Raw genomic sequence first — 72,089 nt, forward strand, 5'->3', positions numbered from 1 at the left:
TTCGTCCAGATCGGTTTCCTTCAAACCATCTACCTCACCTCCCATCTCTTCCCTAGCCTCCGCCTCCTTCGCTTGATTCAGCCTGCTGCACTCCCCCTTCTCCAGATCACCCATGTTCTCCATACCTGCTACTACCTCCTTCTCCTTCCTAATCTCTTCCCTCACGCTCGTCGCCTTCGGTAAACTGGCCATGCAGATCAAGCTCCGCATGCCTGACAGTGTTGCGCTCCCGACTAGCCGAACAGATCCGGCCGCCGTGGAGGATTTACGTGGACTCCGGTGGTAGCCGCCGGAGGATAGGTGGAACCCTAGAATCGCCTAGGGGAAAGTCATCATCGTTTGTTCAGAACATTAAATATTTGTTCCCATTCCAAAATGGTCGCAAATTTGCACAAGGCGTCCGGGCTGGGCTGAACCGTCTTGTTTTTTTATTCTATGTTATGTTTCTGTTTTTCTTTTTCCATTTATGTCTATTTTTCTTTCCTATTCTTTTTTTCAAGTTTATTTTTCTTTCTCCCTTTTTTCGTAAATTAAAATTTTTCATAAAAGTTCATAATATCAATAAAATCTATTTTAAAAAATGTTCAGGATTTTAAAATATATACCTTTTTGAAAAATGTTCAGAACATTAAATCTTTGTTCTCATTCAAAAATTAGTTTAGATTTTTAAAACAATGTTCCATTTTTTCCTTTGTGGTTTCCAAAGTTGTTCGAGATTCTTTGAAAAAAGAATTTAAAAAATGTTCCAAATATGAAAAATATTCTTGTTTTAATGAAATGTTTGCAAATTCAGAATAATGTCAAGAAACACATTTTCAAAAAATTGTTCTGAATGTTCAAAATATGTTTCATTTTTCAAAAAAAATCACATATTCAAAACATGTTCATGTTATTATAAAAGGTTTATGTTTTCAAATAAAATTGTGGATTTTGAGTGTTTTATATTTTGTTGTGTATTTGTGAAAATGTAAAGAATTTCAAAAAATGTTGGGGATTTTCAAAATTATTCATGTTTTCAGGAATGTTCAACAATTTATATTTTTTAAACAGTTCAAAAAAAATGTTTCCAATCTGACCTTAGAGTATGATCTTAAAGGTTTGAGCTGGCCAATGCTTGGTAGGACTCATTTCTTTGAGTGGCTAGCAGCATGTAGTCAGGTCTTTGAGGGCATGATTTTGATCCCTCAACTCATCATTTTTTGAATTTTTTTTCGTGCCTACTAACACAGGTCGTCTTGGTGCCTACCAGTGTGCGCCCCATGCGCTATTTTACGCAACTAGCGTCATATAGTAGCCCCCATGCAGTTGGCCCAAGAAACAAATTGCTCCGTCGCATAGGTTGTATTATGCCTCAACCGCGCTCCCCTACTGGGTCGTTCGAGGGAGCAATTTTTTTCCTTGGGCCAATAAAAAAGAATATATTGGTTTGGCTCGAATAAAAAAACTGGGCACGCGAGTGCTAAAATAATCAAAGAGAATAAACCCTAATAGAGAAGGGACATTGGTGTCTGGTTATGCGCTAAATATGCTAATGAAATGGGATTTATGCGCTACAATTAGTAATCCATCCGGTTATGCCATCGTAAGAAAGAATGGTCGAAGCAACTGTGCCCCGAAAGTGACCGCATAGCTACCAAATGAGGAGGCAGACACAACCCCTAGACAGAGGCGGACCCCAAAGAGAAAAGACACGAGTTGGATGGTTGCCGCCACGCCGACTAACGCCACTACTATCAAGATCTCGCGGAACAAACATGACCCACGAGAAGACCACAACTCCTCTCTCTATTGCACCGCTATGGAGATAATTTTTGATGGACACATCAATTATCTCTCCCATTGCTTCTCCAAAGAAACATCTCTCCCTTTGCAAGACACGGGCATATGTGCTAGTAACATTAAAGAGCATACAAGGTCATTTATTCATAGTTACATAGCAAGCAGGAACATCCATCATGGCATCATCCATGACTGCATGAACCATGCAGGAAGAGACTGCTTCTCTTTTTAGGTTCCTCGGTATGACTACTTTCTGCATCACCATTTGCCGATGAGTATATTCCTTCTTTTTTGCGAAAATGATTGAGATTCCAAGATCTCCAAACAACCACTACTGCCACCAAAACGGGCCGCCGACGCGCCTATGTCGCCACTCCCCTACTGGAGCCGGCATGACCTTGTCAATGACAGCCAGGAAGTCTTCATGCATGTGACCCTAAGGACCAATGCCCTGGAGCCGTAGTCTTCACCATTGAACCCTTGCATATATCTATAGCACCGGACACCAAATCTCTCCAAAAGAGGAGAAACCATAACCTCACCACCCCAAAGAGATGCCAGGAATCTATGTGAGAGCTCCATCGACTACGTCTAGATAGACGCACTCGAGGAGGATCGGAACCCGGAAGACAAACTAAGAAGTAGCGCCGCCATCTGCCCAAGCACCGCACCTGCAAGGACTAAACAACCATAACCTAAACTACTAACCATAGCGGAGGCACCGACATTCCCCTCCCTGCCACCGGCCGCCGGAGTGGCACACAGAGGGGAGGCGAATCCATGGGCTCGCAGGAGAAGTTTGGAGAGAACGGTTTACCCTAGCCCCATATGGTTAGGAAGGAAACAAAATAAATGATTTACCTGAGAACAAACAGATTATTGAGCATATTGTGGCTTGGCAGATATAAAAATTGTCAAGAACATCATATTAGCAATATTTAGTTGGTTCAATATAATGGTACAATGGTAGATTTTGTTTCATTTATCTATGTAATGGAAGACCATAAAAATTGAAATGACTCGCGAGAAACTTACCAGAGTTGTTCCATGGTCTTTGTAGACATGCACCTTGTATACAACTCCAGAAAAAACATGCTTAGTGGATAAGCTTCCATATGAGTTGACAAATGATCACCAACAGTAGTGTGAACAAACAGTACTCACCATTTTAATTCAATTTCTTTATGGGAACACATCAAGCTTGGAAAAACTTGGGTAAGTCCAATTTCGTCCATCATCTTGGGTAAAAGAATCTTGTGTGCCATGAAAAAAAATACATAACCAAATTGAAGATATTTAGGCCCGTGAACAAATAACCAGCTAAATCCAAAGAAGGCCGGAAGCAAATCTTCAATATTTAAGCAGGCCTAAAGTCGAAAAGAAATAATGTACATAAGGGGAAGATAAAATGACAACATTTGGCAAAGTTTATGGAGATTACTAATATAGGCATCATTTGTAGAGAAATAAATGGATAGATCACAAGAGTAATCGTAGCATCAGGCACTCGATCCAGACCTCGTTGCTGTAACCGCAATTAGAAGAGTCATTCATTTATTAAAATTTCTGCCGAGTGTAGGGGACTAGTCCTTGTTGGTTACCTTTTGAGCAATTTGATAAAATGGTACACTTTTCATGAGAGTTTTGATCCCATTGTTTCACTTGAGATACTTATTGATTGTGCCTCTCCTGAACATTTTTGGCGCATTAGTGGTGGAAATATGCCCTAGAGGCAATAATAAAGTTGTTATTTTATATTTCCTTTATCATGATAAAGGTTTATTATTCATTCTAGAATTGTATTGATCGAAAACTTAAACACATGTGTGAATACATAAACAAATACTCTGTCCCTAGTAAGACTCTACTAGACTAGCTCGTTGATCAAAGATGGTTACGGTTTCCTAACCATGGACATGAGTTGTCATTTGATAACGGGATCACATCATTAGGAGAATGATGTGATGGACAAGACCCATCCGTTAGCTTAGCATAATGATCGTTCAGTTTTATTTGTATTGCTTTCTTCATGTCAAATGCATATTCCTTTGACTATGAGATTATGCAACTCCCGGATACCGGAGGAATACCTTGTGTGCTATCAAACGTCACAACGTAACTGGGTGGTCATAAAGATGTTGTACAGGTATCTCCAGAGGTATTTGTTGAGTTGGCATAGATCGAGATTAGGATTTGTCACTCGAGTATCAGAGATGTATCTCTGGGCCCTCTTGGTAATACACATCATAAGCTTGCAAGAAAATGACTAAGGAGTTGGTCACGAGGTGATGTATTATGGAATGAGTAAAGAGACGTGCCGGTAACGAGATTGAACTAGGTATTAAGATACCGACGATCGAATCTCGGGCAAGTAACATACCGATGGATAAAGGGAATTACGTATGTTGTCATAACGGCTCAACTGACAAAGATATTCGTAGAATATGGGCATTCAGGTTCCGCTATTGGTTATTGACCGGAGAGGTGTCTCGGTCATGTCTACATAGTTCTCGAACTCGTAGGGTCTGCACGCTTAAAGTTCGTTGATTATATAGTATTATATGAGTTATGTGATTTGATGACCGAATGTTGTTCGGAGTCCCGGATGAGATCACCAACATGACGAGGAGTCTCGAAATGGTCGAGAGGTCAAGATTCATATATAAGACGATAGTATTCAGACACCGGAAGTGTTTCGGAGGGTGCCGGGTACTTATCGGGTCACCGGAAAGGAGTTTCAGGCACCCCCGGCGAAGATATGGGCCTTATGGGCAAAGAGAGAAAACACACCAGCCATAAGAGGCTGGTGCGCCCCCCATAGCAGGCCAGCCTAAGGAGGAGAAGGAAAAGGGGGAGGGAAAGGTAAGTGTGGATTAGGATTCCCACTTCCTTCCCTCTCCCCCCTCTTTCCTTCCCCCTTGGGAATACATGGCAAGGGGGGGCGCGGCCAGGGCAGGAGCCCTAGGGCCGGCCGGCCACCTATGTGGTTCGCCAGGCTGCCTCCCCTCCCCCTCCCACCTATATATATGTGGGAGGGGGGGCGCCTACCACACCCCGGATCAATTGTTAGCCGTGTGCAGCGCCCCCCCTCCGTTGTTTACACCCCAGTCATATTTTCGTAGTGTTTAGGCAAAGCCCCGCGGAGATCACACCATCACGGTCACCATGCCACCGTGCTGCCAGAACTCATCTACTACCTCTCCCTCTTGCTAGAACAAGAAGGCGGACAATGTCACCGAGCTAAATGTGTGATGAACGCGGAGGTGTTGGACGTTCGGTACTAGATCGGCTGGATCAGAGCCAGGCCTATGCGTAGATGATATGCATGAGTAGAACACAAAGAGCTGTGGGTGGTGATAGTCATACTGCTTAACACCAATGTTTTATTTTGATTCGGCGGTATTGTGGGGTGAAGCGGCCTAGACCAACCTTACATGTCCACGCACATGAGACCGGTTCCACTGACTGACATGCAATTAGTTTCGTATAAAGGTGGCTTGCGGGTGTTTGTTTCTCCTACTTTAGTTGAGTCGAATTTGACTACGACCGGTCCTTGAAGAAGGTTAAAACAGCAAACTTGATGAATCACCGTTGTGGTTTTTGCCGTAGGTAAGAATGGTTCTTGCTAGAAGCCCGTAGCAGCCACGTAAAACATGCAACAACAAACTAGAGGATGTCTAACTTGTTTTTGCAGGGTATGTTGTGATGTGATATGGTCAAGACATGATGTGATATATGTTATTGTATGAGATGATCATGTTTTGTAATTTATCGGCAACCGGCGGGAGCCTTATGGTTGTCTCTTTATTGTATGAAATGCAAGCGCCATGTAATTGCTTTACTTTATCGCTATGCGTTAGCCATAGTTGTTGAAGCAATAGTTGGCGAGACGACCACGACGCGATGAGGGAGATCAAGGTGTCGAGCCGGTGACAATGGAGATCATGACGATGCTTTGGAGATGGAGACCAAAAGCACAAGATGATGATGGCCATATCATGTCACATATTTTGATTGCATATGATGTGTATCTTTTATGCATCTTATTTTGCTTAGAACGACGGTGGCATTATAAGATGATCCCTTCACTAAATTCAAGATATAAGTGTGATAACCCACAAGTATAGGGGATCGCAACAGTTTTCGAGGGTAGAGTATTCAACCCAAATTTATTGATTCGACACAAGGGGAGCCAAAGAATATTCTTAAGTATTAGCTGTCAATTCAACCACACCTAGATAACTTAATATCTGCAGCAAAGTATTTAGTAGCAAAGTAGTATGGAAGTAACTGTAACAGTAGCAGTTTTGTAGTAATTGTAACAGTGGCAACGGAAAAGTAACTAAGCAAAGAGCAATATGTGAAAAGCTCGTAGGCATTGGATCAGTGATGCATAATTATGTCGGATGCGATTCCTCATGTAATATTTATAACATAGGGTGACACAGAACTAGCTCCAGATCATCAATGTAATGCAGGCATGTATTCCAAATATAGTCATATGTGCTTATGGAAAAGAACTTGCATGACATCTTTTGTCCTACACTCCCGTGGCAGTGGAGTCCTATTGGAAACTAAGGGATATTAAGGCCTCCTTTTAATAGAGTACCGGACAAAAGCATTAACACTTATTGAATACATTAACTCCTCAACTACGGTCATCACCAAGAGTGGTCCCGATTATTGTCACTTCGGGGTTGTTGGATCATAACACATAATAGGTGAATATAGACTTGCAATATAGGATCAAGAACTCAGATATATTCATGAAAACATAATAGCTTCAGATCTGAAATCATGGCCCTCGGTCCCTAGTGACAAGCATTAAGCATAGCAAAGTCATAGCAACATCAATCTCGGAACATAGTGGATACTAGGGATCAAACCCTAACAAAACTAACTCGATTACATGGTAAATCTCATCCAACCCATCACCGTCCAGCAAGCCTACGATGGAATTACTCACGCACGGCGGTGAGCATCATGAAATTAGTGATGGGGGATGGTTGACGATGACAACAGCGATGGATTCCCCTCTCCGGAGCCCCAAACAGACTCCAGATCAGCCCTCCTAAGAGAGTTTAGGGCTTGGCGGCGGCTCCGTATTGTAAAACGCGATGAATCCTTCTCTCTGATTTTTTCTCCCCGGACGTGAATATATGGAGGTTGACGTGAGGTCGGTGGAGCTCCAGGGGGGCCACAAGGCAAGGGGGCGCGCCCAGGGGCTAGGCGCGCCCCCACCCTCGTGGACGGGGTGTGGGCCCCCTAACGTTGATTCTTTCGCCAATATTTTTTATTAATTCCAAAAAGTTGCTCCATGGATTTTCAGGTCATTCCGAGAAATTTTATTTCTGCACAAAAATAACACCATGGCAGTTCTGCTGAAAACAGAGTCAGTCCGGGTTTCCATTCAAATCATGCAAGTTAGAGTCCAAAACAAGGGCAAAAGTGTTTGGAAAAGTAGATACGATGGAGATGTATCAACTCCCCCAAGCATAAACCTTTGCTTGTCCTCAAGCAATTCAGTTGACAAACTGAAAGTGATAAAGAAAAACTTTTACAAACTCTGTTTGCTCTTGTTGTTGCAAATATGTAAAGCCAGCATTCAAGTTTTCAGCAAAGATTATGAACCAACCATATTCACAATAACACTTAGGTCTCATATTTACTCATATCAATGGCATAATCAGCTAGCGAGCAATAATAATAAAACTCATATGACAACACTTTCTCAAAACAATCATAATATAATATAACAAGATGGTATCACACTAGCCCTTTCTGAGACCGCAAAACATAAATGCAGAGTACCTCCGAAGATCAAGGACTGACTAAACATTGTAATTCATGGTATAAGAGATCCATTCATAGTCATATTCAATATAAATTAATAGTAATGCATGCAAATGACAGCGGTGCTCTCCAACTGGTGCTTTTTAGTAAGAGGATATTGACTCAACATAAAAGTAAATAGATAGGCCCTTCGCAGAGGGAAGCAGGGATTTGTAGAGGTGCCAGAGCTCGATTTTGAAATAGAGATAAATAATATTTTGAGCGGTATACTTTCAATGTCAACATAACAACTGAGAGATCTCGATATCTTCCATCGTACACACATTATAGGCGGTTCCCAAACAGAATGGTAAAGTTTATACTCCCTCACCACCAATAATCATCAACCCATGGCTTGCCCGAAAAAACGGGTGCCTCCAACTAACATCAATCCTAGGGGAATTTTCTTTGCATTTATTATGATTTGAGCATGGGACTGGGCATCCCGGTTACCGACCATTTTCTTGTGAGTGAGGAGCGGAGTCCACTCCTCTTGATAATAACCCGCCTAGCATGGAAGATACAGACAGCCCTTGTTGATACATGAGCTGTTCGAGCATACAAAACAGAATTTCATTTGAAGGTTTAGAGTTTGGCACATACAAATTTACTTGGAACGGCAGGTAGATACCGCATATAGGAAGGTATGGTGGACTCATATGGAATAACTTTTTATGGACTTTGGATGCACAAGCAGTATTCCCGCTTAGTACAAGTGAAGGCTAGCAAGAGACTAGGAAGCGACCAACTAGAGAGCGACAACAGTCATGAACATGCATTAAAATTAATCAACACTGAGTGCAAGCATGAGTAGGATATAATCCACCATGAACATAAATATCGTTGAGGCTATGTTGATTTTGTTTCAACTACATGCGTGAACATGTGCCAAGTCAAGCCACTCGAATCATTCAAAGAAGGATACCACCCTATCATACCACATCACAACCATTTTAATAGCATGTTGGCACACAAGGTAAACCATTATAAACTCCTAGCTAATTAAGCATGGCATAAGCAACTATAATCTCTAATTGTCATTGCAAACATGTTTATTCATAATAGGCTGAATCGGGAATGATGAACTAGTCATATTTAGAAAAACAAGATAGGTCGAGTTCATACCAGCTTCTCTCATCTCAATCAGTCCATCATATATCGTCATTATTGCCTTTCACTTGCATGACTGAACGGTGTGGATAATTATAATAGTGCACGTGCATTGGACTAAGCTGGAATCTGCAAGCGTTCAATCAAGGGAAGACACGATAATATGGGCTCTTGGTTAAATCAATAATAATGCATATAAGAGCCACTCAACATTTTCATCAAGTTCTTCTCCTCTCGACCCCCAAAGAAAAGAAAAGAAATAAAACTATTTACACGGGAAAGCTCCCAACAAGCAAAAGAAGAACTAGAAATCCTTTTGGGTTTTCTTTTAATTACTACTACTACAGGCATGGAAAGTAAACTAGCTAAAAGCTAACTAATTTTTTTTCTTAAGGTTATTCAAACACACAATAAGAAAGCAAGAAAAAGAAAATAAACTAGCATGGATAGTACAATGAAAAAGTATGAGCACCGACAACTAGAATGAGTGTGTGAACATGAATGTAATGTCGGTGAGAAATACGTACTCCCCCAAGCTTAGGCTTTTGGCCTAAGTTAGTCTATGCCCATGGATTGGAGCTACTCTCTCCGGTGTACTGAGGAGTGTCATCCGAGTGCCACTGGCTGGCGATCTCCTTCGGATCCCACTGATAAAAGGACTGTCGATAAGGGTCAAGTGGTGGTTCCGGCTCAGTCTCTCGAGCTGGTGTCTGGCTCCGGTATGCGTGAACGACCTCCGGCAAGATGAGGTATGTGCCTGAAGATAAGTCAAAAAAAGAGGGTGCAGGCAAGATAATAGTCTCACTGTGAGTTCTATTAAATCTCAAATTATACTTAAGCATCATCTCATAATTTTTAACAATAAATTCATGTGCTACCATACTCTTATAATCTAGAAAAATAGAGGGCAGCAACTTTTCCTCTTTCTCATAATGTCTAATTGGTATCCTAAAGTGTTTAGCAAGGCGTGAAGCAAAGATGCCTCCAAAGATGGGGCCCTTTGTACGATACAGACTTAATCGATTAGCAACAATAGCACCTAAACTAATAGTGTTATCGCGAAACAAAGCATGGCACAAAATAACAATATCAGGGGCAATAAGGTTTCCACAGTTCCCGCGACCAATTAAGCATCTACTAGCAAATATTGCAAAGTAACGTAGAACAGGAAAGTGTATGCTAGTAATTCTTGCATCGGAAACCTTCCTTGTTTCCCCTACATCAATCATATCAATGAATCCATCCACATCACTACGATGTGGTTCCTCTATGTTGCCCTCAAAGGGTACCTTGCAAACCCCACAGAAATCATATAGTGACATCTCCCTAACTTCATCATATAAATGAGACTCCACTGAAGGTGATGATTTCTTAGCATGAAAGTAAAATTTTTGGACGAAAGTATTAGTGAGTAGGAGATACTGATCGAGCTGGTCGTGGAGGAAGTCGGTGAGGCCTGCATTATCAGCCAAAGAATAAAAATCATCCTGAATCCCGACTTTTTTCAAGAACTCATCACAAGACCATTCACACGGCCGAACCTCTGCGACGCGAGGGAGATTATATTTGGGCTTTTTATTCTCCTTATTTTGTTTATCCTTCGAGCTTTGGCTCGAAGATCCCCTCAAAAACCTCTTCATCATTTTCTGAAAATTTCTGAAATTTTTAGTAACTCAAAATAAAAGTGAACCAAACTCAACAAAATTGATAGCAACTACTCCCACAAGTGCCTAGAGACTATATCATGCATTAAAAATACTTGGGACCATATAAATTTGACATGCAAGCTCAAGAACAGGGTCACCTTAGCAGGAAAAAATTGCAATGAATAAAGCACTAGAACAAAATTTGCAATGAATAAAGCACTAGGAAAAATTGATAGCAACTACTCCCACAAGTGCCTAGAGACTATATCATGCATTAAAATACTTGGGACCATATAAATTTGACATGCAAGCTCAAGAATAGGGTCACCTTAGCAGGAAAAATTTGCAATGAATAAAGCACTAGAACAAAAACTAATTGAACCATTGGAGGAGTCACATACCAAAGAACAATCCCCCAAAGCAATTTTGTGATTGGAGCTTTGAGCAAGGAGACCGAAAATGGCAGCAAGATGAGCTAGAACTCGTGCTTGAACTGGTTGGTGATTTTTTGGGAGGAAGAAGTAGTGTGTGGGTGTAGGAATGAGTGGAGGGGGGCCACCAGGGGCCCATGAGGCAGGGGATGCGCCCAGGGGGGTAGGGAGCGCCTTGGACCCTCGTGGCCAGGTGCTTGCTCCCCCTAATGTGTTCTCAGTGCCAGATATTCTCAAATATTCTAGAAAAAATCATATTTCGTTTTCAGGGCATTTGGAGAACTTTTATTTTTGGGGTATTTTTTATTGCATGGATAAATCAGAAAATAGACAGAAAATACTATTTTTGCTTTATGTAATCTAAATAACAGAAAGTAAAAGGAGGGTACAGAAGGTTTTGCTTTCTAACTTCATCCATCTCATCCTCATCAAAAGGAATCCACTAACAAGGTTGATCAAGTCTTGTTAACAAACTCATTCCGAATCGCATGAAACCGGAGAATTTTCGAATAGCACTAGGTTACCTCAACGGGGATATGTACATCCCCAATAGTAAGAATATCATATTTCTTCTTGATAGTAGGAAGAGGAAATTCAAAACCTCCAATAATAATCAATGGAATTTTTCCAATAGAATTGATACTGTGAACTTGAGGTTGTTTCCTCGGAAAGTGTACCATATGCTCATTACCATTAACATGAAAAGTGACATTGCCTTTGTTGCAATCAATAATAGCCCTTGCAGTATTCAAAAAAGGTCTACCAAGGATAATCGACATACTATCGTCCTCGGGAATATCAAGAATGACAAAGTCCGTTAAAATAGTAACATTTGCAACCACAACAGGCACATCCTCACAAATACCGACATGTATAGCAGTTGATTTATCGGCCATTTGCAAATATATTTCAGTAGGTGTCAACTTATTCAATTCAAGTCTACGATATAAAGAGAGAGGCATCACACTAACACCGGCTCCAAGATCACATAAAGCAGTTTTAACATAGTTTCTTTTAATGGAGCATGGTATAGTTGGTACTCCTGGATCTTCTAGTTTCTTAGGTATTCCTCCCTTAATTAGCAAGCATGGTGGAAATTTCTGCTTCCGGTATCTTTCTTTTATTTGTAACAATATCTTTCATGTACTTAGCATAAGGATTCATTTTAAGCATATCAGTCAAATGCATACGCAAAAAGATAGGTCTAATCATTTCAGCAAAGCGCTCAAAATCCTCATCATCCTTTTTCTTGGATGGTTTAGGAGGAAAAGGCACGGGTTTCTGAACCCATGGTTCCCTTTCTTTACCATGCTTCCTAGAAACGAAGTCTCTCTTATCATAACGTTGATTCTATGATTGTGGGTTATCAAGATCAACAGCAGGTTCAACCTCTATATCATTGTTATTGCTAGGTTGAGCATCAACATGAACATCATCATTAACATTATCACTGGGTTCAAGTTCATCACCAAATTGTGTTTCAGCATCAGAAATACAAATATCATTGGGATTCTCAGGTGTGTCTACAACAGGTTCACTAGAAGCATGCAAAGTCCTATCATTTTTCTTCTTCTTCTTAGAAGGACTAGGTGCATCAACATTATTTCTCTGAGAATCTCGCTCAATTCTCTTAGGGTGGCCCTCAGGATACAAAGGTTCCTGAGTCATTTTATCACCTCTAGTCATAACTCTAACAACATTATCATTTTTCTTATTATTTAATTCATTGGGAAAATCATTTTGAGCTTTAAGCACTTGTTCTACTTGAGTGGTAACCATAGAAGCATGTTTACTAATGAGTCTAAGTTCACCCTTAACTCTAGACATATAATCACTCAAGTGTCCAAACATATAAGCATTACTTTTCAATTGTCTACCAACATAAGCATTGAAGTTTTCTTGTCTAGCCATAATAAAGTCATCAAACTCATCCAAGCATTGGCTAGCAAACTTAGTAGACGGGATTTCAACTTTATCAAATCTATAGAAAGAATTTACCTATACTACCTGTGTCGGGTTATCAAGGCCATGTATTTCTTCAACAGGAGGTAAATTCTTAACATCTTCAGCTTTAATACCTTTTTCTTTCATAGATTTCTTTGCCTCTTGCATATCTTCTGGACTGAGAAATAGAACACATCTTTTCTTCGGAGTTGGCTTAGGAGTTAGTTCAGGAAGTGTCCAATTATTTTCATTAGTGAACATATTATTCAATAGCAATTCAGCTTGATCGACTGTTCTTTCCCTGAAAACACAACCATCACAACTATCCAGGTGGTCTCTCGAAGCATCGGTTAGTCCATTATAAAAGATATCAAGTATTTCATTTTTCTTGAGAGGATGGTCAGGCAAAGCATTAAGTAATCGGAGAAGCCTCCCTCAAGCTTGTGGGAGACTCTCTTCTTCAATTTGCACAAAATTATATATTTCCCTTAAGGCAGCTTGTTTCTTAGGAGCGGGGAAATATTCAGCAGAGAAGTAATAAATCATATCCTGGGGACAACGCACACAACCAGGATCAAGAGAATTAAACCATGTGTTTAGCATCACCCTTTAATGATAATGGAAATAACTTAAGGATATAATAGTAGCTAGTTTTCTCATCATTAGTGAATAGGGTGGCTATATCATTTAACTTAGTAAGATGTGCCACAATAGTTTCAGATTCATAGCCATAAAAAGGATCAGATTCAACTAAAGTAATTATCTTAGGATCGACAAAGAAATCATAATCCTTATTAGTAACACAGATAGGTGAAGTAGCAGAAGCAGGGTCATATTTCATTCTAGCATTCAGAGACTTTTCTTTAAGCTTGGCTAATAATTTCTTAAGATCAGATCTACAAGCAAGAAAATCTCTAGCAGTTTCTTCATCCATAACATAACCCTCAGGCACAACAGGCAATTCATATCTAGGGGGAGAATCTTCATCATCACTTTCATCAATATTATCAGTTTCAATAATTTCATTCTCTCTAGCCCTAGCAACTTGTTCATCAAGAAATTCACCTAATGGAACAGTAGTATCAAGAATAGAAGTAGTTTCATCATAAGTATCATGCATAGCAGAAGTGGCCTCATCAATAACATGCGACATATCAGAATTAATAGCATAAGCAGGTTTAGGTGTTGCAAGCTTACTCAAAACAAAAGGTGAATCAAGTGCAGAGCTAGATGGCAGTTCCTTACCTCCCCTCGTAGTTGAGGGAAAAATCTTAGTTCTCTCGTCTTTCAAGTTCCTCATAGTGATCAGCATATATAAATCCCAAGTGACTCAAAGAATAGAGCTATGCTCCCCGGCAACGGTGCCAGAAAATAGTCTTGATAACCCACAAGTATAGGGGATCGCAACAGTTTTCAAGGGTAGAGTATTCAACCCAAATTTATTGATTCGACACAAGGGGAGCCAAAGAATATTCTTAAGTATTAGCAGTTGAGTTGTCAATTCAACCACACCTGGATAACCTAATATCTGCAACAAAGTATTTAATAGCAAAGTAGTATGGAAGTAACAGTAACAGTAGCAGTTTTGTAGTAATTGTAACAGTGGCAACGGTAAAATAACGAAGCAAAGAGCAATATGTGAAAAGCTCGTAGGCATTGGATCAGTGATGGATAATTATGTCGGATGCGATTCCTCATGTAATAGTTATAACATAGGGGGACACAAAACTAGCTCCAGTTCATCAATGTAATGTAGGCATATATTCCGAATATAGTCATACGTGCTTGTGGAAAAGAACTTGCACGACATCTTTTGTCCTACCCTCCCGTGGCAGCGGGGTCCTATTGAAAACTAAGGAATATTAAGGCCTCCTTTTAATAAAGTACCAGACCAAAGCATTAACACTTAGTGAATACATGAACTCGTCAAACTACGGTCATCATCGAGTGTGATCCCGATTATTGTCATTTCGGGGTTGTCGGATCATAACACATAATAGGTGAATATAGACTTGCAAGATAGGATCAAGAACTCACATATATTCATGAAAACATAATAGGTTCAGATCTGAAATCATGGCACTCAGGCCCTAGTGACAAGCATTAAGCATAGCAAAGTCATAGCAACATCAATCTCAGAACATAATGGATACTAGGGATAAAACCCTAACAAAATTAACTCGATTACATGGTAAATCTCATCCAACCCATCACCGTCCAGCAAGCCTATGATAAACTTACCAGAGTTGTTCCATGGTCTTTGTGGACATGCACCTTGTATACAACTCCAGAAAAAGCATGCTTAGTGGATAAGCTTCCATATGAGTTGACAAATGATCACCAACAGTAGTGCGAACAAATAGTACTCACCATTTTAAATCAATTTCTTTATGGGGACACATCAAGCTTGGAAAAACTTGGGTAAGTACAATTTCGTCCAAATACATCATCTTGGGTAAAAGAATCTTGTGTGCCGTGAAAAAAAATACATAACCAAATTGAAGATATTTAGGCCCGTGAACAAATAACCAGCTAAATCCAAAGAAGGCCGGAAGCAAATCTTCAATATTTAAGCAGGCCTAAAGTCGAAAAGAAATAACGTACATAAGGGGAAGATAAAATGACAACATTTGGCAAAGTTTATGGAGATTACTAATATAGGCATCATCTATAGAGAAATAAATGGATAGATCACAAGAGTAATCGTAGCATCGGGCACTCGATCTAGACCTCGTTGATGTAACCGCAATTAGGAGAGCCGTTCATTTATTAAAATTTCTGCCGAGTGTCGGGGACTAGTCCTTGTTGGTTACCTTTTGAGCAATTAGATAAAATGGTACACTTTTCATGAGAGTTTTGATCCCATTGTTTCACTTGAGATACCTATTGATTGTGCCTCGCCTGAATATTTTTGGCGCATTAGTGGAGGAAATATGCCCTAGAGGCAATAATAAAGTTGTTATTTTATATTTCCTTATTCATGATAAAGGTTTATTATTCATGCTAGAATTGTATTGATCAAAAACTTAAATACATGTGTGAATACATAAACAAATACCGTGTCCCTAGTAAGCCTCTACTAGACTAGCTCGTTGATCAAAGATGGTTAAGGTTACCTAACCATGGACATGAGTTGTCATTTGATAACGGGATCACATCATTAGGAGAATGATGTGATGGACAAGACCCATCTGTTACCTTAGCATAATGATCGTTCAGTTTTATTGATATTGCTTTCTTCATGTCAAATGCATATTCCTTTGACTATGGGATTATGCAACTCCCGGATACCGGAGGAATACCTTGTGTGCTATCAAACATCACAACATAATTGGGCATAAATATGCTCTACAGGTATCTCCGGAGGTATTTGTTGAGTTGGCATAGATCGAGATTAGGATTTGTCACTCGAGTATCGGAGAGGTATCTCTGGGCCCTCTCGGTAATACACATCATAAGCTTGCAAGCAAATGACTAAGGAGTTGGTCACGAGGTGATGTATTATGGAATGAGTAAAGAGACGTGCCGGTAACGAGATTGTACTAGGTATGAAGATACCGACGATCGAATCTCGGGCAAGTAACATACCGATGGATAAAGGGAATTACATATGTTGTCATAACGGCTCAACCGATAAAGATATTCGTAGAATATGGGCATCCAGGTTCCGCTATTGGTTATTGACCGGAGAGGTGTCTCGGTCATGTCTACATAGTTCTCGAACTCGTAGGGTCTGCACGCTTAACGTTCATTGACAATATAGTATTATATGAGTTATGTGATTTGATGATCGAATGTTATTCGGTGTCCCGGATGAGATCACAGACATGACGAGGAGTCTCGAAATGGTCGAGAGGTCAAGATTCATATATAAGACGGTAGTATTCAGACATCGGAAGTGTTTCGGAGGGTGCCAGGTACTTATCGGGTCACCGGAAAGGAGATTCGGGCACCCCCGGCAAAGATATGGGCCTTATGGGCAAAGAGAGAAAACGCACCAGTTATAAGAGGCTGGTGCGCCCCCCCATAGCAGGCTGGCCTAAGGAGGAGAAGGAAAAGGGGGAGGGAAAGGAAAGTGAGGATTAGGATTCCCACTTCCTTCCCTCTCCCCCCTCTTTCCTTCCCCATTGGGAATACATGGCAAGGGGGGGGGCGCGGCCAGGGCAGGAGCCCTAGGGCCGGCCGGCCACCTATGTGGTACGCCAGGCTGCCTCCCCTCCCCCTCCCACCTATATATATGTGGGAGGGGGGCGCCTAGCACACCCCATATTAATTGTTAGCTGTGAGCAGTGCCCCCCTCCGCCGTTTACACCACCAGTCATATTTTTGTAGTGCTTAGAAAAAGCCCAGCGGAGATCACACCATCACCGTCACCATGCCACCATGTTGCCGGAACTCACCGACTACCTCGCCATCTTGCTGGATGAAGAAGGCAGAGGACGTCACCGAGTTGAACGTGTGCTGAACGCGGAGGTGATGTACGTTCGGTACTAGATCGGTTGGATCAGAGCCAGGCCTATACGTAGATGATATGCACGAGCAGAACACAAAGAGTTGTGGGTGGTGATAGTCATACTACTTACCACCAATGTTTTATTTTGATTCGGCGGTATTGTGGGGTGAAGCGGCCCAGACCAACCTTACATGTCCACGCACATGAGACCGGTTCCACCGATTGACATGCAACTAGTTTTGTATAAAGGTGGCTGGCGGGTGTCTGTTTCTCGTACTTTAGTTGAATCGAATTTGACTACGACCGGTCCTTGAAGAAGGTTATTACGGCAAACTTGATGAACCACCGTTGTGGTTTTTGCCGTAGGTAAGAACGGTTCTTGCTAGAAGCCCGTAGCAGCCACGTAAAACTTGCAACAACAAAGTAGAGGGCGTCTAACTTGTTTTTGCAGGGTATGTAGTGATGTGATATGGTCAAGACATGATGTGATATACGTTATTGTATGAGATGATCATGTTTTGTAATTTATCGGCAACCGGCAGGAGCCTTATGGTTGTCTCTTTATTGTATGAAATGCAAGCGCCATGTAATTGCTTTACTTTATTGCTATGCGTTAGCCATACTTGTAGAAGCAATAGTTGGTGAGACGACCACGACGTGATGATGGAGATCAAGGTGTCGAGCCGGTGACAATGGAGATCATGACGATGCTTTGGAGATGGAGAAGAAAAGCACAAGATGATGATGGCCATATCATGTCACATATTTTGATTACATGTGATGTGTATATTTTATGCATCTTATTTTGCTTAGAACGATGGTAGCATTATAAGATGATCCCTTCACCAAATTCAAGATATAAGTGTGATAACCCACAAGTATAGGGGATCGCAACAGTTTTCGAGGGTAGAGTATTCAACCCAAATTTATTGATTCAACACAAGGGGAGCCAAAGAATATTCTTAAGTATTAGCAGTTGAGTTGTCAATTCAACCACACCTGGATAACGTAATATCTGCAGCAAAGTATTTAGTAGCAAAGTAGTATGGAAGTAACGGTAACAGTAGCAGTTTTGTAGTAATTGTAACAGTGGCAACGATAAAATAACTAAGCAAAGAGCAATATGTGAAAAGCTCGTAGGCATTGGAACAGTGATGGATAATTATGTCGGATGCGATTCCTCATGTAATAGTTATAACATAGGGGGACACAAAACTAGCTCTAGTTCATCAATGTAATGTAGGCATGTATTCCGAATATAGTCATACGTGCTTGTGGAAAAGAACTTGCACGACATCTTTTGTCCTACCCTCCCGTGGCAGCGGGGTCCTATTGAAAACTAAGGGATATTAAGGCCTCCTTTTAATAAAGTACCGGACCAAAGCATTAACACTTAGTGAATACATGAACTCGTCAAACTACGGTCATCATCGAGTGTGGTCCCGATTATTGTCACTTCGGGGTTGTCGGATCATAACACATAATAGGTGAATATAGACTTGCAAGATAGGATCAAGAACTCACATATATTCATGAAAACATAATAGGTTCAGATCTGAAATCATGGCACTCAGGCCCTAGTGACAAGCATTAAGCATAGCAAAGTCATAGCAACATCAATCTCAGAACATAATGGATACTAGGGATAAAACCCTAACAAAATTAACTCGATTACATGGTAAATCTCATCCAACCCATCACCGTCCAGCAAGCCTATGATAAACTTACCAGAGTTGTTCCATGGTCTTTGTGGACATGCACCTTGTATACAACTCCAGAAAAAGCATGCTTAGTGGATAAGCTTCCATATGAGTTGACAAATGATCACCAACAGTAGTGCGAACAAACAGTACTCACCATTTTAAATCAATTTCTTTATGGGGACACATCAAGCTTGGAAAAACATGGGTAAGTACAATTTCGTCCAAATACATCATCTTGGGTAAAAGAATCTTGTGTGCCGTGAAAAAAAATACATAACCAAATTGAAGATATTTAGGCCCGTGAACAAATAACCAGCTAAATCCAAAGAAGGCCGGAAGCAAATCTTCAATATTTAAGCAGGCCTAAAGTCGAAAAGAAATAACGTACATAAGGGGAAGATAAAATGACAACATTTGGCAAAGTTTATGGAGATTACTAATATAGGCATCATCTATAGAGAAATAAATGGATAGATCACAAGAGTAATCGTAGCATCAGGCACTCGATCTAGACCTCGTTGCTGTAACCGCAATTAGGAGGGCCGTTCATTTATTAAAATTTCTGCCGTGTGTCGGGGACTAGTCCTTGTTGGTTACCTTTTGAGCAATTAGATAAAATGGTACACTTTTCATGAGAGTTTTGATCCCATTGTTTCACTTGAGATACCTATTGATTGTGCCTCGCCTGAATATTTTTGGCGCATTAGTGGAGGAAATATGCCCTAGAGGCAATAATAAAGTTGTTATTTTATATTTCCTTATTCATGATAAAGGTTTATTATTCATGCTAGAATTGTATTGATCGAAAACTTAAATACATGTGTGAATACATAAACAAATACCGTGTCCCTAGTAAGCCTCTACTAGACTAGCTCGTTGATCAAAGATGGTTAAGGTTACCTAACCATGGACATGAGTTGTCATTTGATAACGGGATCACATCATTAGGAGAATGATGTGATGGACAAGACCCATTCGTTAGCTTAGCATAATGATCGTTCAGTTTTATTGATATTGCTTTCTTCATGTCAAATGCATATTCCTTTGACTATGGGATTATGCAACTCCCGGATACCGGAAGAATACCTTGTGTGCTATCAAACATCACAACGTAAATGGATGATCATAAAGATGCTCTACAGGTATCTCCAGAGGTATTTGTTGAGTTGGCATAGATCGAGATTAGGATTTGTCACTCGAGTATCGGAGAGGTATCTCTGGGTCCTCTCAGTAATACACATCATAAGCTTGCAAGAAAATGACTAAGGAGTTGGTCACGAGGTGATGTATTATGGAATGAGTAAAGAGACGTGCCGGTAACGAGATTGAACTAGGTATGAAGATACCGACGATCGAATCTCGGGCAAGTAACATACCGATGGATAAAGGGAATTACGTATGTTGTCATAACGGCTCAAACAATAAATATATTCGTAGAGTATGGGCATCCAGGTTCCACTATTGGTTATTGACCAGAGAGGTGTCTTGGTCATGTCTACATAGTTCTGAAACTCGTAGGGTCTGCACGCTTAACATTCGTTGACGATATAGTATTATATGAGTTATGTGATTTGATGACCGAGTGTTGTTCGGAGTCCCGGATGAGATCATAGACATGACGAGGAGTCTCAAAATGGTTGAGAGGTCAAGATTCATATATAAGACCATAATATTCAGACACCGGAAGTTTTTCGGAGGGTGCCGGGTACTTATCGGGTCACTGGAAAGGAGTTTCAGGCACCCCCGGCAAAGATATGGGCCTTATGGGCAAAGAGAGAAAACGCACCAGCCATAAGAGGCTGGTGCGCCCCCCCATAGCAGGCCGGCCTAAGGAGGAGAAGGAAAAGCGGGAGGGAAAGGAAAGTGTGGATTAGGATTCCCACTTCCTTCCCTCTCCCCCTCTTTCCTTCCCCCTTGGGAATACATGGCAAGGGGGGTGCGGCCAGGGCACGTGCCCTAGGGCCGGCCGGCCACCTATGTAGTGTGCCAGGCTGCCTCCCCTCCCCCTCCCACCAATATATATGTGGGTGGGGGGCGCCTAGCACACCCCATATTAATTGTTAGCCGTGTGTAGCGCCCCCCTCCGCCGTTTACACCACCAGTCATATTTTCGTAGTGCTTAGGCAAAGCCCTGCGAAGATCACACCATCACCATCACCATGCCACCATGCTGCCGGAACTCATCTACTACCACGCCGTCTTGCTGGATAAAGAAGGCGGAGGACGTCACCAAGCTGAACATGTGCTGAACGCGGAGGTGCTGTACGTTCGGTACTAGATCGGTTGGATCAGAGCCAGGCCTATGCGTAGATGATATGCACAAGTAGAAGAGAAAGAGTTGTGGGTGGTGATAGTCATACTGCTTACCACCAATGTTTTATTTTGATTCGGCGGTATTGTGGGGTGAAGTGGCCCAGACTAACCTTACATGTCCACGCACATGAGACCGGTTCCACCGACTGACATGCAACTAGTTTTGTATAAAGGTGGCTGGCAGGTGTCTATTTCTCCTACTTTAGTTGAATCGAATTTGACTACGACCGGTCCTTGAAGAAGGTTAAAACAGTAAACTTGATGAATCACCGTTGTGGTTTTTTCCGTAGGTAAGAACGGTTCTTGCTAGAAGCACGTAGCAGCCACGTAAAACTTGCAACAACAAAGTAGAGGACGTCTAACTTGTTTTTGCAGGGTATGTTGTGATGTGATATGGTCAAGACATGATGTGCTATACGCTATTGTATGAGATGATCATGTTTTGTAATTTATCGGCAACCGGCAGGAGCCTTATGGTTGTCTCTTTATTGTATGAAATGCAAGTGCCATGTAATTGCTTTACTTTATCGCTATGTGTTACCAATAGTTGTAGAAGCAATAGTTGGCGAGACGACCACGACGCGATGATGGAGATCAAGGTGTCGAGCCGGTGACAATGGAGATCATGACGATGCTTTGGAGATGGAGACCAAAAGCACAAGATGATGATGGCCATATCATATCACATATTTTGATTGCATGTGATGTGTATCTTTTATGCATCTTATTTTGCTTAGAACGATGGTAGCATTATAAGATGATCCCTTCACTAAATTCAATATATAAGTGTGATAACCCACAAGTATAGGGGATCGCAACAGTTTTCGAGGGTAGAGTATTCAACCCAAATTTATTGATTCAAAACAAGGGGAGCCAAAGAATATTCTTAAGTATTAGCAGTTGAGTTGTCAATTCAACCACACCTGGATAACATAATATCTACAGCAAAGTATTTAGTAGCAAAGTAGTATGGAAGTAACGGTAATAGTAGCAGTTTTGTAGTAATTGTAACAGTGTCAACGGTAAAACAACGAAGCAAAGAACAATATGTGAAAAGCTCGTAGGCATTGGATCAGTGATGGATAATTATGTCGGATGCGATTCGTCATGTAATAGTTATAACATAGGGTGACTCGGAACTAGCTCCAGTTCATCAATGTAATGTAGGCATGTATTCCGAATATAGTCATACGTGCTTATGGAAAAGAACTTACATGACATCTTTTGTCCTACCCTCCCGTGGCAGCGGGGTCCTATTGAAAACTAAGGGATATTAAGGCCTCCTTTTAATAAAGTACCGGACCAAAGCATTAACACTTAGTGAATACATGAACTCCTCAAACTACGGTCATCATCGAGAGTGGTCCCGATTATTGTCACTTCGGGGTTGTCGGATCATAACACATAATAGGTGAATATAGACTTGCAAGATAGGATCAAGAACTCACATATATTCATGCAAACATAATAGGTTCAGATCTGAAATCATGGCACTCGGGCCCTAGTGACAAGCATTAAGCATAGCAAAGTCATAGCAACATCAATCTCAGAACATAGTGGATACTAGGGATAAAACCTAACAAAACTAACTCGATTACATGGTAAATCTCATCCAACCCATCACCGTCCAGCAAGCCTATGATAAACTTACCAGAGTTGTTCCATGGTCTTTGTAGACATGCACCTTGTATACAACTCCAAAAAAAGCATGCTTAGTGGATAAGCTTCCATATGAGTTGACAAATGATCACCAACAGTAGTGCGAACAAACAGTACTCACCAGTTTAATTCAATTTATTTATGGGAACACATCAAGCTTGGAAAAACTTGGGTAAGTCCAATTTCATCCAAATACATCATCTTGGGTAAAAGAATCTTGTGTGCCGTGAAAAAAAATCATAACCAAATTGAAGATATTTAGGCCCGTGAACAAATAACCAGCTAAATCCAAAGAAGGCCGGAAGCAAATCTTCAATATTTAAGCAGGCCTAAAGTCGAAAAGAAATAACGTACATAAGGGGAAGATAAAATGACAACATTTCGCAAAGTTTACGAAGATTACTAATATAGGCATCATCTATAGAGAAATAAATGGATAGATCACAAGAGTAATCGTAGCATCGGGCACTCGATCTAGACCTTGTTGCTGTAACCGCAATTAGAAGAGTCGTTCATTTATTAAATTTCTGCCGAGTGTCGGGGACTAGTCCTTGTTGGTTATCTTTTGAGGAATTAGATAAAATGGTACACTTTTCATGAGAGTTTTGATCCCATTGTTTCACTTGAGATACCTATTGATTGTGCCTCGCCTGAATATTTTTGGCGCATTAGTGGAGGAAATATGCCCTAGAGGCAATAATAAAGTTGTTATTTTATATTTCCTTATTCATGATAAAGGTTTATTATTCATGCTAGAATTGTATTGATCGAAAACTTAAATACATGTGTGAATACATAAACAAATACCGTGTCCCTAGTAAGCCTCTACTAGACTAGCTCATTGATCAAAGATGGTTAAGGTTTCCTAACCATGGACATGAGTTGTCATTTGATAACGGGATCACATCATTAGGAGAATGATGTGATGGACAAGACCCATCCGTTAGCTTAGCATAATGATCGTTCAGTTTTATTGATATTGCTTTCTTCATGTCAAATGCATATTCCTTTGACTATGAGATTATGCAACTCTCGGATACCGGAGGAATACCTTGTGTACTATCAAACATCACAACGTAAATGGATGATCATAAAGATGCTCTACAGGTATCTCCGGAGGTATTTGTTGAGTTGGCATAGATCGAGATTAGGATTTGTCACTCGAGTATCGGAGAGGTATCTCTGGGCCCTCTCGGTAATACACATCATAAGCTTGCAAGCAAATGACTAAGGAGTTGGTCACGAGGTGATGTATTATGGAATGAGTAAAGAGACGTGCCGGTAACGAGATTGAACTAGGTATGAAGATACCGACGATCGAATCTCGGGCAAGTAACATACCGATGGATAAAGGGAATTACGTATGTTGTCATAACGGCTCAAACAATAAATATGTTCGTAGAATATGGGCATCCAGGTTCCGCTATTGGTTATTGACCGAAGAGGTGTCTTGGTCATGTCTACATAGTTCTCGAACTCGTAGGGTCTCCACGCTTAACATTCGTTGATGGTATAGTATTATATGAGTTATGTGATTTGATGACCGAATGTTGTTCGGAGTCCCGGGTGAGATCACAGACATGACGAGGAGTCTTGAAATGGTCGAGAGGTCAAGATTCATATATAAGACGATAGTATTCAGACACCGAAGGTGTTTCGGAGGGTGCCGGGTACTTATCGGGTCACCGGAAAGGAGTTTCGGGCACCTCCGGCAAAGATATGGGCCTTATGGGCAAAGAGAGAAAACGCCACCAGCCATAAGAGGCTGGTGCCCCCCCCCCCAAGTAGGCCGGCCTAAGGAGGAGAAGGAAAAGGGGGAGGGAAAGGAAAGTGTGGATTAGGATTCCCACTTCCTTCCCTCTCCCCCCTCTTTCCTTCCCCCTTCGGAATACATGGCAAGGGGGGCGCGGCCAAGGCACGAGCCCTAGGGCCGGCCGGCCACCTATGTGGTGCGCCAGGCTGCCTCCCCTCCCCCTCCCACCTATATATATGTGGGAGGGGGGCGCCTAGCACACCCCATATTCATTGTTAGCCGTGTGCAGCGCCCCCCTCCGCCGTTTACACCACCAGACATATTTTCGTAGTGCTTAGGCAAAGCCCTGCGGAGATCACACCATCACCGTCACCATGCCACCATGCTGCCGGAACTCATCTACTACCTCGTCGTCTTGCTGGATAAAGAAGGCGGAGGACGTCACCGAGTTGAACGTGTGCTGAACGCGGAGGTGCTGTACGTTCGGTACTAGATCGGTTGGATCAGAGCCAGGCCTATGCGTAGATGATATGCACGAGTAGAACACAAAGACTTGTGGGTGGTGATAGTCATACTGCTTACCACCAATGTTTTATTTTGATTCGGCAGTATTGTGGGGTGAAGCGGCCCAGACCAACCTTACATGTCCATGCACATGACACCGGTTCCACCGACTGACATGCAACTAGTTTTGTATAAAGGTGGCTGACGGGTGTCTGTTTCTCCTACTTTAGTTGAATGAAATTTGACTACGACTGGTCCTTGAAGAAGGTTAAAACAGCAAACTTGATGAATCACCGTTGTGGTTTTTTCCCTAGGTAAGAACGGTTCTTGCTAGAAGCCCGTAGTAGCCACGTAAAACTTGCAACAACAAAGTAGAGGATGTCTAACTTGTTTTTGCAGGGTATGTTGTGATGTGATATGGTCAAGACATGATGTGATATACGTTATTGTATGAGATGATCATGTTTTATAATTTATCGGCAACCGGCAGGAGCCTTATGGTTGTCTCTTTATTGTATGAAGTGCAAGCGCCATGTAATTGCTTTACTTTATGGCGATGTGAACTATGGGTATTAATCACATGTCGATGTGAACTAGATTATTGACTCTAGTGCAAGTGGGAGACTGAAGGAAATATGCCCTAGAGGCAATAATGAAGTTGTTATTTTATATTTCCTTATTCATGATAAAGGTTTATTATTCATGCTAGAATTGTATTGATCGGAAACTTAAATACATGTGTGAATACATTACAAATACCGTGTCCCTAGTAAGCCTCTACTAGACTAGCTCGTTGATCAAAGATGGTTAAGGTTTTCCAACCATGGACATGAGTTGTCATTTGATAACGGGGTCACATCATTAGGGGAATGATGTGATGGACAAGACCCATCTGTTAGCTTAACATAATGATCGTTCAGTTTTATTGCTATTGCTTTCTTCTTGTCAAATACATATTCCTTTGATTATGAGATTATGCAACTCTCGGATACCAAAGAAATACCTTGTGTGCAATCAAACGTCACAACGTAACTGGGTGATCATAAAGATGCTCTATAGGTATCTCCGAAGGTGTTTTTTGAGTTGGCATAGATCGAGATTAGGATTTGTTACTCCGAGTATCGGAGAGGTATCTCTGGGCCCTCTCGGTAATACACATCATAAGCTTGCAAGCAAATGACTAAAGAGTTGGTCACGAGGTGATGTATTACAAACGAGTAAAGAGACTTGACGGTAATGAGATTGAACTAGGTATGAAGATACCGACAATCAAATCTCGGGCAAGTAACATACCGATGGACAACGGGAATTACGTATGTTGTCATAACGGTTTGACCGATAAAGATCTTCGTAGAATATGTAGGATCCAATATGGGCATCCAGGTTCCGCTATTGGTTATTGACCGGAGAGGTGTCACGGTCATGTCTACATAGTTCTCTAACCCGTATGGTCCGCATGCTTAACGTTCGTTGACAATATAGTATTATATGACTTATGTGATTTGGTGACCAAATGTTGTTTGGAGTCCCGGATGAGATCACGAAAATGACGAGGAGTCTCAAAATGGTCGAGAGGGAAAGATTCAAATATAGAACGATAGTATTCGGACACTGGAAGTGTTTTGGAGGGTGTCGGGTACTTATCGGGTCACCGGAAAGGAGTTTTGGGCACCCCGGCAAAGATATGGGCCTTATGGACCAAGAGAGGAAACACACCAGCCACAAGGGGCTGGTGCGCCCCCCATAGCAGGCCGGCCTAAGGAGAAGAAGGAAAAGTGGGGAGGCAAAGGAAAGTGTTGATTAGGATTCCCACTTCGTTCCCTCCCCCCCCCCTCTTTCCTTCCCCCTTGGGAATACATGGCAAGGGGGGGCGAGGGCAGGAGCCCTAGGGCCGACCGGCCACCTATGTGGTGCGACAGACTGCCTCCCCTCCCCCTCCCACCTATATATATGTGGGAGGGGACGCCTAGCACACCCCGGATCAATTGTTAGCCGTGTGCGACGCCCCCCTCCACTGTTTACACCCTCGGTCATATTTTCGTAGTGCTTAGGGGAAGCCCTGCGGAGATCACATCACCATCACCGTCACCACGCTATCATGCTGCCGGAACTCATGTACTACCTCGCCGTCTTGCTGGATCAAGAAGGCGGAGGACGTCACCGAGATGAATGTGTGCTAAACGCGGAGGTGTCGTACGTTCGGTACTAGATCGGTTGGATCGTGAAGAAAGTTCGACTACATCAACTGTGTTGTGAAACGCTTCCGCTTATGATTTACGAGGGTACGTAGACACACTCTTCCACTCGTTGCTATGCATCTCCATAGATAGATCATTGCGCGTGTGTAGATTTTTTTTGTTTTCCATGCAATGTTTCCCAACAATTAGTCCATTTCCACGCGTATAGCACCTAGCCGAAGAAGACGGGGAGGCCATGGCCGGTCGCGGCATCCTCGGTGAGGGTGAGCCAGAACCGACCTAGAGTCGTGACGTCACATGAGGTGGCTAGGAAGGGGGTCACTCGAGCAGGGCAAGATGGCCGACGGCATGTCCTAGAAGTTAGGTCGGGGTCGGAGGGTGGCTTGATGGCGGCGAAAAGTAAGAAGATGTAATGATACAACATTTATTCCATCCAAGTGACTATATTCACTCCAAATTTTTTCCAGCAAACATTCACCCTAGGACGCGAACCGTCTTCGATAGGCTTAGCGTTGAGTGCTTCATTTGTACTCCCTCTTCAAGCAAGGCGCGGTAATCGTGTATTATTATTCTTCTTTACTTTTTATGTCTTCTTTTCATTCTTTTTTTCTTCCTTTTCCTGATATTTTATCATTCTACTTTCTATTATATGTTTTTTCATTCATTTTTATTTTTCTTTGTTTTTTGTTTAACTTTCTAAAAAATATGTTATCATTTTTCTGAAATTACATAAAGATATATTATAACATGGATAAGAAAATATTCTCAGAAATATGAAACTATTAAAAATAAATTGTACTTATTGTGTATACATAAATATTTAAAACATATGATATGGACATCTTCTTTCATATTTTAGAGAGAGATGTGAACATGTTTTATTTTTCAACATACAAATACTTTTCATCACTAATGTACAACATCTTGGTTTTTTTTCTTTAAATGTAAAAATAGTGGGAGCTAAAGAGCCGCACCACTGAACAGCCCATTATAAATTTAATGGGGGCGCCTATGTCTCCCTTGATGCAAGTCAATAGAAGTCTCGCCTCAAGGAGCCGCAACATTTGCCTGGCCCACACGGAACAAAGAACTCCATTTTTTATTTCACATATTTTATTTTATTTGCTTTCACTTGTACTCCGAAATATTCTGAATATATCTATTAATAAAATTACTTTATGTACAAAGTTGAAGAATGTTAATCTTTCATTTGAAATATGTTAAATATGTATAGAAAATGTTTATAATCTATTTGAAAAATGTTCAATGTTTACGAAAAAAGTATATGTCAAAAATAAATGTTTAAAAAAATGTCAATCAATTATTTGGAAAATGTGAAAGGTTTATTTGACAAATGTTCTTGATGTATAAACATGTACCGTTAATGGGAAAATTAGACATATAAATATATGTCAAAGAAATGTTAATAATGTATTTACGAAAGTTAAACTTGTATATACAAAATGTTCAAGATGTATAAAGGAATGTACAATGTGTATGAAAAACATAGACATCAAAAAAATATAATTTGCGAAAATGTTAAACATGTACTGTATTTGGAAAAGGTTGACATGAAAAGAAAGAATAGCAAAATGCCTAGTAAAAACAGAGAAAGAAAAGGAAAACAAAGGAAGAAAGTAAAAAAAACATGAAAAAACGAAGAAAACTTTGAAAAAATGAAGAAAATCATGAAAAAAAATCTGAAAACTGGAAAACCTCAGTGAAGAGAAAAAAAGTAAAATGAAAAAGAAAGAAAACAAAAAGGAAAAAAGTAAAGAGAAAACAAAACTCATCAACGACCTAAGCAATTAGGCCGGCGCAATATGTTGGCACCTTCAGGCGAGACGGATGATAGACTTGCTATAAGCGAGATATAGCTTTCCCGGTCAATGGTGACCGGGAGCTTCTAAGGTGTGCCTTAAGCGCCACTTGGAGGAACAGGCATTGTCGCATCCCTGCTCGTGGGCCGGCCCATTAGTGCATGGTTAATAGCACAATCAACCATTGGCTATATGATGTTGCCATGTCATCTATAACCAAACCTATAGCCAGCAAATACAATAGTTGCATGTAAAAATATACTACTTTGTTGATAGATGGCCCAACTCACTTCCTCACAAAGTGTCTAGAAGCGCGGGATGCAGTGGGCTCTTTCAGTAGCCTGCTTACGTCTCGTCCAACTCCTCAAAAGTATAATATTTATAGCCTTAGAGCTCGCCTACATCATTTATTGTACTTCTCTTAGAAGGTGCGCTCGATCGCTTGACCTGTCCCCCCCCTACACACACACACCCCGGTTGGTCGATCATATTTTGACTGGTCACAGTTGACCTGTTGAATGGTCAACCGTTGACTTTTAAAAAAAATAGAAAAAAAACTCAAAAAAGTTAGTGACTTCAGAAATTCACAGATTTTGAGGAAAAAATATTGCAAACTTAAAAAAAGTTCACAATTTTGAAAAAAAATCATCGAACTTGAAAAAAATCACAAAAAATTGAAAAAATAAGTTCATGGAATTTTTTAAAAATGCTTATCAATTTAAAAAAATTCGAGTAGACATGAATTTCAACAGTGATACGATGTAGGATACAAAACACACTCCACAACTTCGTCCAGACCGTGTGTTCCAGCCATCCATTCGGCCACACGTGAAAGAAGTCCAAAAACAGATCGAGTAAGCAAACAATCAGCAGAAGGACCAATGGGCTCGAAAAGAAAAGCTAGCCACGCTGGCGAGTAGATCGAAGCTACCTGAAGATGGAAGGCCAAGGTTTCGCAGACATGGCTACCCCGGCGTGCTCGCAGACATGGCATGCCCTTGGGAGCGTTGTGGCGTATACGAGACAAGGCAAGGACGCCGGAGCCTGCAGTGGTGGGAGCGTTGTGGCGTCGCTCGCAAATCAGCGGGCTCGACGGCGTCATGCACGGAACATGAGGCCGGGCCTAATCGTTTGCATTGGCAACTATAGACCCATGTCGTTCGTGGACACAACGGCAGCCTGTGCGCGCGCACGTGTATGCGTGCATGCGTGCGTGCGTGCAGAGGCGGAACCAAGATTTCTTAAAGCCTAGGGCTAAAACTATGCAGTTATAAAAACATCAAATAGCACACATATCAATGGATGCTAGAAGTTCTTCACGAATTCACATTAAGAATAAAATATGAATTCATTATTACCCCAAGAGTAATTTCGATAAACATGTCTTCAATTTAGCAAAGTGCGTCATTTCAAATGTCGGTACCAAATTAATGAAGAAGTGCTTAATTTAAAGGTCGGTTTCATCACCCGCAATAGTAGAAGGACCTGGAGTTGTAAACATAAACTCGAGTATTAAAATCAAGATTTGGACATAGACCAAGTCAATTGTTTATAAAAAAAAGTTCAAAACAAGAACAAATTATACCATTACAACGAAGTGTACAAGGTAGTAGCCCCTTGCGATTCTTCACTTTTTGATAGCATGTTTTTTGTTCCAGTTTTTTTCAAATATCTCTACTCCTAATGTCTCAGTTGGTAGGTCGCGTTTCAGGTTTTATTTTTGTCCCACCAATTCTGGTTTATTTTCGTCCTCAGTCCCACCTCATACATAACAGCGATCCCCTACTGGACCCGTGAAGCACCCACGAAGTCCAGGCGGTTGATCCAGGAAAAAACGTGTGAAAAAATCTACGAAAGAAAACCTACGAAAATTAACCAGACGCTCGTACCAGCGATTCCTCTTGCCCCCGCCGCTCGCACGAACCAGGAGCGAGGCCCCCTCGCGCAAAAAAGCCCGGCTAGGGTTCCAGCCACCGCCGCCTCCCTGCCACATTTGCTCCCTCTCTTCGCTGATCCACCTACGACACGCTTTTCTTCTTCGATGCGGCCTAACCGCGTCCCGTTCGCCCGCCCGGCCACCTGCCCGTGAGGGTTTCCGCGGCACCGCCGCCGCCGGCTGCCATTCACGCCCACGCCGAGGGAAAGGCCGTAGTCAAGCCGTGGGGCGGGGGCATCGGCGACGGGGCTGATGCGACGGACCTCCATGCGCCCTCCAAACCGAATGCCCTCTCGTCCACGTCTACATCTGTCCGTTTATCTCCTCTGAGTCAGAGTGCCCTCCGTCAGAACTTTTTGTCAGCATGGCGGCCGGTGGCAGCGGCCATCTACGATCTGTTCGTGCGTTGCCCTGATGGAGGCGGTCGTGCTCCATAGCAAGGTCAGGATTGGATCAGTTCGTTTGAGTTCCTCTTGTTCTCTTCTCTAAAGGCAATCCACTTATTCGTAGTTTATATACTTTATACTTCGATCAGTCCAGAATTGGATAAACATGTTCATGTACATGCATTAGAAAAAGGTTTCTGCTCAGAGCTACTACAGTGTGCCATCAAAGAAAAAGATTTGTATTTCATCCCAAAGAACAAGAGAATAACAGATTAGATAAGCATGTTCAGTACGTGCATTAGAGTGATTCTATTGATAATTTCTTTTGTTGCAGGCAGAAAGGGAAACCAACTTCAACTTTGCGAGGGTAATCTTCTAGAATCCTTGTCTTAGTCTAATCAATTTTTTTCCTCAGATTTGTGCAGGCCGGGATGTTTAACTTTAGATTTGTGCTCCAAAGTCACATGGATTTTTTTTCAAGAAATTGGAATTATTATGCCGGAATGTGATCTCACAAACATACATCCATCCTCCCAGAAACACACACATGACGTACCCACTTCCTTTTGGATTTACCAGTATCACTATGTTGCATCTGGAGTACAAAACTTCAAATAATTCTTTCTTGGGTCAAACTATGAGCAGAGAGCAAATCATTTATAAAGAAACAAAAAATTGGGTCTGCTATCAGATGGTACATTTATTTCAACACAAAATGCAAGAAAGCTTCACGGTCTCATGAAGAGGGCATGCTTTTGAATTAATTCCGACTGATCTGAAATTCACTTAAATTTTGTTGTTGATTGATCTGCAGTTATTTTTTATTTGTAGAGAAGTTCCGCATTTGAGAAGCCGGAGAAGAGTATCTCACTAAGTACAGATTCGAGGTAGGGATATCATTTTCTCTCCAATCCATTTATCATGGGATCATTTCCCAGAAAAAGACAAACATGAAGGTAGCTGTGGACATACTATATTTGTTTACTTCTTCTACCCACAAGTTTCATGTACTGGACAACATATTACACATATCTTGTGTTATGAAAGATAATAGCTGGTGATTGATATGGCAAGTGTCTACGAGCTGCCTAATATAGCATGCATTTAACAGTTCTTTCGCATTCATATCTCTGCCTTTTCATAATTCCATGGATTTTTACTATATTGTGTATCCTAGTGACTTTGCCAACTTGCTGACATGGGGTCTCGTTCAGAGCACAAGCTTCACCTGAATAACCTTCTTTCAGTTAGTAAAACACTCAGCAAAGGTAATTGGGCCTCCCTTAATTTATCTACCATCTTGCTTGGTTTGCGCTGCTTCCTGTGTCTTAGATTCAACCTCTCCAAAAATGGGTGAAGTGTCAACCGTATTCTGTTGATAATTTTATGAGAACACGTTTGTCTAAAATGATTTTTATTCCCCATAAGAACGCACGGGCAGTTCTTAAAGCTGAAAAACTGCAGCTTTCATGTAGCATCTTATGTGTCTCACTTCTCTCGAATATGCTGAATAGGTTGGTGCATCTCACCACCCACAAGCACACACAAAGGATGCATCTGCACTGAAGTGAATAAAGAATATCAACTTATTTCATTGCTTTTCTCCGCAATAAATGCTATTTATTCTACTACTAATATACATGTGGTCTTCTAGATGTGTTTGCTTTCTACAATTGTGTGCACGGTTTGTAATTATTAAATTCAAGATTTCTTCTTTTCAAAGTGATAGAGCATATACCTTTTTCAACCGGGCGAGAGGGAGCGAGAGAGAGATCGTCACGTACATATTGTGTCCCACTCCAATTTTGCTCACCAATGTGTTCCTCCACGCTGCAGCAGCCGACTCCGTCGATGTCGTGCTTGTTTACCAGCCATGCATTCCAGACAAGTTGAATGCCGGTGGCAACAGGCATTCAACGGCACCCTCGTCGGCGCTCTACTCACAGGACCCCGCCTCCCATGCTGGACCTCCTTGCCGCCCGCACAACGCTATTACTCCACGCATGCATGGCCAAACTTCCTCATAGGGGTGCGTAGGTGTGTCGTTCCTGCAGACATATTTTTTGGTGCTACGTCGACATGCTAGGCCACGCTTCATCTTCGACTGGCTCAACCTCCACGGCACGGCGTAGCCACGCAGGCTACAGTCCGCCCAAGCGCCAGGATGTGCAAGGAGTTCTGGGGCGTGTGTACGCCGACTAATGTGACTTTCTGCTTTACTCAACGAGCAATCCTAGGGATTTCTTTTTTTTTTGGAATTCATTATACATTCTGTTTTTTATTTAATTTTAGGGCCTCATGTGGATATATCTGTTGCAGATTGGTGAAGATAAAGCTGCCGATGTGGTGCTCACTGCTCACCTCGGATGCAATTCAAAATTATGTTGATTTATGTTCCTCTGTGTTACAGTTTATTCTGGTTTTTAGAAATACTAATATTTTTTCAGCAAGGACAATGACTATTCTTATTTTGACATAGAGTGTGGTAGATGAACATGTCCTCATTTCAGGTTGAAGGCATTCCAAATTCACTTATAATAGAAGCTCAATAATGCACTTAGTCTACCACCAAATTCAAATTATTGAAAGATCAATCCAACATTAATTTGCCTCAGATACAGTCTGGTGCATTTTCCTTAACATGACACTCTTTTTAGAGTGATAACCTTCATTTCAGGTTGACGGCATTCCAAAGAAACTTCAAGATTGCAAGATAATGAAAGCGTAATTACATTTTTTTTTTGCAATGGCAAGGTGAAATTGTATAAAAGAGACAAAGAAGAGTTGCTTCATGTCCTTAATCATCGGTGTGCACCAACGCAGAAAAGTGGTGATAACTTTCTCATGAACTTTTAATTTTCCCCTCCACTCACAAATTGATGGCTTTATCTAATTGTAAGATAGGCACATTGCAAGGTGTATTTAGACATCATTAGTGATAAATGTAAAAAATATTTATCCCTTGTATTCGTGTTTTCAGCATGATCCTTCCAAGTACATGTTTTATGTTTCTATTTGTAGCACTGTCATATGTTAGACCTAATGCCTTGCTAAATGTCCTATGCAGGCCATAAAAGAGAGGGGGGAGAGGGAGGGAGGGAGAGAGAGGGAGAGGGAGAGAGAGAGAGAGAGAGAGAGAGAGAGAGAGGGAGGGGGAGGGAGGGAGGGACTATGAGTAGAGAGCAAATCATTTATAAAGAAACAAAAAAATTGGTCTGCTATCAGATGGTACATTTATTTCAACACAAAATGCAAGAAAGCTTCACGGTCTCTTGAAGAGGGCATGCTTTTGAATTAATTCCGACTGATCTGAAATTCACTTAAATTTTGTTGTTGATTGATCTGCAGTTATTTTTTATTTGTAGAGAAGTTCCGCATTTGAGAAGCCGGAGAAGAGTATCTCACTAAGTACAGATTCGAGGTAGGGATATCATTTTCTCTCCAATCCATTTATCATGGGATCATTTCCCAGAAAAAGACAAACATGAAGGTAGCTGTGGCCAGACTATATTTGTTTACTTCTTCTACCCACAAGTTTCATGTACTGGACAACATATTACACATATCTTGTGTTATGAAAGATAATAGCTGGTGATTGATATGGCAAGTGTCTACGAGCTGCCTAATATAGCATGCATTTAACAGTTCTTTCGCATTCATATCTCTGCCTTTTCATAATTCCATGGATTTTTACTATATTGTGTATCCCAGTGACTTTGCCAACTTGCTGACATGGGGTCTCGTTCAGAGCACAAGCTTCACCCGAATAACCTTCTTTCAGTTAGTAAAACACTCAGCAAAGGTAATTGGGCCTCCCTTAATTTATCTACCATCTTGCTTGGTTTGCACTGCTTCCTGTGTCTTAGATTCAACCTCTCAAAAAATGGGTGAAGTGTCAACCGTATTCTGTTGATAATTTTATGAGAACGCGTTTGTCTAAAATGTTTTTTATTCCCCATAAGAACGCACGGGCAGTTCTTAAAGCTGAAAAACTACAGCTTTCATGTAGCATCTTATGTGTCTCACTTCTCTCGAATATGCTGAATAGGTTGGTGCATCTCACCACCCACAAGCACACACAAAGGATGCATCTGCACTGAAGTGAATAAAGAATATCAACTTATTTCATTGCTTTTGTCCGCAATAAATGCTATTTATTCTACTACTAATATACATGTGGTCTTCTAGATGTGTTTGCTTTCTACAACTGTGTGCACGGTTTGTAATTATTAAATTCAAGATTTCTTCTTTTCAAAGTGATAGAGCATATACCTTTTTCAACCGGGCGAGACGGAGCGAGAGAGAGATCGTCACGTACATATTGTGTCCCACTCCGATTTTGCTCACCAATGTGTTCCTCCACGCTGCAGCAGCCGACTCCGTCGATGTCGTGCTCGTTTACCCAGCCATGCATTCCAGACAAGTTGAATGCCGGTGGCAACAGGCATTCAACGGCACCCTCGTCGGCGCTCTACTCACAGGACCCCGCCTCCCACGCTGGACCTCCTTGCCGCCCGCACAACGCTATTACTCCACGCACGCATGGCCAAACTTCCTCATAGGGGTGCGTAGGTGTGTCGTTCCTGCAGACCTATTTTTTGGTGCTACGTCAACATGCTAGGCCACGCTTCATCTTCGACTGGCTCAACCTCCACGGCACGGTGTAGCCGCGCAGGCTACAGTCCGCCCAAGCGCCGGGATGTGCAAGGCGTTCTGGGGCGTGTGTACGCCGACTAATGTGACTTTCTGCTTTACTCAGCGAGCAATCCTAGGGATTTCTTTTTTTTTGGAATTCATTATGCATTCTGTTTTTTATTTAATTTTAGGGCCTCATGTGGATATATCTGTTGCAGATTGGTGAAGATAAAGCTGCCGATGTGGTGCTCACTGCTCACCTCGGATGCAATTCAAAATTATGTTGATTTATGTTCCTCTGTGTTACAGTTTATTCTGGTTTTAGAAATACTAATATTTTTTCAGTAAGGACAGTGACTATTCTTATTTTGACATAGAGTGTGGTAGATGAACATGTCTTCATTTCAGGTTGAAGGCATTCCAAGTTCACTTATAATAGAAGCTCAATAATGCACTTAGTCTACCACCAAATTCAAATTATTGAAAGATCAATCCAACATTAATTTGCCTCAGATACAGTCTGGTGCATTTTCCTTAACATGACACTCTTTTTAGAGTGATAACCTTCATTTCAGGTTGACGGCATTCCAAAGAAACTTCAAGATTGCAAGATAATGAAAGCGTAATTATATTTTTTTTGCAGTGGCAAGGTGAAATTGTATAAAAGAGACAAAGAAGAGTTGCTTCATGTCCTTAATCATCGGTGTGCACCAACGCAGAAAACTGGTGATAACTTTCTCATGAACTTTTAATTTTCCCCTCCACTCACAAATTGATGGCTTTATCTAATTGTAAGACAGGCACATTGCAAGGTGTATTCAGACATCGTTACTGATAAATGTAAAAAATATTTATCCCTTGTAATCGTGTTCTGAGCATGATCCTTCCAAGTACATGTTTTATGTTTCTATTCGTAGCACTGTCATATGTTAGACCTAATGCCTTGCTAAATGTCCTATGCAGGCCATAAAAGAGAGGGGGGAGAGGGAGGGAGGGAGAGAGAGAGAGGGAGAGAGAGAGAGAGAGAGAGAGGGAAGGGGAGGGGGAGGGGGAGAGAGCAAATCATTTATAAAGAAACAAAAAAATTGGTCTGCTATCAGATGGTACATTTATTTCAACACAAAATGCAAGAAAGCTTCACGGTCTCATGAAGAGGGCATGCTTTTGAATTAATTCCGACTGATCTGAAATTCACTTAAATTTTGTTGTTGATTGATCTGCAGTTATTTTTTATTTGTAGAGAAGTTCCGCATTTGAGAAGCCGGAGAAGAGTATCTCACTAAGTACAGATTCGAGGTAGGGATATCATTTTCTCTCCAATCCATTTATCATGGGATCATTTCCCAGAAAAAGACAAACATGAAGGTAGCTGTGGACAGAGTATATTTGTTTACTTCTTCTACCCACAAGTTTCATGTACTGGACAACATATTACACATATCTTGTGTTATGAAAGATAATAGCTGGTGATTGATATGGCAAGTGTCTACGAGCTGCCTAATATAGCATGCATTTAACAGTTCTTTCGCATTCATATCTCTGCCTTTTCATAATTCCATGGATTTTTACTATATTGTGTATCCCAGTGACTTTGCCAACTTGCTGACATGGGGTCTCGTTCAGAGCACAAGCTTCACCTGAATAACCTTCTTTCAGTTAGTAAAACACTCAGCAAAGGTAATTGGGCCTCCCTAAATTTATCTACCATCTTGCTTGGTTTGCACTGCTTCCTGTGTCTTAGATTCAACCTCTCCAAAAATGGGTGAAGTGTCAACCGTATTCTGTTGATAATTTTATGAGAACACGTTTGTCTAAAATGATTTTTATTCCCCATAAGAACGCACGGGCAGTTCTTAAAGCTGAAAAACTGCAGCTTTCATGTAGCATCTTATGTGTCTCACTTCTCTCGAATATGCTGAATAGGTTGGTGCATCTCACCACCCACAAGCACACACAAAGGATGCATCTGCACTGAAGTGAATAAAGAATATCAACTTATTTCATTGCTTTTGTCCGCAATAAATGCTATTTATTCTACTACTAATATACATGTGGTCTTCTAGATGTGTTTGCTTTCTACAATTGTGTGCACGGTTTGTAATTATTAAATTCAAGATTTCTTCTTTTCAAAGTGATAGAGCATATACCTTTTTCAACCGGGCGAGAGGGAGCGAGAGAGAGATCGTCACGTACATATTGTGTCCCACTCCAATTTTGCTCACCAATGTGTTCCTCCACGCTGCAGCAGCCGACTCCGTCGATGTCGTGCTTGTTTACCAGCCATGCATTCCAGACAAGTTGAATGCCGGTGGCAACAGGCATTCAACGGCACCCTCGTCGGCGCTCTACTCACAGGACCCCGCCTCCCATGCTGGACCTCCTTGCCGCCCGCACAACGCTATTACTCCACGCACGCATGGCCAAACTTCCTCATAGGGGTGCGTAGGTGTGTCGTTCCTGCAGACCTATTTTTTGGTGCTACGTCGACATGCTAGGCCACGCTTCATCTTCGACTGGCTCAACCTCCACGGCACGGCGTAGCCACGCAGGCTACAGTCCGCCCAAGCGCCAGGATGTGCAAGGAGTTCTGGGGCGTGTGTACGCCGACTAATGTGACTTTCTGCTTTACTCAACGAGCAATCCTAGGGATTTCTTTTTTTTTGGAATTCATTATACATTCTGTTTTTTATTTAATTTTAGGGCCTCATGTGGATATATCTGTTGCAGATTGGTGAAGATAAAGCTGCCGATGTGGTGCTCACTGCTCACCTCGGATGCAATTCAAAATTATGTTGATTTATGTTCCTCTGTGTTACAGTTTATTCTGGTTTTTAGAAATACTAATATTTTTTCAGCAAGGACAATGACTATTCTTATTTTGACATAGAGTGTGGTAGATGAACATGTCCTCATTTCAGGTTGAAGGCATTCCAAATTCACTTATAATAGAAGCTCAATAATGCACTTAGTCTACCACCAAATTCAAATTATTGAAAGATCAATCCAACATTAATTTGCCTCAGATACAGTCTGGTGCATTTTCCTTAACATGACACTCTTTTTAGAGTGATAACCTTCATTTCAGGTTGACGGCATTCCAAAGAAACTTCAAGATTGCAAGATAATGAAAGCGTAATTACATTTTTTTTTGCAATGGCAAGGTGAAATTGTATAAAAGAGACAAAGAAGAGTTGCTTCATGTCCTTAATCATCGGTGTGCACCAACGCAGAAAAGTGGTGATAACTTTCTCATGAACTTTTAATTTTCCCCTCCACTCACAAATTGATGGCTTTATCTAATTGTAAGATAGGCACATTGCAAGGTGTATTTAGACATCATTAGTGATAAATGTAAAAAATATTTATCCCTTGTATTCGTGTTTTCAGCATGATCCTTCCAAGTACATGTTTTATGTTTCTATTTGTAGCACTGTCATATGTTAGACCTAATGCCTTGCTAAATGTCCTATGCAGGCCATAAAAGAGAGGGGGGAGAGGGAGGGAGGGAGAGAGAGGGAGAGGGAGAGGGAGAGAGAGAGAGAGAGAGAGAGAGAGAGAGAGAGAGAGGGAGGGGGAGGGAGGGAGGGACTATGAGTAGAGAGCAAATCATTTATAAAGAAACAAAAAAATTGGTCTGCTATCAGATGGTACATTTATTTCAACACAAAATGCAAGAAAGCTTCACGGTCTCTTGAAGAGGGCATGCTTTTGAATTAATTCCGACTGATCTGAAATTCACTTAAATTTTGTTGTTGATTGATCTGCAGTTATTTTTTATTTGTAGAGAAGTTCCGCATTTGAGAAGCCGGAGAAGAGTATCTCACTAAGTACAGATTCGAGGTAGGGATATCATTTTCTCTCCAATCCATTTATCATGGGATCATTTCCCAGAAAAAGACAAACATGAAGGTAGCTGTGGACAGACTATATTTGTTTACTTCTTCTACCCACAAGTTTCATGTACTGGACAACATATTACACATATCTTGTGTTATGAAAGATAATAGCTGGTGATTGATATGGCAAGTGTCTACGAGCTGCCTAATATAGCATGCATTTAACAGTTCTTTCGCATTAATATCTCTGCCTTTTCATAATTCCATGGATTTTTACTATATTGTGTATCCCAGTGACTTTGCCAACTTGCTGACATGGGGTCTCGTTCAGAGCACAAGCTTCACCCGAATAACCTTCTTTCAGTTAGTAAAACACTCAGCAAAGGTAATTGGGCCTCCCTTAATTTATCTACCATCTTGCTTGGTTTGCACTGCTTCCTGTGTCTTAGATTCAACCTCTCAAAAAATGGGTGAAGTGTCAACCGTATTCTGTTGATAATTTTATGAGAACGCGTTTGTCTAAAATGTTTTTTATTCCCCATAAGAACGCACGGGCAGTTCTTAAAGCTGAAAAACTACAGCTTTCATGTAGCATCTTATGTGTCTCACTTCTCTCGAATATGCTGAATAGGTTGGTGCATCTCACCACCCACAAGCACACACAAAGGATGCATCTGCACTGAAGTGAATAAAGAATATCAACTTATTTCATTGCTTTTGTCCGCAATAAATGCTATTTATTCTACTACTAATATACATGTGGTCTTCTAGATGTGTTTGCTTTCTACAACTGTGTGCACGGTTTGTAATTATTAAATTCAAGATTTCTTCTTTTCAAAGTGATAGAGCATATACCTTTTTCAACCGGGCGAGACGGAGCGAGAGAGAGATCGTCACGTACATATTGTGTCCCACTCCAATTTTGCTCACCAATGTGTTCCTCCACGCTGCAGCAGCCGACTCCGTCGATGTCGTGCTCGTTTACCAGCCATGCATTCCAGACAAGTTGAATGCCGGTGGCAACAGGCATTCAACGGCACCCTCGTCGGCGCTCTACTCACAGGACCCCGCCTCCCACGCTGGACCTCCTTGCCGCCCGCACAACGCTATTACTCCACGCACGCATGGCCAAACTTCCTCATAGGGGTGCGTAGGTGTGTCGTTCCTGCAGACCTATTTTTTGGTGCTACGTCAACATGCTAGGCCACGCTTCATCTTCGACTGGCTCAACCTCCACGGCACGGTGTAGCCGCGCAGGCTACAGTCCGCCCAAGCGCCGGGATGTGCAAGGCGTTCTGGGGCGTGTGTACGCCGACTAATGTGACTTTCTGCTTTACTCAGCGAGCAATCCTAGGGATTTCTTTTTTTTTGGAATTCATTATGCATTCTGTTTTTTATTTAATTTTAGGGCCTCATGTGGATATATCTGTTGCAGATTGGTGAAGATAAAGCTGCCGATGTGGTGCTCACTGCTCACCTCGGATGCAATTCAAAATTATGTTGATTTATGTTCCTCTGTGTTACAGTTTATTCTGGTTTTAGAAATACTAATATTTTTTCAGTAAGGACAGTGACTATTCTTATTTTGACATAGAGTGTGGTAGATGAACATGTCTTCATTTCAGGTTGAAGGCATTCCAAGTTCACTTATAATAGAAGCTCAATAATGCACTTAGTCTACCACCAAATTCAAATTATTGAAAGATCAATCCAACATTAATTTGCCTCAGATACAGTCTGGTGCATTTTCCTTAACATGACACTCTTTTTAGAGTGATAACCTTCATTTCAGGTTGACGGCATTCCAAAGAAACTTCAAGATTGCAAGATAATGAAAGCGTAATTATATTTTTTTTGCAGTGGCAAGGTGAAATTGTATAAAAGAGACAAAGAAGAGTTGCTTCATGTCCTTAATCATCGGTGTGCACCAACGCAGAAAACTGGTGATAACTTTCTCATGAACTTTTAATTTTCCCCTCCACTCACAAATTGATGGCTTTATCTAATTGTAAGACAGGCACATTGCAAGGTGTATTCAGACATCATTACTGATAAATGTAAAAAATATTTATCCCTTGTATTCGTGTTCTGAGCATGATCCTTCCAAGTACATGTTTTATGTTTCTATTCGTAGCACTGTCATATGTTACACCTAATGCCTTGCTAAATGTCCTATGCAGGCCATAAAAGAGAGGGGGGAGAGGGAGGGAGGGAGAGAGAGAGAGGGAGAGAGAGAGAGAGAGAGAGAGAGGGAAGGGGAGGGGGAGGGGGAGAGAGCAAATCATTTATAAAGAAACAAAAAAATTGGTCTCCTATCAGATGGTACATTTATTTCAACACAAAATGCAAGAAAGCTTCACGGTCTCATGAAGAGGGCATGCTTTTGAATTAATTCCGACTGATCTGAAATTCACTTAAATTTTGTTGTTGATTGATCTGCAGTTATTTTTTATTTGTAGAGAAGTTCCGCATTTGAGAAGCCGGAGAAGAGTATCTCACTAAGTACAGATTCGAGGTAGGGATATCATTTTCTCTCCAATCCATTTATCATGGGATCATTTCCCAGAAAAAGACAAACATGAAGGTAGCTGTGGACAGACTATATTTGTTTACTTCTTCTACCCACAAGTTTCATGTACTGGACAACATATTACACATATCTTGTGTTATGAAAGATAATAGCTGGTGATTGATATGGCAAGTGTCTACGAGCTGCCTAATATAGCATGCATTTAACAGTTCTTTCGCATTCATATCTCTGCCTTTTCATAATTCCATGGATTTTTACTATATTGTGTATCCCAGTGACTTTGCCAACTTGCTGACATGGGGTCTCGTTCAGAGCACAAGCTTCACCTGAATAACCTTCTTTCAGTTAGTAAAACACTCAGCAAAGGTAATTGGGCCTCCCTTAATTTATCTACCATCTTGCTTGGTTTGCACTGCTTCCTGTGTCTTAGATTCAACCTCTCCAAAAATGGGTGAAGTGTCAACCGTATTCTGTTGATAATTTTATGAGAACACGTTTGTCTAAAATGATTTTTATTCCCCATAAGAACGCACGGGCAGTTCTTAAAGCTGAAAAACTGCAGCTTTCATGTAGCATCTTATGTGTCTCACTTCTCTCGAATATGCTGAATAGGTTGGTGCATCTCACCACCCACAAGCACACACAAAGGATGCATCTGCACTGAAGTGAATAAAGAATATCAACTTATTTCATTGCTTTTGTCCGCAATAAATGCTATTTATTCTACTACTAATATACATGTGGTCTTCTAGATGTGTTTGCTTTCTACAATTGTGTGCACGGTTTGTAATTATTAAATTCAAGATTTCTTCTTTTCAAAGTGATAGAGCATATACCTTTTTCAACCGGGCGAGAGGGAGCGAGAGAGAGATCGTCACGTACATATTGTGTCCCACTCCAATTTTGCTCACCAATGTGTTCCTCCACGCTGCAGCAGCCGACTCCGTCGATGTCGTGCTTGTTTACCAGCCATGCATTCCAGACAAGTTGAATGCCGGTGGCAACAGGCATTCAACGGCACCCTCGTCGGCGCTCTACTCACAGGACCCCGCCTCCCATGCTGGACCTCCTTGCCGCCCGCACAACGCTATTACTCCACGCACGCATGGCCAAACTTCCTCATAGGGGTGCATAGGTGTGTCGTTCCTGCAGACCTATTTTTTGGTGCTACGTCGACATGCTAGGCCACGCTTCATCTTCGACTGGCTCAACCTCCACGGCACGGCGTAGCCACGCAGGCTACAGTCCGCCCAAGCGCCAGGATGTGCAAGGAGTTCTGGGGCGTGTGTACGCCGACTAATGTGACTTTCTGCTTTACTCAGCGAGCAATCCTAGGGATTTCTTTTTTTTTTGAATTCATTATACATTCTGTTTTTTATTTAATTTTAGGGCCTCATGTGGATATATCTGTTGCAGATTGGTGAAGATAAAGCTGCCGATGTGGTGCTCACTGCTCACCTCGGATGCAATTCAAAATTATGTTGATTTATGTTCCTCTGTGTTACAGTTTATTCTGGTTTTTAGAAATACTAATATTTTTTCAGCAAGGACAATGACTATTCTTATTTTGACATAGAGTGTGGTAGATGAACATGTCCTCATTTCAGGTTGAAGGCATTCCAAATTCACTTATAATAGAAGCTCAATAATGCACTTAGTCTACCACCAAATTCAAATTATTGAAAGATCAATCCAACATTAATTTGCCTCAGATACAGTCTGGTGCATTTTCCTTAACATGACACTCTTTTTAGAGTGATAACCTTCATTTCAGGTTGACGGCATTCCAAAGAAACTTCAAGATTGCAAGATAATGAAAGCGTAATTACATTTTTTTTTTGCAATGGCAAGGTGAAATTGTATAAAAGAGACAAAGAAGAGTTGCTTCATGTCCTTAATCATCGGTGTGCACCAACGCAGAAAAGTGGTGATAACTTTCTCATGAACTTTTAATTTTCCCCTCCACTCACAAATTGATGGCTTTATCTAATTGTAAGATAGGCACATTGCAAGGTGTATTTAGACATCATTAGTGATAAATGTAAAAAATATTTATCCCTTGTATTCGTGTTTTCAGCATGATCCTTCCAAGTACATGTTTTATGTTTCTATTTGTAGCACTGTCATATGTTAGACCTAATGCCTTGCTAAATGTCCTATGCAGGCCATAAAAGAGAGGGGGGAGAGGGAGGGAGGGAGAGAGAGGGAGAGGGAGAGAGAGAGAGAGAGAGAGAGAGAGAGGGAGGGGGAGGGAGGGAGGGACTATGAGCAGAGAGCAAATCATTTATAAAGAAACAAAAAAATTGGTCTGCTATCAGATGGTACATTTATTTCAACACAAAATGCAAGAAAGCTTCACGGTCTCTTGAAGAGGGCATGCTTTTGAATTAATTCCGACTGATCTGAAATTCACTTAAATTTTGTTGTTGATTGATCTGCAGTTATTTTTTATTTGTAGAGAAGTTCCGCATTTGAGAAGCCGGAGAAGAGTATCTCACTAAGTACAGATTCGAGGTAGGGATATCATTTTCTCTCCAATCCATTTATCATGGGATCATTTCCCAGAAAAAGACAAACATGAAGGTAGCTGTGGACAGACTATATTTGTTTACTTCTTCTACCCACAAGTTTCATGTACTGGACAACATATTACACATATCTTGTGTTATGAAAGATAATAGCTGGTGATTGATATGGCAAGTGTCTACGAGCTGCCTAATATAGCATGCATTTAACAGTTCTTTCGCATTCATATCTCTGCCTTTTCATAATTCCATGGATTTTTACTATATTGTGTATCCCAGTGACTTTGCCAACTTGCTGACATGGGGTCTCGTTCAGAGCACAAGCTTCACCTGAATAACCTTCTTTCAGTTAGTAAAACACTCAGCAAAGGTAATTGGGCCTCCCTTAATTTATCTACCATCTTGCTTGGTTTGCACTGCTTCCTGTGTCTTAGATTCAACCTCTCCAAAAATGGGTGAAGTGTCAACCGTATTCTGTTGATAATTTTATGACAACACGTTTGTCTAAAATGTTTTTTATTCCCCATAAGAATGCACGGGCAGTTCTTAAAGCTGAAAAACTACAGCTTTCATGTAGCATCTTATGTGTCTCACTTCTCTCGAATATGCTGAATAGGTTGGTGCATCTCACCACCCACAAGCACACACAAAGGATGCATCTGCACTGAAGTGAATAAAGAATATCAACTTATTTCATTGCTTTTGTCGGCAATAAATGCTATTTATTCTACTACTAATATACATGTGGTCTTCTAGATGTGTTTGCTTTCTACAATTGTGTGCACGGTTTGTAATTATTAAATTCAAGATTTCTTCTTTTCAAAGTGATAGAGCATATACCTTTTTCAACCGGGCGAGACGGAGCGAGAGAGAGATCGTCACGTACATATTGTGTCCCACTCCGATTTTGCTCACCAATGTGTTCCTCCATGCTGCAGCAGCCGACTCCGTCGATGTCGTGCTCGTTTACCAGCCATGCATTCCAGACAAGTTGAATGCCGGTGGCAACAGGCATTCAACGGCACCCTCGTCGGCGCTCTACTCACAGGACCCCGCCTCCCACGCTGGACCTCCTTGCCGCCCGCACAACGCTATTACTCCACGCACGCATGGCCAAACTTCCTCATAGGGGTGCGTAGGTGTGTCGTTCCTGCAGACCTATTTTTTGGTGCTACGTCGACATGCTAGGCCACGCTTCATCTTCGACTGGCTCAACCTCCACGGCACGGTGTAGCCGCGCAGGCTACAGTCCGCCCAAGCGCCGGGATGTGCAAGGCGTTCTGGGGCGTGTGTACGCCGACTAATGTGACTTTCTGCTTTACTCAGCGAGCAATCCTAGGGATTTCTTTTTTTTTGGAATTCATTATACATTCTGTTTTTTATTTAATTTTAGGGCCTCATGTGGATATATCTGTTGCAGATTGGTGAAGATAAAGCTGCCGATGTGGTGCTCACTGCTCACCTCGGATGCAATTCAAAATTATGTTGATTTATGTTCCTCTGTGTTACAGTTTATTCTGGTTTTAGAAATACTAATATTTTTTCAGTAAGGACAGTGACTATTCTTATTTTGACATAGAGTGTGCTAGATGAACGTGTCTTCATTTCAGGTTGAAGGCATTCCAAGTTCACTTATAATAGAAGCTCAATAATGCACTTAGTCTACCACCAAATTCAAATTATTGAAAGATCAATCCAACATTAATTTGCCTCAGATACAGTCTGGTGCATTTTCCTTAACATGACACTCTTTTTAGAGTGATAACCTTCATTTCAGGTTGACGGCATTCCAAAGAAACTTCAAGATTGCAAGATAATGAAAGCGTAATTATATTTTTTTTGCAGTGGCAAGGTGAAATTGTATAAAAGAGACAAAGAAGAGTTGCTTCATGTCCTTAATCATCGGTGTGCACCAACGCAGAAAAGTGGTGATAACTTTCTCATGAACTTTTAATTTTCCCCTCCACTCACAAATTGATGGCTTTATATAATTGTAAGACAGGCACATTGCAAGGTGTATTCAGACATCATTACTGATAAATGTAAAAAATATTTATCCCTTGTATTCGTGTTCTGAGCATGATCCTTCCAAGTACATGTTTTATGTTTCTATTCGTAGCACTGTCATATGTTAGACCTAATGCCTTGCTAAATGTCCTATGCAGGCCATAAAAGAGAGGGCGGAGAGGGAGGGAGGGAGAGAGAGAGAGGGAGAGAGAGAGAGAGAGAGGGAAGGGGAGGGGGAGGGGGAGAGAGCAAATCATTTATAAAGAAACAAAAAAATTGGTCTGCTATCAGATGGTACATTTATTTCAACACAAAATGCAAGAAAGCTTCAGGGTCTCATGAAGAGGGCATGCTTTTGAATTAATTCCGACTGATCTGAAATTCACTTAAATTTTGTTGTTGATTGATCTGCAGTTATTTTTTATTTGTAGAGAAGTTCCGCATTTGAGAAGCCGGAGAAGAGTATCTCACTAAGTACAGATTCGAGGTAGGGATATCATTTTCTCTCCAATCCATTTATCATGGGATCATTTCCCAGAAAAAGACAAACATGAAGGTAGCTGTGGACATACTATATTTGTTTACTTCTTCTACCCACAAGTTTCATGTACTGGACAACATATTACACATATCTTGTGTTATGAAAGATAATAGCTGGTGATTGATATGGCAAGTGTCTACGAGCTGCCTAATATAGCATGCATTTAACAGTTCTTTCGCATTCATATCTCTGCCTTTTCATAATTCCATGGATTTTTACTATATTGTGTATCCCAGTGACTTTGCCAACTTGCTGACATGGGGTATCGTTCAGAGCACAAGCTTCACCTGAATAACCTTCTTTCAGTTAGTAAAACACTCAGCAAAGGTAATTGGGCCTCCCTTAATTTATCTACCATCTTGCTTGGTTTGCACTGCTTCCTGTGTTTTAGATTCAACCTCTCCAAAAATGGGTGAAGTGTCAACCGTATTCTGTTGATAATTTTATGAGAACACGTTTGTCTAAAATGATTTTTATTCCCCATAAGAACGCACGGGCAGTTCTTAAAGCTGAAAAACTGCAGCTTTCATGTAGCATCTTATGTGTCTCACTTCTCTCGAATATGCTGAATAGGTTGGTGCATCTCACCACCCACAAGCACACACAAAGGATGCATCTGCACTGAAGTGAATAAAGAATATCAACTTATTTCATTGCTTTTCTCCGCAATAAATGCTATTTATTCTACTACTAATATACATGTGGTCTTCTAGATGTGTTTGCTTTCTACAATTGTGTGCACGGTTTGTAATTATTAAATTCAAGATTTCTTCTTTTCAAAGTGATAGAGCATATACCTTTTTCAACCGGGCGAGAGGGAGCGAGAGAGAGATCGTCACGTACATATTGTGTCCCACTCCAATTTTGCTCACCAATGTGTTCCTCCACGCTGCAGCAGCCGACTCCGTCGATGTCGTGCTTGTTTACCAGCCATGCATTCCAGACAAGTTGAATGCCGGTGGCAACAGGCATTCAACGGCACCCTCGTCGGCGCTCTACTCACAGGACCCCGCCTCCCATGCTGGACCTCCTTGCTGCCCGCACAACGCTATTACTCCACGCACGCATGGCCAAACTTCCTCATAGGGGTGCGTAGGTGTGTCGTTCCTGCAGACCTATTTTTGGTGATACGTCGACATGCTAGGCCACGCTTCATCTTCGACTGGCTCAACCTCCACGGCACGGCGTAGCCACGCAGGCTACAGTCCGCCCAAGCGCCAGGATGTGCAAGGAGTTCTGGGGCGTGTGTACGCCGACTAATGTGACTTTCTGCTTTACTCAGCGAGCAATCCTAGGGATTTCTTTTTTTTTTGGAATTCATTATACATTCTGTTTTTTATTTAATTTTAGGGCCTCATGTGGATATATCTGTTGCAGATTGGTGAAGATAAAGCTGCCGATGTGGTGCTCACTGCTCACCTCGGATGCAATTCAAAATTATGTTGATTTATGTTCCTCTGTGTTACAGTTTATTCTGGTTTTTAGAAATACTAATATTTTTTCAGCAAGGACAATGACTATTCTTATTTTGACATAGAGTGTGGTAGATGAACATGTCCTCATTTCAGGTTGAAGGCATTCCAAATTCACTTATAATAGAAGCTCAATAATGCACTTAGTCTACCACCAAATTCAAATTATTGAAAGATCAATCCAACATTAATTTGCCTCAGATACAGTCTGGTGCATTTTCCTTAACATGACACTCTTTTTAGAGTGATAACCTTCATTTCAGGTTGACGGCATTCCAAAGAAACTTCAATATTGCAAGATAATGAAAGCGTAATTACATTTTTTTTTTGCAATGGCAAGGTGAAATTGTATAAAAGAGACAAAGAAGAGTTGCTTCATGTCCTTAATCATCGGTGTGCACCAACGCAGAAAAGTGGTGATAACTTTCTCATGAACTTTTAATTTTCCCCTCCACTCACAAATTGATGGCTTTATCTAATTGTAAGATAGGCACATTGCAAGGTGTATTTAGACATCATTAGTGATAAATGTAAAAAATATTTATCCCTTGTATTCGTGTTTTCAGCATGATCCTTCCAAGTACATGTTTTATGTTTCTATTTGTAGCACTGTCATATGTTAGACCTAATGCCTTGCTAAATGTCCTATGCAGGCCATAAAAGAGAGGGGGGAGAGGGAGGGAGGGAGAGAGAGGGAGAGGGAGAGAGAGAGAGAGAGAGAGAGAGAGAGAGAGAGAGGGAGGGGGAGGGAGGGAGGGACTATGAGCAGAGAGCAAATCATTTATAAAGAAACAAAAAAATTGGTCTGCTATCAGATGGTACATTTATTTCAACACAAAATGCAAGAAAGCTTCACGGTCTCTTGAAGAGGGCATGCTTTTGAATTAATTGCGACTGATCTGAAATTCACTTAAATTTTGTTGTTGATTGATCTGCAGTTATTTTTTATTTGTAGAGAAGTTCCGCATTTGAGAAGCCGGAGAAGAGTATCTCACTAAGTACAGATTCGAGGTAGGGATATCATTTTCTCTCCAATCCATTTATCATGGGATCATTTCCCAGAAAAAGACAAACATGAAGGTAGCTGTGGACAGACTATATTTGTTTACTTCTTCTACCCACAAGTTTCATGTACTGGACAACATATTACACATATCTTGTGTTATGAAAGATAATAGCTGGTGATTGATATGGCAAGTGTCTATGAGCTGCCTAATATAGCATGCATTTAACAGTTCTTTCGCATTCATATCTCTGCCTTTCATAATTCCATGGATTTTTACTATATTGTGTATCCCAGTGACTTTGCCAACTTGCTGACATGGGGTCTCGTTCAGAGCACAAGCTTCACCTGAATAACCTTCTTTCAGTTAGTAAAACACTCAGCAAAGGTAATTGGGCCTCCCTTAATTTATCTACCATCTTGCTTGGTTTGCACTGCTTCCTGTGTCTTAGATTCAACCTCTCCAAAAATGGGTGAAGTGTCAACCGTATTCTGTTGATAATTTTATGAGAACACGTTTGTCTAAAATGTTTTTTATTCCCCATAAGAACGCACGGGCAGTTCTTAAAGCTGAAAAACTACAGCTTTCATGTAGCATCTTATGTGTCTCACTTCTCTCGAATATGCTGAATAGGTTGGTGCATCTCACCACCCACAAGCACACACAAAGGATGCATCTGCACTGAAGTGAATAAAGAATATCAACTTATTTCATTGCTTTTGTCCGCAATAAATGCTATTTATTCTACTACTAATATACATGTGGTCTTCTAGATGTGTTTGCTTTCTACAATTGTGTGCACGGTTTGTAATTATTAAATTCAAGATTTCTTCTTTTCAAAGTGATAGAGCATATACCTTTTTCAACCGGGCGAGACGGAGCGAGAGAGAGACCGTCACGTACATATTGTGTCCCACTCCGATTTTGCTCACCAATGTGTTCCTCCACGCTGCAGCAGCCGACTCCGTCGATGTCGTGCTCGTTTACCAGCCATGCATTCCAGACAAGTTGAATGCCGGTGGCAACAGGCATTCAACGGCACCCTCGTCGGCGCTCTACTCACAGGACCCCGCCTCCCACGCTGGACCTCCTTGCCGCCCGCACAACGCTATTACTCCACGCACGCATGGCCAAACTTCCTCATAGGGGTGCGTAGGTGTGTCGTTCCTGCAGACCTATTTTTTGGTGCTACGTCGATATGCTAGGCCACGCTTCATCTTCGACTGGCTCAACCTCCACGGCACGGTGTAGCCGCGCAGGCTACAGTCCGCCCAAGCGCCGGGATGTGCAAGGCGTTCTGGGGCGTGTGTACGCCGACTAATGTGACTTTCTGCTTTACTCAGCGAGCAATCCTAGGGATTTCTTTTTTTTGGAATTCATTATACATTCTGTTTTTTATTTAATTTTAGGGCCTCATGTGGATATATCTGTTGCAGATTGGTGAAGATAAAGCTGCCGATGTGGTGCTCACTGCTCACCTCGGATGCAATTCAAAATTATGTTGATTTATGTTCCTCTGTGTTACAGTTTATTCTGGTTTTTACAAATACTAATATTTTATCAGTAAGGACAGTGACTATTCTTATTTTGACATAGAGTGTGGTAGATGAACATGTCTTCATTTCAGGTTGAAGGCATTCCAAATTCACTTATAATAGAAGCTCAATAATGCACTTAGTCTACCACCAAATTCAAATTATTGAAAGATCAATCCAACATTAATTTGCCTCAGATACAGTCTGGTGCATTTTCCTTAACATGACACTCTTTTTAGAGTGATAACCTTCATTTCAGGTTGACGGCATTCCAAAGAAACTTCAAGATTGCAAGATAATGAAAGTGTAATTACATTTTTTTTGAAGTGGCAAGGTGAAATTGTATAAAAGAAACAAAGAAGAGTTGCTTCATGTCCTTAATCATCGGTGTGCACCAACGCAGAAAAGTGGTGATAACTTTCTCATGAACTTTTAATTTTCCCCTCCACTCACAAATTGATGGCTTTATCTAATTGTAAGATAGGCACATTGCAAGGTGTATTTAGACATCATTAGTAATAAATGTAAAAAATATTTATCCCTTGTATTCGTGTTCTGAGCATGATCCTTCCAAGTACATGTTTTATGTTTCTATTTGTAGCACTGTCATATGTTAGACCTAATGCCTTGCTAAATGTCCTATGCAGGCCATAAAAGAGAGGGGGAGAGGGAGGGAGGGAGGGAGAGAGAGGGGGAGAGAGAGAGAGAGAGAGAGAGGGGGGAGAGGGAGGGGGAGGGAGAGGGAGAGGGAGAGGGAGAGAGAGGGGGAGAGGGGAGAGGGGAGGGGGAGAGGGAGAGAGGGAGAGAGGGAGAGGGAGAGAGGGAGAGAGAGAGAGAGAGAGAGAGAGAGAGAGAGGGGAGAGAGAGAGAGGGGGGGGGAGGGGGAGGGGGAGGGGGAGAGAGAGAGGAGAGAGGAGAGAGGGAGAGGGAGAGGGAGATAACTGTAACTAAGACCAGATCATGATGCAATGAAACTTTGTGCGCAGATGTATGTACAGGGAGGGAGAGGGAGAGGGAGAGAGGGAGAGAGAGAGAGAGAGAGAGAGAGAGAGAGAGAGAGAGGGAGGGAGGGAGGGAGGGAGGGAGGGAGGGAGGGAGGGAGGGAGGGGGAGAGAGAGAGAGAGAGAGAGAGAGAGAGAGAGAGAGCGAGCGAGAGCGAGGGAGGGAGGGAGGGAGGGAGGAGGGAGAGGGAGATAACTGTAACTAAGACCAGATCATGATGCAATGAAACTTTGTGCGCAGATGTATGTACAGGGAGGGAGGGAGAGAGGGAGAGAGGGAGAGGGAGAGAGAGAGAGAGGGAGATAACTGTAACTAAGACCAGATCATGATGCAATGAAACTTTGTGCGCAGATGTATGTACACATGGTTTGATCGGTCGAAAAAATAGCTGCTTATTTCCTTCAGTTTGTTGGTGGTGATTGGGTGCGGCGGTGCTCTTCTCCAGCGATCAACGTATATTCATGCATGCAAATCGCAGCGGTTAGTACCCACCTATGCATACATCCTCGCGTGAAGATGCTAATGGTTGTAATTAACAAGGCAGTTTTCAGATGTTTTTTCTTCAGGAACTTGAAAAGAATAGGTCTAAATCCATGCAAAAAGAAGAGAATAGGTCTAAATGATTAAGCATCACTTCTGCCATTAGTTGCAAAACTTGTTTTGTGGGTCAATGGGTAGGAAAGAAAGATTCGACAGTTGCTTAAGAGTAACTATGTCAAATGCCAACATAAGTAACGATTTTATTTCTGAGTTAGGTACGAAAGAATGTGATAGAGAAAAAAGATTTTGCTTTATCTAAAGAATGTGATAGATATAAAGGAGTTTGCTTTATCTCTTATCCCGCCTATGACGTGAATATGTTTAGCTCATATGTGTATGTCATTAACTGATTAGCAGTTTAGCACAAGACCATTTTTCTGCTTCTTTGGTTGAGTATCCTCTCTTCAAATTTTTTGATTGATGCACCAAACAGTAATTTGTAGTTTGTTACTCTAGAGGTTAAGAAAATATACTTCGGGCTTGGGGATTTTTTTTGAGTAAAAACTAATCATGGTTAATGTTTCAGATGTAAGATGTTGTCTGCACCCCGTGTAATTTTCGTCAGTTTCTTTTCTCAGTGTGGAGACTATGCCAGTGGAGAGACCAACGACGATTACCTTGAGATAGTGGGATGTGCATGGAAGGAGCGACTAACTATGTAGAGGAAAGCTGCGCTCGCCGGCACTGGTCAGGTATGTTGCTTTCCTGTGCTCGTTTCACCGCCATGCTATGCTTCTTTACCTTTCTGGCTATTGCGGTGCAAATCTTTGGAAGTTTCCCCAAATTCTCACATTTTGGAGCTGTTGTTCTATTGAAATTGAACAAACGAAATTGTAGATGGTTAGCAGGGCTTTGGTCCTTATTTTCTTATTTTCTTACATACCATTTGTCTAGGCCAAAGGTGTGATTCTTCAGGGTTAATACTTCTATATATTGTTAGCTCTTGATTCTGTTTTTCTGGGACATTTATAACAATTTAGCTTCAAATTTACTTGTATTTTTTCTGGGGCATTTTGAAGTGCGTGCGCAAGCTTCAAGTATGTACAGTGCACACACTTTTGTTTGACAAATTATAACCCCAATCAAGGTCCAAATCGAAGCATATATGACATCACAAATGGATCTAAACAAATGACGTCACAAATGTCCTCCAAGGAATGGTCATATAGAAAAGAAACTTAAAACAGACTTCGTTGGAAGTATGTTGTTTTCCTTTCTTGAACTTGTATTCCGTCATTTATTAATATTTATTTACCATGTCCAGTACCAGTAACGTACTATGAGCTAATTTTACATAACATTACAGGGGCCTAAATGATTGAGGAGTGAAATTAGATCATGGCCTTTCATGTTTGAAGGTATTGTTCATGTAAATTTGTTATTCCTACTGAAATTGACATACTAATCCTATACGCACCTGAATATTCTTGCAGGGATATAGTATTACGATAACTCTCAAAAATCAATATTGTATAATGACAGAAGTTAATAATCTAAATCAGCAGGAGCAAGCTTTGGATGAGTGTATATACTAGGTTGGTAGCTGTTGCAAACAATAATCTTCAAATTCTTGAATGCTCTACAAAACATACAATCTGCTTTATTGCTGAACCAAATAAAAGCATGATATAACTTGTAATCTTGTTTTTCTTGCAGCGAGATGTGCGGAAAGCTAAGCGGGTTAATGGAAGATGAGAATGGTCGAAGGTAATCAGAATTCTCCAGTTAGTTATAAGATGCTCTTTGGGTGTGGTGTCTTTCATATAAATAAAAAAGTTGGAAGATTATTGAACAACTAAAAGTCATTTTGTCCTTTTCCAAAAAAAGTCATTTTGTCTATTTGATGGTTATATCTCTGACAGGAGACCCCATCTTGTCCTTAGTACCCAATTTGTCAATATGTGTGCTTTATGATAATTTTTTTGTTTGTTAGTATTAGAAAGAGTGTCACATAGCTAGGATACTTGTGGAGCCATTGGTTGGTACATACGATTTGAGGATTACCAGATAACAGTCTTAATTGTCAAAAAGTTTTTTACATTAACATTTAATGTTCTTGATGTATTATCAGAAATGAGCAATGTCTAATCATTGGGTGACAACTAATGCACTAGCTTTGTTTTAGTTTTGTGTAACAATGGTCTCAGCTTAGGGAGTCGGATATTAACATATAAAGCATAACATGATCACACCGCAATTTGCAAAATATTCACTCTGTAAGGAAGTGAAATACCTTCTCATTATATGTGATGTTCTCCAGTCCTAAGTATGTGTTTTGTCTGAGCTGAAGTTTATTCCTTTACACTCAATTGCCCGTATTTATTGGTTATTATTTTCTCGATTCACCAACGGTGACAGCAGAGTTGCGGTGACGGTGTCAACCATGATGTTATAGGGAGATGCACTACTGGATGCCATTCTATTTGCTCCATGTGCAATTTGGTAAAATTGATTCATGTTTTAAATTCAAAAGTTATGTTCTTTCAGGTTGTAAACTGCATCCTATAGTTATTCATGCATTTTTGTCGACGTGATGACACGTATAAAACACATTGTCAATGTTTAGATGATGGTGGTATAAGAAGAAAATAAACTGCTATTTTTTATCCTCGACAAGATATTTTGGGTCCTTTTTCTGTGCTAGCATCTTTTCTTTTGGAATGGGATAGTTAATGGTGCTCTTATAAAAAAAATTGTTGTCTCCCTTCATTCCGAAATATAAGCCCTTTTAGAGATTTCAATAGGACTACATACGGATGTATAAGCTTCATATGTAGTCCATATTGGAATCTCTAGAAAGGCTTATATTTAGGAACGGAGGGAGTACAAGAAAAACAACTGCGGCCACCTTTTTTTAGTTACTCTATTCCAAGGTTGGTACTACTCCCTCTGTTCACTTTTATAAGTCCTTGAAGACATTTCAGACAACATGCAAATCAATTCATTTTCAGCTGTCTGAAACGACTTATAAAAGTGAACGGAGGGAGTAGAAGATTTCAGAAGGAAAATGAATGCAAAACAAACTATGGAGAAAGTAATATGTGCAATATACCAAACTGGAGGAAGAAATACAAATCAAGATAAGAACATTACATCAGTGGTGGTTTGAAAGAGGCAAAAGCAGGGAGGAAGGTAAAATAAGAAATGTAGAAGAGCTCTCTTATATTCCCTACAAGCAAGTTGATTAGTGCTCTTGTATTTTCAAGAAGGAGAACAGAATTACTGGAAAAAATGAAATGGAAATGACCTGGAGGAGGAACTTTGAAGGTAAACTGTGATGGGCTTTCTTTTCTGGAAATAGTAATGGTGGCTGGGGATCTGTCATTAGAGACGATGAAAGAGATGATATCGTATGTACGATGGGTAAAACTCTGAATATACTACGTTACTTGCATGTTGAGATTGTGGCGGCTCACGAATGAGCACAATTAGTTGTGACTGCTAAGTAAAGTTGAGGTATAAGCAATATTAGTTTTGAGACTAGCGGGTGTGGAACATGAAGGGAAAGATCTCTCTTGAGGTCTGCATTACTATGCTGGATCTGAAGGAGTTTCTCTACTAAAACTTCTACAGTTTTAAAACTTGTGTACTCCAGTAGAGATTGTAATAAAGTAGCACATTCCCTAACCGCCCTGGGTTGTAGTTTAAATATAGAAGCAAGCATTGTAATGGACCATGATGTATCTGTTGTAATTGAACAAGTGTCATGCCACTTAGTTAGGACGTATATGTAATGCAACTGTCTGCAATTTTTTTTCTTGTGTTTAACTTGTACGCCGAGGTCCAGTTTAGAGTTTATGAGGTATTGCACATGCATTCCCACTATTGTGTGCCGAATAAATGTGCATGACACACAATCTAAGAACAGAGGAAAAGGAACAGAATAAATGTTAGCACTAGCACTATGCGCCTATTCGAGGAGACGGAAAGCATCACAAGGTTAGAGAGAGAGAGAGAGAGAGAGCAACACAAGGTGTGTGAGAGAGAGAGGCCCTCTCTAATCATACTTCTGTTGCTTCCTAGTGAATATGAATTACATTGTGTTTTCATGGAAGTCTTTTCTTTCCCCTCTCTAATCATACTACCGCTCTTATCTTTGCCTCTCTCTATATGAAGCTAGAAATATTATGACAACGCACGGGCATTCGGCTTCGGCCCGTAGCAACGCACGGGCATTCTACTAGTCTTGATAGTATGTTGGAAATGCAAGTACCTAGCCCATGCGGCCGCACGGGTTGACGACTAGTTAATTAGTAATCGCGATGCGCATGCGGACGCCCAGGGTTTTGGCATCGTGTGCCACCATGTCCCAAAAATTCATGTCCCCTTGCACAATTCCTATGCTCAGCCAATTGCATATTGTATCGATAATACCCTTTTGTTCGTTTGAGGTGAACACCCAATCAGCACCTTCTCCAACCTCAACACCTTTGAAGAAGAACTAACAAAACCAGTCCCAAGTCTTCCCCTGCAACTCGGTACATTTGGGGCAACTGGTTACATTTGTCTCACTACTAAAACCTTATACACAAAAACTTACCAGTAGTGCAGGCTAAAAAGAAGCGCTACTACAATTTAGCACTAGCGCATGTAAACTAAACGCGTTGCAGCTAAGTTTGTAGCAGTAGCGCGTCTCACGGAAGAAGTGCTACTACTACAATTCTCTTGCTGTTCTCGCCAGGCTACCAATAGTAGTAGCATGCTTAAGAAAAGCGCGCTGCTGCTAAGATTGTTGTAGCAGTGTGTTTTACGCAGAAAGCGCTACTGCTAAGGAAAGGAAAATAAAATGAAAAACATATAGAAAATGAAACAAATAGAAAAAGAGGAAGGAAAAAAGGAAAATGTGAATGAAAATAAATAAAAAAGAAAAATAAAGGAGAAAGGCATAGCAGCAGCGGGCTTTCTGGACAGGCACTATAGCTAACTTAGCAGTAGCGCTTGTTTCCATCCAGCGCTATAGCTAATTTAGCTATAGCTAATGTAGCAGTAGCACTTTTCCTAAAACGCGCTACTGCTACTTTTGACTTAACCCCGCGCGGTTCTTCTTCCCCACGGCCACTTCCCCCAAATCCAACTCGCGCGTCTGCTGTCGCCGGCGTCGTCGCCCAGCCGCCGCGTGCTCTCCCTTCGCCCTCCGCATGCCCTCGATGCCGCCCCCGACCCCGATCTCGACGCCGCCCCCGACCCCGACCTCGATACCCCCCTACATCGCCGCCCCGCGCCGCGCGCCTGAGCCCGACCCCGACCTCGACGCCGCGTGCCCCTCCCTCGGCCGCTCCATAACTCCGTCGGCGCCCGAGTTGAGCACGCCCTCCTCCTCCTCCTCTCGTACCTCTGCCTAGCTAGGGTTCCTAGGGTTAAATTTTAGAGTCCAACTAATTAGTTAGGGTTCATCAAATTAGATGCTAATTAGGGTAGTAGTTGTAGATGCTTAATTGTAAACTAGGTGTTAATTAGGGCAGTAGTTGTAGATGCTTAATTAGTTTTTAGGACAAATTCCTAGGTTTCATCAATGGGTGCTTAAGTAGTTGTAGATGCTTAAGTACCCAGGTAGCGTTCATCTAATTAGTTAGTACTTGTAGATGCTTAAGAACTAGGGCAGTAGGGTTTAACTAGGGCAGTAGTGTTTAGTTTAGAGAAAAAATCAATATAGTTTTTTTTACTATTTTTTAGTAAGTGTTTAATAGAATTAGTAAGAAAATTAATAGAACTACTTGAACTAGTTTATTTTTAGTAAGAACTAGTTGAATTAAAATAACTAGTTTATTTTTAGTAAGAAAATTAATAGAACTAGTTTATTTTAGTAAGAACTAGTTGAATTAATAGACCTATTTTTTAGTAAGAAAATTAATAGAACTAGTTAAACTAGTTTACTTTTAGTAAGAACTAGTTTATTTTTATTTATAGTAAGTGCTTAGTTGAACTAGTTGAATTAATACAACTATTTTAGAACTAGTTTACTTTTTTAGTTAAAGCAATTATTCCCGCATCGACGTCGACGATGCCTATCCCGCATCCTCGTCGTCGACTCGGCGGAGGAGGCCTGCTTGATCAGAGGGGTCATGTCTGGGACTGGGCTCCGTCGGGCTGGTACTGGGATGTGCTACCTTTTGGGTGGCGCAGCTTGGTGAGGAGCCAGCCCGTCGTTGACTCGAACCTTCTTTGGTGGCGGTCGCGTGGGCCAGTGACGGTGCGGAGGCTTGAGGACCCCGTGGAGGTGGTACGTCACCGTGCCAGCGAGGAGGACGCGCACGTCCGTTGCTACATGGTTGCGTTGGAGGACTAGTTCTCCAATACCTGGCAGGTTCTTCAAGGATCTCACTTGAGCTATGATCATGTGATGGTTCCTTCTCTTCGGGTGTCCACCGCCAGGGCCGATACCCATCGTTCGTTAGGGTTTTAGCTGTATTAGTGAGGTTATATGTATGAGACTATTCGGGATGTATTAGTGATAATATTCGACGATGTACGGATGCAAGAGATGGTTTAGTTTTGCTTATTGAATGCATGCTAATTTGAATACTAATTTATTTTATGATTTAGTTTTGCTTATTGAATGCTCAAATTGAAGAAGTACTCCTATTTTGAATGCTCAAATTGGAGAGCACTATTTTGAATACAATTTTGTTTTTGTAGCCAAATCTCCATGTCGTAGCCGCTGTCGTCCCCGTCACATGCCCCCTCCGACCTCGAGGTGAGACTAACTAAATCTCCATGTCAATATGAGTCCTATAAGATATTTTGAAATGTTTTTGTTCATATTTTCAACCATTGAAATGCAATGACCATCAAGTTTGAATGCAATGACCATCAAGTTTGAATGCAAATAGGATATGTGCTTGCCCAAGTGGCCATGTTTGCAGGTAACACCTCCGAGTGGCCTATGTTTTGCCGGAGTGTTGATTAATTTCCGCTCCGGCAAATTTCAGGCGCTCGATATGTCCTTTTTAAGCAAAGGTCATGCCGGATTTTTCCGTGAGTTTTGGCATGACTTGTGCTAGAATATGTACGAAATATCGAGTGGCCTGGATTTTCTAGAAAGATAATTAAACGACATTTCGGGTTGACTTTAAGTCTATCGAGGCTCCATACATGACAATCAAAAAATGAATGAGGGAGAAAGTCTGCATCATATATGAGAGAGGAAGAAACCCGACTATTGTCGTGCGGGTCGTTTCTCCTTCTTCTCCTTGTGCTAGACCTTTGTTAGGCACTAGGGGAAGGAGGAGTAACGACCATCACCGACGGTCGAAAAATAAGTGAGGGAGTGTGTCCACCATATATGAGAGAAAAAGAATGCCGACTGTTGTCGTGGGGGTCCCTTCTCCTTCATTCCCGTGTGATAGACATTTTAGTTTAATGCACTCGGGGACAAAGGGAGGAGCGATCATCACCAACGGTCAAATATATACACCACGTGAGCTCAGAGTTTTCAAAAAAAAGACTCGACAGACCGATAGTCAACCCGTGCTGAATAATAATTTTCTAATTTAGTTTTTGCAGTATGTATATTGAATTTTAGAAGTTTAATCTTTGAATTATGAACATAGGAAATGTCGTCGGACAAAAGTCTCGCGGAGTGCTCCTGGTGCGGCAACAACTGGGGTTTCTGCGATAGGCCTCACTTGGTAGAAAGTCGGCGCTTCAGCATTAAGCTCCGGGAGGCCTTCGATGTTGAAATGGTACACTACGACGCAAAGTGTTTTTTTCGTAATTAAGCTCGACTTCTACTACTTCAACGTGTAATTTTTGTCTTTTACAATTCGACTAGCTTATCTCATGACATGCACGACGCTATGTCTTGAAGAGGATGGATTTTGAAGATCATGGGAGTATGGAAACAAAGAAAATTCACCTAAGGACCCATCATGGTATGGATTTTGAGGTAAATCTATACAATTCTGAGAGCGTATCCCATTTTGGTTGCCCGAATTGGGAAGCGCTTTGCAAGATGTATGATTTTCATGAGGATGTGCTTGTCACCATGGATCTTGGTGATCCTGACATCGAGGAAGACAATTTGGACATTTAGGTCCTTGTTGATACGCTTCCAATTTTACCGCTATGTGAGTTTCTCAAACATAGTTATTAAGTAATTTATATTATTTATTTCAAAATAGTTTACAGCTTATTTCCATTTATAGCTTATTTTCATTCTTCAAAGAATGTGTGGAAGATGGTAGACAGAACCTACTACACCGATGGCTCAGAATTAACTTATCAGGAGAAAAATCATCTGATCGCATTTATTACTGATCTTGAGAATTACAATATGTGTTACCAAACTCCTCCATATTATGGTCAATACGTGCCACTGGTGCACGTGTTGAAATATGCTAACATCCATGGAGATGTCATGGTAAGATTTTTTAGTATTACGACATATGTGCATATTTTGCATAAATTCTTCTAAAATTGAACTACATTGCTAACTACGAAGTTATTACTGTGTTTTTCAACAGATAATCCCGCATGAGTGTGTGCCTCATCTGATGTTTCAGAAAAGTCGTCTTGATGTTTTGAATATACGGCCAGGTCATCCTACGAATCACTCATGTTCATATCGGATTTCTAAAACCAATGAAGACATGACAATCAAAGATTGGAAAAAATGTATGGTCACTCGTAGGGAGCTACTTGGAAGCAACCTTAGGCGAAGGGCAGGATAATCTCCATTATCCATAATGAAAAGCCTATCTTGTTTTATGCTATTTTATCTAAGAGAACATAGTAGGTCCTATGAGAGAGAAGTAGGTCCTAGGTACAATGTATTATTATGTGGTACAATGTGTTAGAGTTGATGATGATGAGGAGTTGTGATTATGACTACTGACCAACTTGCTATATGATGTCTCATTGATAAAAATGATGATCATGAGGAGGTGTTATATGACAATGATGTATTATGATGATAAGTCGTTAATGATATGATGATGATGATGAGTTATTATGTCATTGGGTGAAAGAACCGCGGTTTAGTTTCAAGTGGATGGATCCAAAGTGACCATTGGTCACTTTGGATCCATATGCACTTGAAACTAATCCACGGTTCTTTCACCCAATGATGTAATAACTCATTATTTGTAAAAACAATCTCTAAATTGCTACTGTATGAAAACTTTTATAATGGCGTATGAATACGACATAAAACAAAAAAGAAATACCCAACAATAGTATAGTAGCGCGGGTAGGGAGGCGCGCTGCTAGTAACTACCAGTAGCGCTATGTACCAAAAGCGCTACTGCTAAGCAGGTATAGCAGTAGCGCGGGCAAGCACATGCTACTGATACACTTTAGATGTAGCGCCGTATCAGTAGCGCGCCACCCCGTGCTACTGATATACCTAAAACCGGCGCTACTGCTAGTCTTTTCCCTAGTAGTGTTTGTTTGCATCTCCCCACATGGAAATCATATCTCTACATTTGTTACAACTTTGAAAAACAACCATTAACTCTTCGACTTTTCTACAACCTGCCATGAAACTTCTCTTCAATGCAGAAATAAAAAATATTTTTGTTGTTTTTGGTGTATAAGAAATGCAATAAAATAAAATATGATAAATAAAAGAAACTAAGCAAAGTAAATAACAATGAAGCCAGAAATTGTCTAAGTCAACAGTTTTCCAAAAGGAACAAGGGTACGGGGTCATGAAAAAAGAGTGATGCTTAAGATGACCCCCAGGGTGAAATCTCCATAAAGTTGACTAATGGGAGATTTCTGGTAAAGGATGCTTTTTGTTGACTTGTACTATTGCGTCAAGGGGATACACGCACATCAAGTCCACTGATGATCTTTACATAATTAAGATGCATATAACTAACACCAATACACAACTAGAGGACGCCGATAAAGAATAAAGTCATACAAAACCGCGACGATGCTCAAGGAGAGGGGGAAGCGTGGCAATTTATAGACTATGCCGCCTACTATAACAGAGTATACACCCCAAATTTTCGATCCTGCCATCTTACCAGCTACCTAATAGCACTATTATTTGGACAACTTAAGTGGAAATCTTGTAGAAAACATCAAGGAAGGCAAATAAGTTCATACTCCCTTCGTCCCAAAATAACTGTCTCAACTTTGTACTAGCTCTAGTACAAAGTTGTACTAAGCTTGAAACACTTATTTTGGAACGGAGGGAGTACTATATATGACTCTTGTCTGCCCCTGATCCTTAAGTAACATAGGCACCATACCTAGTTAAATCTAGATGTATCTCGTTTGCCATGATTGAACTCTTTAAGAAGCATTTAGTGTTCATCTCAAAGCAAGAGCCAATATTTATGATAAAACTCAATACAAAGCATCTATACTGGATGCTTTTATTGAGTTCCTTATGAGATGTAACCATAGTTACAACTTCCAACATCTAGATGAGAGAGGATGCTCTTATTATATTTTGTTTGGAGGGGTTATATATAACTAATTAGTTAAGCGAAGGGCCTCTGGTTGTAGCAGTCGAGGTTATCGCCATAGCCAACTCTGAGAATGTCACAGTAGCGCTTGTAAAACCCTATCCGATCGGCGACTCGGCTGTCCTGCCCATGCCCGCACTCAATCCCGCCATTGACGATGTTGGTGATCACACCAAACCCGGGCACCCGCCCTGCAGCCCGGTCCGTCCCTGATGGGCTCCACTGGCCTGTGATCACCGCATGGCTCGACGGCTTTGGCGCCTGCGCCGTCATCCAGAACCACATCGCCGTCTTAAACGACACTGTCGGGTCCGTGGCCACCAGGTCTGGGTTGCGCAGCAGATCGACCCCAATGGCCCGGCCTGCCGGCCCGTAGTTGTAGTTGTGGGAGAGCTGGATCGGCCCACGGCCGTAATAGCTCTTCCCTGGGGCACACGGCCATTGCGCGCTCGGAGTGCAGTAGTTGGAGGTGGCGCCACGCTCCTGCTTGAAGCAGTAGCCCCAGGCGAAGGCTCCGTCCGGCGCCGTCGCCCACCCACCGGTGGTCTCGTGGGAGGTCTGAGCCAGGAAGGCGGCCACCTCGCGCTTCCGGGTGTCGGTGCTGCCCGTGGTGCCGAAGCCCGGGAAGGCGCCCGCGGCGGCGACGAAGGCGTCGTAGGTGTAGAAGCCCTTGGCCTGGCAGGCGCCGTCGTTGCGGTGCAGCAGCATGCGGTCGAAGAGGGCGCGGGAGACGATGGAGGACACGCCGCCACCGCCGGAGGGAGTGGGAGTGACGGGCGTGCTGCCGCCGCAGCCGGAGCACTGGCTCTGGCATCCGTCGCCGCAGTAGTCCGAGGTGGAGCCGCACCAGCCGAAGCGGCTGCAGCAGAGGCAGTTGGGGCAGGTCGCCCCGCCGGCCTGGGAGCCGCACTGCTCGGCGACGGCCATGGTGGCCGCCATGGCAAGCACGGCAAACAGCGCGAACGCTCTCATCGTGCGTGGCAACGAACTGCTATCTTGCGGTCCAAGTGTGGTGGTGGTGATGGTGGCGTGTGTGTGTGTGGCAGGAGCGGTGGGGAGTGCACGTCTTTATATAGGTGTCGCGCTACTCGATCGCCATGATCGATCTGTCTATCCATCTACCTGCTCATCATGCGATCGAAAGATCAAACTTGGCGGCTTAGATCGGGTCGAGAGGCACGGCGGTGAGCAGCTGGCCATGCATGATAGAGACCGTGCGTGTGCTGGTATGCACGCATGCGGAATTTTTTTCCATAGATGACGCAGGGCATTCATGGACGGAGCCTGTGCAGGAACGCAATTCCCAATTTTCTTTTTCGAAGTTCATCATTTATCCTCCTTTCCGTTGAAACAGATAATCGTGCACGCATTCACACTGCCTTGGCTTTCTTTTTCCTTTCCTTTCCCCCCTCCTTTCCCTGGAGTCTGGCGATACATAGCCAACAATGTATGTGTACTCCCTCCTTTCCAAAGCGACACTTTGGACTAAATCAGTGACACTTAATTAATTTGAAATGAAGGAAGTACATGTTTGCTATTTTTGGAGCTTAATACTAGTTTTTTCGCACGTTAGCCAATTCCGCCGAGCCGATGATGGGGAGGCCGTGGCTAATCGCCAACGAAGACAAGCAATGACCGGGGAGCCTGAGAAACATTGTAGAAGGCTAGGAAGAAGATTGCCGAGTGCGGGTGCATGGTGGAGGCGGTGACCCCCATGGGCGATGGAGGAGGCGAGTCGAGTAGGGAGTGGCTGCATGCTACACCACCTCCTGCTCCAGGTGGTGGGGACTTTAGATTACCCCGGCATCGAAGGCGGCTCGATGGGGGCGGGATTAGGAAGGTGAAGGGCAGGAAGAAGAAGATGGCATGCACGGAATCAACTGACACAAAAAAAACCAGCCATCACTAATTGTGATATGTAGGTTCGCCTCGCCTCTAGTGCTTCACTAAACGGGTCGGCGCAATAATAGAACCACAGGAGCGGTTTTCGGAAGGTTCCATGGACCGGTTCGAGACGGTTTTAGAACCTTCCATGTGGGTATTTTGATTTTTTTTTCTATGTGTTTTTATTGGTTTTCTTCTTTGGGGAGGGGGGGGGTCTTTTTTCTTTTTTCAAATAGGCGTCGTATTTTTTAATACACGTTGTATATTTTTCATATAGATGTGTAACATGTTTTTGATACACGTTGAACATTTTTCAAATATATGATGAACTTGTATTTTGAACCTCATGTTTAACTTGATTTTGAATGTGATGAAACATTTTTTATTATGCAAACATTTATTTCATTATATTAATATTTTTATAGGGTGTCAATAATAAAATTTTAGCACGGGTGGACATCCAATAAATGGTATGGACATATTTCAAAAAGTTGTGCGAACAATATTTTTACACTGCATGGACATTTTCTACAAGTGTGATGAACATTTTTAAAAGTTTAACTAAATTAATTTTTTAAATGTATGTGCCTAGAATATTTCAATATATAAACAAAAGTAAAAAAGAATATATACATGGCTCCTATACATGTCCATTTGCTCCTACATACGTGCACGACCTGTGTGAGCACGCATTTCTTTAGACAATCTAGCTCTCTATTAACTTGTTACAATGCTTACAGGAACGAAAATAAGATCATTGGGCTGACCGAACCAAACATAGTAGCCAACCCCTAAACAGAGAGCATGCTCCGCTAAATTGTGATCCTCGACATTTGAACTCCTAAATTCATTACTAAAGATGCAACTAATAAAAAAACTAGACCAATCAATGATTTCTCATATAATATCACCATCAACTATCACACTTCCTTGGTTGATATCATAAATGACAGCCTTTCAATCAGTCGCCTCATGGATCCACCTCTAGTATGGATCATTCGCTAGGGTTAGAGCCTCCCTAACTGTTAGTGCTTCAAGAGTCATCTTGGCGCATCTGCAATTATTTTTGTGTGAGCACCGACATGGCTGGCAGAGTGCCGCTGCCTCACATGTTGGGCCTGGCCCATGTATGGGGTCACTCTGAGCAATGCTCTCCTGGCGCTCGCTGAACGCGAGGCATATCAGCCCCATGGTATAGAAGGGAGCTCCTATTTGCCGCATTTTGCGGCAAAATAGTTGGAGCGACGCACACATGTGCCTCCACTGGGCCGACCCATCAGCAAACCAAGCGCGCACTATTTAAAAACGGTGTGAAAAGTAGAGAGGTTGCGAGGATTTGAGCTCACGACCTTGGATTCAGGTGAATGCGAAACACCACTAGACTAGACGGGTCTAACTGATTTTAGGTAGCGCGGACATTATAAGAACTCAAAGCTGGGTTCACATATGAAAATATTTTCTGGAAAAATCAAAACATTTTCTCAAAAAGATGATTTATTTTTTAAATGAAGAATAATTTTGAAACAAAGAACATTTCTTGAAAATGATGAACAACTTTTTTGAAACAGAACATTTTTTGAAAATGATGAACACTTTTTTAAAACGGTAACATTTTTTGAAATGGCAAAATCAAAGTTGGAAAGAAGAACATGAAGTTCCGAAACAAAATTCGAACACATAAACATTTTTTGAAATTTGTGAATAATTTTTTAAACTCCTGAAAAAATGAAAATGTCAACATTTTTTAAAATTTATGAACAATTTTTCTAAATGAGAACATATTTGAAATTTTGAAAAAAAGTTTGAAAATTCTATGTTTTCTGAAATTTTGAAGAATTTTTTGAAAATTAGAACATTTTTTGAAATTAATATTCTTTGGAATAACAATATTATTTCGAAATTGTGCAAAAAAAATTAAAAATAAAACATTCTTTAAATTCCATATGATATTTAAAAAATTTGAACAAAATAAACATGGAAACGAAAAAAAAAGTACCACAAAAAAAAGAAAGGGGAAAACAAAAAAAGAAAAAATAGGGAAAAGAAAAACCAAAAAACCTAGAAGTAGAAACCAACAAGAAAAAATCCGCTTCAAGACCTTCTAGAAAGTGCCCCAAACCAGTAGAAATACTGTACAGAAAAAAAAAGCTTCGCTAGCAATTTGGCCGGTCCACTGCATCGTTCGCTCGCGCAACCCTGCGCAAAACGTCGACACTACGATGCAGTGAGCGGCACATAGGGTTTTCCGGTATAGAGCACCACCCAGCGACAAGCCCGTTATTAAAGTTAGTGTACGTCACCTCCGTATAGCCCACCCAAGAGAATCTCTTTTAGATGGCGTAAAACGCCTCGCTCCTCGAAAATTTTGGACCATATGCGGGTTTGGGCATTTTTGTGGCCCGAACAGGCCTCGCATATCTGACAAGCCAGGAAATACTTTTCGAGCCCCCCCCCCCCCAATCCCCTCCGCCACATTTCATCTCCTCCACCGCTTCAGTGGTTTCACTCCGGCAAGCAATTAGAGCGAAAAATGGAGGGAGGTTTTGGCGACCTCGGTGGTGCACCTCCTCTTTGCGGTGCGGCAAGGTCGTTGCTACCGCCAATGAAGAACTCCGCCTCTGGCAAGGAGTACTCCGACTCCGATGACTTGATCTCCTCCTATACCGAGCCCTCTACCAACGATGACGGGGATGAGCTCGCCGCAATCACCGACGATGGTACCAATATAGTGTATCTGTTATGTCTGTGGTGTTTCCAAACTGCATAATCGTTTTCAGGGCACCCAAAACTAGTTTTGCGGGACGAGATTTTCCAGTATCTGCTAGAGATGCTCTAAGGCTGTATAATAGAGCAGACCTCCTATATTTGACGATCAGCACTATACCGGTCAAGCGCAGCTAGCCCAGTTCAGCACGCTTGGCTTGCCAGAGCAAGTGTCGCTATTGTTTTAGAGCGTAATCAGTTTTATTTAAGCACAACAAAGCATTCATAGAGTGTTTAATTTAATGTTCACTATGTGTTAAAAAGTTAATCATTTTTTAAAAGAAAATCATTCATTGTGTATTAGAGGAATGTTCACTGTGTATTTAATAATTGTTCACCGTGTTTAAAAAATGTACGCCATGTATCAACAAATTAACAAATGTTAATCATGCATTTGGAAAATGATAAATGTGTACAAAACATTCTTCTAATGTATACGAACATTGTACAATGTGTATGAAAAAATAGACAACGAAACATGTATATGAAAAATGTTAATCATTTACACAAAAAATATTAAAGGTGTATATAAAAAATGTTCCTGGTGTATTCAGAAAATGAGAATATTTATGGGAAAATTAGACATCAAAACAAATCTATGAAAAAATGTTAATCATACATTACAAAAATGGTAAACGTATATATAGAAAATGTCCTTGATGTATGCAAAAAATGTACAATGTTTATGGAGAAACTAGAAATAAAAATTTAAAGTTTAAAAAATGCTAATCATGTGTTTGGAAACTGTTAAACATGTATGTAAAAAATTTCTTGATGAACAAAAGAATTTACAATCTTTATAGTATATTTTGATAATCAAAACATATCATGAAAAAATGTTAATCATGTGTTAAAAAAATTTAACATGCATATATAAAATGTTAATTTAACAAAAAATTGAATGTTTATGAAAAAAGAAGTCATAAAAATGTTAATCACGGATTTGGAATGTGTTAAACATTTAAATAATGCTTGTTGTTGATGTCTAATTATTTTTACTATGTGCATGGAAGAAAGTAGACATAATAATATGTTTAAAAAATTAATCATGGATTTACTAAATCTTAAACGTGTATATATAATTGTTTCTGTTGTATACAATAAATCTATAGTGTGTATGAAAAAAATTGACATCAAAAATATATGCCTGGAAAAATGTTAATGATGTATTCGGAAAAATGTTTCTTATATTTGAGTAAATGTTAAACATGTATAAGAATTACTCTTATATACAAAAAGAGAAAGGAAAAAAAGATGAAAACCAAAAAAGAAACATAGAAAAATGAAGAAAATCAATGAAAATAGAAAAAGAAAACAAATGCAAAAGAAAGAAACAGAAGATCAGTGAAAACTGAAAAGAAACAAAAAAAGAAAACCAATGAAAACAGTTAAACAAACAAAGAAAAATAAGAAGAAAAATAAGAAGAAAAGAAAGTGAATCCCAAGAAAAAACAATTGATCCTTTTGATCTACTACTTTTTTCATCAGCAATAGTTGTTGCGCTGGTGCATTGGTTTTATGGAGTCTTAGCACGACGACTTCCTGATTATATACTACAAGGTTTGCCCGGCTTCAATGGGAGAGGGGCGATGACGACGGTGTGCCTTTGGCTCTCTCCAGTGCTTGTAGTCATCACTAGGTGGTCCACAGACCTGGTTGTAGTTTTATTACCTCTGATGTTCTTTGTACTGCCATGATTGAAGATGAATATATCGAAAGTTTCTCACACACAAAAATTGAACATGTGTTTATAAAATAATGCAATGAAAAATAAAAATGTCAAAATAAATCGAAAAGAATCGACAAAGAAAAACAGAAATCAAAAATCAAAAGAAAACCATCGAAAACAGACACATAAAATCATTCAAAGTAGACACAAAAAGCAGGAAAAAAACCCAGAAGACAACCAGTAAAAACCTGATAAGATGAACACGGAGAAAACATTGGGAGGTTCGATAGACCAATCTATAACCGGTCCAAACCGGCCTATAGATCCTTTCCTGAACGTTATAACAAGCCTTATATCAATGCATGCATCTCTAATTCGAGGGAAAAAACAACCCTTCCCTCGCCATCCCGGAGGACCAAACATGATCCATCACTTTCATCTGATCCAAGGAAAGAACCATCTGTAGACAGGGCTAACTAGTCAGCAGCTGGCCTTGCCAAAAGTGGCCGAAGCACACGTAGCCGAATCTGCTAGCGTAGTTACAGATTTGATGATCTGTAGCTATACAAAAGGAGCAGTTTTAACATGGTCCCTTTTACCTCCTCTTTTTACATCTGAGCTATTGATTTCATTACGCAAGCTCGGCTTGGCGTGTGTATGGTCATTACGCATGCTCCGAATCTGCCAGATGGACATGATAATCATTGCTCTAATCTGACCATTCTTGCTATAGAGTAAATGAAAAAACAATTCGATGCTTGTGTTCCTAACCTCCGAACAGTGGGGCAAGTTCCATACCTCTCGCATCGTCGTCCATATTATTAAATTCATGCTTCAGCCAACTCAGTTAAAAGTTCAAACTAATGAAGAGAGGCGGGCAATATATTTCAACACTCCCCCTCACGTCTTGATTATTTTAGTCCTGGGACGTGGGATCGATGTAGTGCACATTTTTTTATATTGCATTGACAAGGTCTTAAACTTGAAACCTATTGACTCCGATATCATATTGAATTCATGCTCCAGTAAACTCATCTAAAAAATCTAAACTGGCGGAGAGAGGGAGATAATATATTTCAATAAATATAACGGTAGCACACGGTAGGGATACCGAGGTGTGAAAAATGGTTTCGTCTCCTATACCACAAATTTCACCGGTTCCTAAAACATCCAGGTGATGCTTCCATTTGCACTGGTTTGTTCCAGGGATCCTGAAAGAACCTTCTTAGCGTTAATGTTCATCTTCAGTGGAGCGAGGGATCTCCACACCATATTCCAAGCTCGATGATCTACCTTGATTAAACAAAAACATGACCTTCTATTTAGAAGATAATCCTTGCATGAGACTTAAGGCCGCGTTTTTATAATCGCGTGAAACTCCAAATGCACTTAGGGCGCGTTAGGCTGCATACAGCCCAACCAGGCCCTAGCGGGATGAAAATGGGCCGTTTGGTTGCTTGCACAGAACTTTAGCGAGCTAGGCTGAGTGGGGCGGAAAATGAAGACGTGGCATAGGGCGCGGTGCAGGAGGGATGCGGGCGAAGATGGCGGGAGGGGAAAATCGGCCAAGGCGGGTTGGCGCAAAATATACCCTCACCACCCCATTTACTCGCTCACCTCTAGTTGTAGGACAAACCCTCCTCTATTGTTGGCACCAGCGGCGGCGGCGACTCAAATCTGCGGCTGCGAGGGCGGCCGCGACTCAGATCTGCGGCTGCGACACTCCCTTACAGCAGCTGGAGCACTCCCGGTGACGGTAGCTGCTTCTCCCTTTCTTCTTCGTCTCCGACCAGCCATCCTCGTATCTGCCATGTCTCCACGACCTCGAAGCTGGCAAGCTACCCCCTCCCCCTCCCCCTCCCCCTCCTCTGTTATATGTGTGTTAGGTCGTTCTATAGGAGCATTTAGGGTCGATAGCGCCATCGCTGACCGCATCATGGATGTCGCTTAGGTTGTGGATGAACGGACGAAGCTTCTAGTTTAGGTAGCATTGCTGATAGCTATGGTTCAGGTCTGGATCCTGTTGGTCCATAAGAGAGATGTTCGTCGGAATGAGAGACCTCGCATCTGGTATGGTCTGATGTTAATCCGGGATCAAGAGAGGATAGTGAATCTGAACTACACCTACAACTGCAACGACACAGAGGCTCTGTGGATGCTTCGAATGAAAAGAGCACCTTTCGCCAGGCTTGTGCAGACGCTTAGGAGTAGAGGAGTGCTAGAAGATACACTAGTGCAGAACCGGCCTTTAGTGCCGGTTC

General features: G+C 41.3%; 1 protein-coding gene and 7 long non-coding RNA genes across 12 annotated transcripts; 7 read left to right on the top strand and 1 right to left on the bottom strand.

Annotated features, from left to right (window-relative positions):
• Positions 1-31,086: 31,086 nt before the first annotated feature.
• LOC123162838 (uncharacterized) lies at positions 31,087-34,538 on the top strand. 3 transcript variants are annotated; one of them, XR_006481495.1, is made up of 5 exons: positions 31,087-31,522; positions 31,802-31,834; positions 32,299-32,354; positions 32,645-32,735; positions 33,304-34,538. It is a non-coding gene; the product is annotated as an uncharacterized lncRNA (long non-coding RNA). The 3 variants fall into 3 exon arrangements; XR_006481494.1 differs by having other exon boundaries at positions 33,787-34,538; XR_006481493.1 differs by lacking the exon at positions 33,304-34,538 and adding an exon at positions 32,982-33,290.
• A 2,602-nt stretch (positions 34,539-37,140) lies between these two features.
• LOC123159717 (uncharacterized) lies at positions 37,141-39,580 on the top strand. Its single transcript, XR_006479858.1, has 3 exons — positions 37,141-37,398; positions 37,689-37,779; positions 38,830-39,580. It is a non-coding gene; the product is annotated as an uncharacterized lncRNA (long non-coding RNA).
• A 109-nt stretch (positions 39,581-39,689) lies between these two features.
• On the top strand, positions 39,690-42,063 carry LOC123160407 (uncharacterized). Its single transcript, XR_006480170.1, has 3 exons — positions 39,690-39,942; positions 40,233-40,323; positions 40,892-42,063. It is a non-coding gene; the product is annotated as an uncharacterized lncRNA (long non-coding RNA).
• Positions 42,064-42,256: 193 nt separating this feature from the next.
• Positions 42,257-44,636, top strand: LOC123160337 (uncharacterized). The gene is made up of 3 exons (XR_006480139.1): positions 42,257-42,453; positions 42,744-42,834; positions 43,885-44,636. It is a non-coding gene; the product is annotated as an uncharacterized lncRNA (long non-coding RNA).
• Positions 44,637-44,740: 104 nt separating this feature from the next.
• Positions 44,741-47,158, top strand: LOC123159132 (uncharacterized). Its single transcript, XR_006479528.1, has 3 exons — positions 44,741-44,982; positions 45,273-45,363; positions 46,414-47,158. It is a non-coding gene; the product is annotated as an uncharacterized lncRNA (long non-coding RNA).
• A 2,632-nt stretch (positions 47,159-49,790) lies between these two features.
• On the top strand, positions 49,791-52,192 carry LOC123160199 (uncharacterized). The gene is made up of 3 exons (XR_006480040.1): positions 49,791-50,024; positions 50,314-50,404; positions 51,454-52,192. It is a non-coding gene; the product is annotated as an uncharacterized lncRNA (long non-coding RNA).
• Positions 52,193-52,847: 655 nt separating this feature from the next.
• Positions 52,848-55,951, top strand: LOC123159265 (uncharacterized). Of its 3 annotated transcripts, XR_006479608.1 has the most exons (6): positions 52,848-53,034; positions 53,673-53,786; positions 54,401-54,452; positions 54,528-54,629; positions 54,751-54,801; positions 55,456-55,951. It is a non-coding gene; the product is annotated as an uncharacterized lncRNA (long non-coding RNA). The 3 variants fall into 3 exon arrangements; XR_006479607.1 differs by lacking the exon at positions 52,848-53,034 and having other exon boundaries at positions 53,069-53,786; positions 55,453-55,951; XR_006479606.1 differs by lacking the exon at positions 52,848-53,034 and having other exon boundaries at positions 53,069-53,786.
• A 7,373-nt stretch (positions 55,952-63,324) lies between these two features.
• Positions 63,325-64,538, bottom strand: LOC123158887 (basic endochitinase A). Its single transcript, XM_044576700.1, has one exon. The coding sequence runs from the start codon at positions 64,482-64,484 to the stop codon at positions 63,528-63,530; it is 957 nt and encodes a 318-aa protein (XP_044432635.1). The 5' UTR covers positions 64,485-64,538; the 3' UTR covers positions 63,325-63,527.
• Between the last annotated feature and the right edge of the window lie 7,551 nt (positions 64,539-72,089).

Source organism: Triticum aestivum, chromosome 7B (genome assembly GCF_018294505.1).
Source record: "Triticum aestivum cultivar Chinese Spring chromosome 7B, IWGSC CS RefSeq v2.1, whole genome shotgun sequence".
NCBI classification, from domain to species: domain Eukaryota; kingdom Viridiplantae; phylum Streptophyta; class Magnoliopsida; order Poales; family Poaceae; genus Triticum; species Triticum aestivum.

What these genes read in the sequence shown, in the direction of transcription:
- LOC123158887 (XM_044576700.1), bottom strand. Translation starts at nt 64,484, where the DNA reads ATGAGAGCGTTCGCGCTGTTTGCCGTGCTTGCCATGGCGGCCACCATG.